At 50.7% G+C, this 68466-nt stretch overlaps 3 protein-coding genes across 14 annotated transcripts in view; 1 reads left to right on the plus strand and 2 right to left on the minus strand.

Annotated features, from left to right (window-relative positions):
* Positions 1-306: 306 nt before the first annotated feature.
* LOC127058642 (uncharacterized) lies at positions 307-20581 on the plus strand. Of its 4 annotated transcripts, none has more exons than XM_050968887.1 (24): positions 307-1369; positions 1939-2013; positions 4454-4582; positions 4795-4887; positions 5389-5498; positions 6157-6338; positions 6760-6860; positions 7022-7165; positions 7318-7476; positions 7857-7959; positions 8671-8750; positions 9017-9136; positions 9576-9893; positions 10362-10491; positions 11179-11301; positions 11968-12081; positions 16129-16255; positions 16383-16437; positions 17021-17200; positions 17989-18174; positions 18432-18574; positions 18913-18997; positions 19478-19683; positions 20284-20581. In XM_050968887.1, exons 1-24 carry the CDS (start codon positions 1226-1228, stop codon positions 20417-20419), a joined length of 3243 nt encoding a protein of 1080 aa, XP_050824844.1. In that variant the 5' UTR covers positions 307-1225; the 3' UTR covers positions 20420-20581. The 4 variants fall into 4 exon arrangements, with proteins under 4 accessions (XP_050824844.1, XP_050824845.1, XP_050824846.1 ...); XM_050968888.1 differs by having other exon boundaries at positions 6250-6338; positions 19478-19678; XM_050968889.1 differs by lacking the exon at positions 11968-12081 and having other exon boundaries at positions 19478-19678.
* A 1763-nt stretch (positions 20582-22344) lies between these two features.
* On the minus strand, positions 22345-44014 carry LOC127058655 (uncharacterized). 9 transcript variants are annotated; one of them, XM_050968920.1, is made up of 5 exons: positions 43997-44014; positions 41579-41628; positions 27807-27830; positions 25465-25800; positions 22345-24254 (listed from the first exon to the last, which is right to left on the minus strand). In XM_050968920.1, exons 3-5 carry the CDS (start codon positions 27828-27830, stop codon positions 24084-24086), a joined length of 531 nt encoding a protein of 176 aa, XP_050824877.1. In that variant the 5' UTR covers positions 41579-41628; positions 43997-44014; the 3' UTR covers positions 22345-24083. The 9 variants fall into 9 exon arrangements, with proteins under 9 accessions (XP_050824877.1, XP_050824878.1, XP_050824876.1 ...); XM_050968921.1 differs by lacking the exon at positions 43997-44014 and adding an exon at positions 41722-41738; XM_050968916.1 differs by lacking the exons at positions 41579-41628; positions 43997-44014 and adding exons at positions 24820-24943; positions 29246-29652 and having other exon boundaries at positions 24165-24254.
* Positions 44015-53850: 9836 nt separating this feature from the next.
* TERB2 (telomere repeat binding bouquet formation protein 2) overlaps positions 53851-68466 on the minus strand; it is a 22445-nt gene continuing 7829 nt past the window's right edge. Inside the window, exons 2-7 of the mRNA XM_050967448.1 lie at positions 63373-63454; positions 61248-61393; positions 59277-59338; positions 58100-58185; positions 56986-57077; positions 53851-54640 (exon numbers count right to left, since the gene is read on the minus strand). Coding sequence (XP_050823405.1) covers positions 54495-54640; positions 56986-57077; positions 58100-58185; positions 59277-59338; positions 61248-61393; positions 63373-63454 — 614 coding nt within the window. The 3' untranslated portion in view covers positions 53851-54494. The remainder of the gene's footprint in view (positions 54641-56985; positions 57078-58099; positions 58186-59276; positions 59339-61247; positions 61394-63372; positions 63455-68466) is intronic.

The raw sequence follows: 68466 nt of genomic DNA on the forward strand, positions 1-68466 counted from the left end.
GCTTGGTGGTGGCTGAGTTTTGCTGTAAGTTTAGGGTATTCCCAAGTAAATTCCAGTTAAAGGAGGTTTGGATTCCCTGGTGAAAACCTCCACCACTGCCAACCTGATCACTAGTGATGGGGCCAGGTAAGTAACAGCGGCTAAGGCCTGGGTGTAGGTGATTTTCCATTTCCTCCTTCCGTAGAAGCTGGGGGGTGTGCGCGCTCTCCCCTGGAGACTGTTACTAAACACCTGTTTATAGTAACCATTGTGAGCATCAGGCTGGAAAATATCCCCACAGTGCGACACTCAGTCAATAGCAGCCGATGCTGAGCTCCAGGCAGGTGAGTGACTTCTAAGCATAGGACTTTTTCCACTCGGTGTGTTGCCCCTTATACTTTCTCTCCAGCTACTGCATGTCTGTGAGGTTCACAAATCTCATGAGTCTAATGCTCTGGCACAGGCTAGGCTATGCCGACAGGCCATAGCTATCTAATGCACAGCCTCTCCAGTGACTGTGGGCTTCTCTAGGAGCTATGGCCTCGCTGCAGGAATCCCTGGGTGAGATTCCCTGGCCTGTGCTGTGCAGGAGGCTAGATTAGATCATCGCAGTGATCCCTTAACACCTGTGCAGAGCCCCACTGTATGCTGGGGGGTCTGTCACTGGAATGGCCCAGCCACTCTCCCTCCCACTCAGCTGGACAAGGCAATGAAACGCCCAGAGGTGGTGTGACTGCTGTGGTGTGTGAGGAGTGGGAGCGCTGAGCACGTTGCTCCCGCAGCTCCAGTAACCTGCCAAAGCAAGATCGGGGTGTCTGTTCCCAACCCTTGAGCATGGGCCAGAGCTACATTGGTTGTGAACTGCCTGGCTGTGAGCTCATCAATCTCTGCCCCTTGGTGCTGTGTTAACAAGAAGGGTGAGGGGGTGACTCTGGTGTAAACAGCAAATCCAGCGCCCTGCATGCCACATGATGCAACACTGCCCACCCCACCCCACCCCCAGGCTTAGGAGCCAGCTTATGGAGCAGCTAGTGGTGGGTCAGTGAGGGACCCAGCCCCATAACCAGCCTCCTGGACTGTGCTGTGTGTATAGGAGGGGCCACCTGTGGAAGAGAGGAGAAAAGGAAGATCTGGATTCTCTCAGAGCTGGGCTGAGAGAAACCCCAAAGCCAAGGAACCAAATTACGTGGGCTGTGAGCAGACACTCCCACTGCATCACCCCTGTCTCCTGCCCAGGCTGGCTGCCATGGAGACCAGCTGGGACAGCAGCCTCCACAGCTGGGCCGGGCCAGCCCCAGCTGTGATCCAAGCCACCATGTACTCCAAGGCAGTGCGGCAGGCTGAGGAAACCAGGGAAGAGCTGGAAAAGATCCGGGCGCGGATTGACCATGTGAGCAAACAGCATTTCCATACACCCATCCTTGTCGAGCTGCAAACTGCCTCTGAACAGGGATCCCGTTTTATTCCCTGCTGGAGCCCTGACCCAAGTGTGGCACAGCTTCCAGCCATAGGAGGGGTGGAGGGAGCACTGCTGCTAAAGGGAGGACTTTGTAGCCCACGTGGTTGTGAAAGGAAGCTGCTGCAGGGATATCTGCCTGAGGCTGCAGAGAGCCTAAGCCAATAGCTCAGAGAGGGCCAAGCTGCCTCACCCATCTCTACAGCAGAGAAAAGGGGCATGCAGGCCTCGCTCCCTACACATCACCCTCTGCTCCCTTCCCTCTCCTATCCTGCACCCCAGTTCAGCAGAGATGCTCCTGCTCTCCTTACTGGCTCTGCTCATCCCCATAGGTGAGGGGCAGGCAGCCACCTTCCTGGCACTTTCCCTGCCTGCTCAAGCTGGGATGCTCTCCCCAACCTTAGCAACGGGCCTTGGGCCTGTTGGGGGGGATGGGGGGTGAAGTGGGTCATACCTGGCAGTGCTCCTGGCCTTTGCTGATTAACCCTTTCACTTCCTATCAGGTGATCCAGGCCTACGAGCACAGTGAGCAGGTCTCGTCTGCCCCGCAAGCAGCCACAGAGATTGTGGAGGATGTGGTAGGTTCAACAGGGCACAGTGCCTCTCCCCGGGCCTGTTCCACAGCCCCTTGCCCCACAGGGAGAGGGTGAAACAGCTGCCAGGGCTGGGCTGTTGCAAGGAGAGGCCACTGCCCCTGCATGGGGCATAGGCGGCGGATTATATGGGCTCGAGGCGCCCGGGCTCCAGGAATATTCAGGGCTGGGGGCCATGTTCCAGCAATATTTGGAGCTGGGTCTCCCCCCACCGCGTCCCTGCCTGAATCGGGTCCCAGCCCCGGCCCCTGCAGGTCTCCCCCCACCGCATCCCTGCCTGGATCGGGTCCCGGCCTCCGCTTTCCACCCTTCCCTCTGCGTCCCCCCTCCGCCGCGTCCCTGCCTGCTCCTGCTGCCCAAGTAGAGCGGCTCCCAGCAGAACTGCTGTCTGCTGCCCCAGGGTCGTAGCGCCTGCCATCCACTAATGGCAAGGCAGGCTGCCCTTACCCTGCTCTTCTGCCCTAGCCCTGAGCCTCTCCAACGTCCCAAACCCTCATCCCTCTGCACTCTGATCCTCATCCCCAGCCAGAGCCCTCATCCCTCCGCATCATGAACCCCTCATCCCCAGCCAGAGCCCTCATCCCCCTGCATCTGAATCCTCTGCCCCAGCCCTGAGCCCCCCCCCGCAGCACAAACCCCTCAGCCCCAACCCTCATTCCCCTGCAGCCTGATCCTCTGCCCCAGCGTGCACCACCTCCACCCCCAGCCGAGCCTGCACCCAAACTCCGTCCCAAAGCCTGCACCCCTCACCCCCTCCTACACACCCACCCCCTGCCCTAGCCCAGAGCCTGCACCCAGCACCCAAACTCCCTTCCAGAGCCTGCACCCCTCACCCCTTCCTACACCCCCACCACCAGCCCAGAGCCTGTACCCAAACTCCGTCCCAAAGTCTGCAGCCCTCACCCCCTCCTGCTCACCCACCCCCTGCACCCAGCACCCAAACTTTTTCCCAAAGCCTGCACCCCTCTTGCACCCTAATCCCCAGCCCAGGACCTGCACCCCAGATCTCCCCCCTGAAACCCCGCCCAGAGCCTTAGGCAGGTAGAGGCGGAGTTTGAGGGGGCGGAGTTGGGCAGGTTCTGGGCACCACCAAAATTTCTACAGACTTGCTTCCCAAGTGGGGTAGTTTCTGTCAGGGGAGGGATGGGGAGCAGAGGCAGGACTGAAATGGTGGGGAGGCTAAGGGCAGTGTAGTAACCAATCAGGTTGGAGGCTAATTGCAGCCCTAAGGAGCCCTCCCACTGCATCCCGCCCCTCCCCCTGACCCCCAGCTCCATGCACAAAGGGCTTCAGTCTCCTGCCCCCCCAGCTCCATGCACTCAAGTCTCCAGTGTCGTCCCCGCCCTGCCCACCCCACCCATGCACACAGGGCTCCACTGTTCTCTTCCCCTCTGGCACAGCTGGTGATGATGCAACCCCAGGGCTGGGAGCTCTGGCTAGAGGGTGCCAGGGCGGCTGGTGCCGAATGTACAGAAGCAGAGCCAGGCTGTGTGGCCCTTGGCTTGCGCCCCGAGTGCTGCCAGCGGAACCCCTTTGCGGGCACCTCGCTGACTCCTCAGGGCAGATTAGCAGCAAACTGTTACATGGGGATGTTTGTGCATCCTGATAGTTCAAGTGAAAGTGTTCAACTAGGAAAATCCCCACCTTGGCAGGAGTTTTGTGAGTGGTAGGTCCTGGTGAGATGCAAATTGGGCTGGATCACCTTAGTGAATAACAAGACCCCTGTGAATTGTGGGGAGTCCATGCCACTGATTTGGGTGGGTTTTTAGCTCTTTGCCCAGCATTGTTGCAGGAGGTAGTGTGTCCTAGTGGAAGGAGCACCGCAGTGGGTTTCAGGAGACCTGGCTTCTAGGCCTGGCTCTCTCCTGGCCTGCTGGGTGACACTGGGCAAGTCATAGCCCCTTGCTGTGCCTCAGTTTCCCCATATGGACATAATGACACCAACCTCCTCTGTAAAGGGCTTTGAGCCCAGCTGATGGGAGGTGCTGTAAGAACCAGGGGTTGTTATGTTTGTAACACTCCCATGCTTGGGCCACCTTGATGCTGTATGGCAGAGATGCCAGACACCCGCCTGGACGCTACACGGAACATACCCATTTGCTAAAGGCTTGTACTGGCAAGCAAGGAAAGCCAAAGGCTCACACCCTGGGCTAGCCTAGTCTGGGGAGAGGGCAGAAGGAGGAGTCTGGGCCACATGCCACAGTCCACCTTGTCCAAACAGCTTTTGCAGGCTGAGGGGGTGGGGCGTCTCCCAACATGCAAACGCCCCTGCTGGGTGAGCTCTGGAGATCTGAGTGAGGCAGAACTGGCTCCGAGCAGCCTTAGGGGAGAGCCAGGGGTGTGTATTCGTCATACACCCCGAGCATGGGAAGGGGCACACTATTCCAGTCTCCGTGAGCCCAGAATTTCTCTCCTGGATGCCCAGGAGCAGCTGGTAGCAGTCCTGGGGGACCCCGTGAAGAAGAGGCGATACCAGCAGCAAGTGACTGTCTTCATTGTGGGATACCAGGAGTCCTGTGGGCAGCGCAGCAGCCTCCTGAGCCAGCTTCAGGAGGTCAGAGGGGTGTATGGTGTGCGGGGGTCAGGGGAGAACCTGGGGGGCCCAGAGGCAAACACCATACGCGTGGCAATGCCTCTGTGCAGAGATGCAGGCTCCAGGTTGAAATGGGCACACCTGGGGCTCACCCAGTTGGGCCTTGGTGAGCAGATGTTCCCTCTGGCCCAGGACGCAGGCTGGACTCTGACCTGTGGTTCTCTCCCTTGCAGTTCTTCAGCTGCTCTGCGGAGCTGGGGCTGGGGGAGGAGAGCCACAGCCTGCCCGACGACTTCCCCGTGCACATGGGTGACGTGGCTGGCATGGTAATACCCGGCAGGCTGGAGCCACTTTGCTGTCCCTGGGGCTGAGTGACTGGTACAGCAATGCCATGACCCCAGAGCCCACAATGCGCCCTGTCCAGTCCCACGTAGCCACTCGCCAGCTAGACAACTCCTATTTATTGGCTCTTGGAAGTGTCATTCCACTGGTTTGCTTTGGACCTGCCCACCAGCCCAGACTCCTGCGGGCCAGTTGCTCTGGGCTGGTGATGCCCCTGGGGCACTGGGAGAGATTAACCAAGCAGGACCCAACCAGGAGAAGCCAAGTCAAAGGAGGAGGGAGGCGGAGACTCCAGGGGCTTCTCCCATCATGCTGCTGCTTAGTGCTAGCTGGGGGCAGACCATCAAATGTGGGCCCTGGGCTGCGCCCTCCCCCAGCCCATTTCACCCAGGGCAATTGGCAGCCTGCAGTTACTTGTGGGCACTGTCCCTAGGCCCCTGCCCCTGCTAGAGGCTGTCTCAGGGGCTGCCCATCTCTGCCGCCAGGTGACAGCGGCTCTGAGCTCGGCAGAGGCAGCTATGTCCCGCCTGGTGGATCTGAACAAGGACATTGTCAGCTATGTGACCAGCGCCCTGGCCACACCCAGCCCCAAAAGGTACCCGCTGGGCAGGCAGCTGTGTCCACTGCAGCCTCCCTGCCTGCTGCTATGTCCTTCACCCTTATCATGTGCTGCTCCTGGCACCTGCTATCAGCCATGCTCCTGGGGTGGGTTGAGGAGACAGATTGCAGCAGAGCTGAGACCTCCAGGCTCAGGTCTCCCCCACATACAGCAACTGTGTCTGGCTGACAGAACTGTATTTCCTAGGGAGAGAGAAAGTAATGGAAGACAGAAAGGTCAGATTGCCCTATGTCACGCTGTGCCCTGGGCTGGGGGGAGGGAGTCTGGGCCTCCTGGATCTAACAGCTAAACCCTCAGGCCTGTTAGCTGAGGCCAGCAGGCTCCTGAACAACTAGCCCAAACAACTCACGGGAGACCAGTCCCATGCTGAGTGGGACCCATACAGCAGAGCAGCGCCCCTTCGGAGCAAGCTAGGTTTGACCCCAAAAGGAGCAGTGGCTGTAGCTGCAGGGCCGGGGACAGTGCAGGATTTGCGCCATCCACAACAACCAGCTGGTCCCAGAGACAGGCTGCGAATGTGACACCCCTCTGCCAAAATGGGGCTGGGTGCAGGGCAGGACAGCCAGGCTGAAGAGCTGGGCTCTGTGCTGAGGCCCCTTGAAACAGGCTCTCTGCCCTGCACGTGTGGTCCTAGTTACTCTACCCTGGAGGTTCCCCCATCTGCAGCTGGGCAGGGGCTGGCCTGGGGCACAGGCAGTGATCGAGTGAGATGGGGTTTGTCCTTCAGGAGCCACAGGAAGCAAGTGGAGAAGGCTGTAGACAAGGCTAAGGAAGAGGTGGTCCAGATCAAACGCAGGCTCCTGCAGGCTCAGGCAGGTGAGGGGCTGTGTCCCACCCCCTGTGACATGGGTATAAGGGCCCGGGCTGCACTGGGCTCTCCAGCATTGAATCTTGTGGCTGCAGCTCTCCACCATGCGTCGTGGCCCCCAGCCTGGCCACGTGCAGGCCCTGCAGCATGGCCTCTGGCAGGTGCATGAGCTGCAGTCTCCAGACCAGCCATTATGCGAGTGATGCCAGCATCGGAGCCCAGGGTGCCCTGTGAGTCCCAGCACTCAGCTTTCCTGGCCCTCCCACCCACTAGCCTCTGCAGTGGGGCTCTGGATGACCCCCGGCCTGGGGTCTTTGCTGGCAGCAGGCGGTCCCTGCTTGGGGTCCCTTGGGGACACTGCCCTGCACTGCCACCCAAGGGCCTGACAGAAGTGCCGTCTCATGCCTGGCGGCTGTCGGTCTCTTCCAGACCTGGAGATCAAGGAACGACAGCTGAAGGACCTGCAGCAGCTGAGTGAGATGAGGGCGAAGGAGAGCCGGCTCTTCCGAGCCCAGCTGGAGAGCACCCAGGTGGGCAGGGGGGAGGGATGGAGAGCCGGCTTCTGGCACTGCTGCAGCCCACCAAAGTCCTGGGGGGGGAGGGACTGTCTTCTCCCTGCTGCTGTTGCTGCCCCACCATCCCCTGGGCCCGGGTGCCCTGCTAACCAGCCCTGCCATCCCTGCCCATGCAGAGACACCTGCAAGGCCTGGAGCAGGAGAGTGGGGCTCAGCGGGCCCACCTGGAAGCCGAGCTGAGGAGCCGGGACTCGTGCATCGCGGAGCTGGATGGGTTCCTGCAGGAGAAGGCGTGGTTGCGGAGGGATGCGGCCACCCAGGTGAGGGGCCCAGCTAGCCCAGGAGAGGAGTTGGCTCCATAGGCTCTGCACCTGGCTGTGCTCGCAGGGCGACATCCTGGCATTGCACGCTGGCCCGGCGGATGGGGAGGAGGGACTCAGTGCCAGGACTAACCCCGCTCCTTCTGTCCCAGTGCAGTGACTGTGCCCTGTCCAACCCTGCTGCATGCCCAGGGGGGCTGCTCCCCTCCGGCGCGGGGGCTGCTGAGGAGGGGCCACCAGCAGGAAGGGAGCTCGGGGAAGGACTGGCAGAGTCCATGGTGCGACCTGAAGAGGGGTTCCCGAACCCAGAGGTGAGTCCCCCTGCAATGCTCGATGCCCTCGGCCTGGCCACACTGCAGACTCTCCCCAAAACTGAGGATCCACCCTGGGTGGGATGGCCGAGCTGCCCCCGTGCAGGCTGTAGAAGGGCTCGTGAGTTTGGACAGTGGCTTCTAGTGTCCTCCCTGCATGAGCTCGAGGCTTCTGCCCCTCTGCACCCCCGGAGCATTACTCCCCCTACTCTCAGCCCCCACATGGGTATTACCCCCTGCTCCTAGCCCCCCTGCCCCGTGTGAGTTACTTACCCCCATGCTCCAGCAGATCCAGGTCTCTGGTCCCACTGCCTGTCTCCCTCTATCACTCCCTCTCTCCCTCCCTACAACTCTCCCCACCCCCTTCTCTCCCTGCTCAGGACACCCCGGGGCTGGGGGCCCTGGGTGGGCCAGCCAGAGGGCTCAGGGAAGCTGGAAAGGAAGAGGAAGATGCTGAAGGGGAGCCAGCCACACACCCTGCAGGTACCTGCTGTCCAGGGCTGCTCAGCCCAGCCCCAGCTCACCTTGTGGGGAGGGGAGGCATGTGGTGAGTAGCAGCCCCTAGAAGGGCAGCTCTGGGCTGGATCCCTGAACAAGAGGCCGGAAGTGCCAGGGGATCCTAACAGCAGCTGCCTTCTCCCCAAGACCCCATTCCCCAGGGGCCTGGCTGCCGATCTGCGTGGCAGGATCTGGGAGCCAATCTGGGCGTGGGGGAGGATGTGCAAAGGCCTGGGGGATGGTACCAGAGAGGTGACGAGATCAGCACAGGGATCAGGCCCAGAGACTCACTGGGCCGGGGGGATGTGACTGAGTGTGCCCAGCCCTGCCCTGTGTGCCCTGGGCTGCATCAGTGCCAGGATGGGCAGCCTCTCCTCTAGCTGGAGGGGTTCAAGGTCATGTCCCCCGGGCAGAGGGGGCAGGGCTCCAGGAAACGCCCAGGCTGCCCTTCCTGCTGCCCTGTGCTGTTCCTGCTGGCAGAGTACCCAGGGAGCCCAGCACGCCAGGCCTGCATTGGCCCAGCCTGTGGATTGGTGCTCCCTGGGTGAGCACATAGTTGGGGAGGAAAATTTCACAGCTGGGAGGGGCTGGCACTGCAGGGAGATGCCCTCTGTGCATCAGCTGCCCAGGCTGGGTGACTCGAAACCAGTGGGAGTTAAGCACCTAAATACTTTTATTTTGTGCCTGTCTCTGCAGGGGGTGAGAGGAGCCCCAGCTGGGGCACTGCAGTAGGGAATGGAGCAGTGCAAACACCAGAGGCCTCGGCTACCTGTGAGGTGGGTGCCCTGCTGTCAGGGGGAGGGGAGAGGAGATTGGCCTGATGGGACCTCTCAGGACGGCTCTTTCTTTCCCTTCTTGCTCCTGATTTCCTGAGGATTGGGCCTGGGCCCGCACTGCCATAAGAGTGAACTGGCACCTGATTGGGGGCTGGCACCTCCTCAGGATGGAGATGGGCAGGGGCATGGTGGAGACGGGGAGAGCCAGGCAAGGGAGCTTGGCCTGCAGTTGAGTCTCGGTCTAAGTGCTGGCTTGTGTCTTCCAGCTCCTGGCCCGGCGCCTGGCTGCCCTGGAGGCAGAGTTAGCTGCAGCCCAACTGCAAAGCTGTGAGGATGCCGAGCACTGGGAGAGGCGCTGCAGGACCATGGCAGCCAAGTGGGAGGAGGTGGGTGTTTGCAGGGCCTGGCATGATGGGGGATGGGGTCTGGTTCAGGGGGCACAAGATCGCCTCGGGGAAGAGATGAGATTTCAGATTCTCCTGAGTCGCTGCCTGTAACGTTAAGGAGTGTCCAAGCTCCATGGGGCTTTCCAGGATCTGTAGGTCCAGGGGGGCTCATTGCTTGGATGCTGGGTGTGTGACAGGGCTGGGCATGGCCTGGGCAAGCCCTCCGAGCTGGGCATGCTCCCGTGGGCACGCATTGCCAGGATTATCCTCGCCAGGGCAGCTGTGTGGCCAAAATCAGCGCCTGCCCTGTGTGCGGAAGGTCAGGCTGGGGAGGCCTGGGACCTGCCCTGTGTGCGGAAGGTCAGGCTGGGGAGGCCTGGGACCTGCCCTGTGTGCGGAAGGTCAGTGCTGGGGTGGGGTCATCTCTCCTGTGCTCTAGGAGAGGCAGAGATTATGGCAGCACACATGGCACCCAGTGGAGGAGGCGCAGCACCTGGAGACGATGCGCTCAGCAGAGATGGCGCAGCACCTGGAGACATCCCAGACAGGGCATCCCATGAAGCAGGTGGCCGTGGTGCAGCCAGCGCAGGGAGGGGAGACAGCTCAGCAGGTGGAGACTCTAGTGCTGCAGAACCTGCCAGTGCAGCCAATGCAGCAAGGGGTGCTGGTGCAACTGGTGCAGCCAGTGGAGCTGGTGCAGCAGACACAGCCGGTGCCACAGGAGCAGCTGGTTGAGCGAGTGGAGACAGCCCCAAAGGTGAAGTGACATCGCATGCATGGTGGTGGGGGGGGTGCAGCAGTTCAGGGCCACCGGGGGGAGGGGGCAAGTGGGGCAATTTGCCCCAGGCCCCACAGGGGCCCCCACAAGAATATAGTATTCTATAGTATTGCAACTTTTTTTTATGGAAGGGGCCCCCGAAATTGCTTTGCCCCAGGCCCCCTGAATCCTGTGGATGGCCCTGCAGCAACTGTCTGGCAGAGTGGAGGGGGCAGGGCAGTGACTTGGTATGAGCTGATCAGAGGAGCAGCATGAGGCTGAGGTGGGGGTAGGGGAGACAGGGACAGAGCAATGGGCTAGGAAGGGGATTTCAGCAGCATTTTGAATGGGGCTGGGCAAAGCGAGGGGGTGGCTGGGAGCCTGGCACCGTCACTGCCCTTTCCGGTGTCCCGGGGTGGGCACTGCTGCTGCCATGGTGACTTTGAGGATTCTTGGTCTGATTTCCAGATGTTTGCAGCTGGATCGCAGTTTACGTTGCAGGCCAGAGGTTTCCCCGAGCTGACTCTGCCCCCCACCCCTGCTGGAATAGCTGCTCCTTCCCCAGGGCCCACCAGGCATGGGGGTGCTCCCAGAGCAGGTGAGTGGGACATACTGCAGGCAGCCTTCACCAGCCCAGGCCAGGCAGGCACTAAGGGTGATGCTAGAGAGGGACAAGGACACCTGGCACAGGCATGCTGGGGGGCAATGCCCTCAGCTGATGTCGCTGGGGGTCTGCCTGAGACTGCAGGGTAGGGCCCATCATGCCCATGGCTTGCCTTGGGAAGCCAGCTCTGCCCGTGTATTGTAGGGTGGGTGGTGCTCCCTTGGCGTCCCATGCTGTGTCTCTGGGCATGTTGTCTTGTTGCAGCAAGGCCCCTGGGGGTGAAGGGATTGCTACTGCCAGCAGCGAAGGGAGCCGACCTCCTTGGGCTTGGGCAGCAGACAGCAGAGGCCTGTCTTTGGGGAGCAGACCGGTGGGAGTTCTAGGCCCTGCTCCCCAAGTGCCTGGGTGGCATTTGCAGGGCAGGGCAGGGGGTGTTGTCTACAGCAGAAGAATTTGCTCTGCCATGCCCAGACAATGCCCCCGTGATCACAGCCTCTGCTTGGCACCGTGAAGAGAAGGGGATGTGCCCAGCCAACTGGGGGTCCCTAGCCCCCCCCCCCCACTGGCACTCATGCGGGTATGCCTGGAGAGGAGCCCTGCTGTGCGCTGCTGCCTGGAACGGTGCCCACCCAGTCCCTGCCCTTCCATGGCCAGGAGTGACCCTGTCTCCACCTGACCCAGGTGCTTCCCCAGATGCCCTGTCCCAGGGCGGGGCAACCCCAGCGCCTGCAGAGGGACGCCGTGGAGCTGACAGCCGCGTGGTGGCCTTCATAGAGTCCTTGCGGGCAGGGCTTATGGCTAAAGGTAAAGCTACCGGGAACGGGGGGAAGGGCAGCAGCAGCCCCCTGCGCAGTGCGCTCCTTATCCAGCGGGCAGAGGCCCTAGAGTTAGAGGGAGCAGCCTGTTCCTGGGGCCCTGCCGCCCCACCAGGCTAGTCCTGCCTGGTCCTGATCTGCCCCATCTCTATTCGATGTATTTACCCTCACAGCCTGGGGCAGGGCCCTGGTCAGCTGTAGGCTACGTAGACAGTGTAGTGGGTGAGCTATTGGTAAATCCACTGACAGTAATGCAGGGAGCAGAGTCATAGTTACTGCAGGGCAATGGGCACCAGAACTCCTGGGTTCCAGCCCTGGCTGTGCCATGTGCTGCCTGTAGACCCCAGCCAAGTCACTGCCCCACTGTGTGGCCCAGGGGTGGTGAGGCTGAGCTGGTGCATGCACAAGAAGCACTTTGGGTGCTCCCGTAGCCTGTAGCTTGCTGCCTCCGCCTCTGGTGGCCAGACCATTTGAGTCAGCTGGGCCTTGGAGCTGCTGGCCCTGCCCTTCAGCTCAGGCAGCAGGGGCTGTGGTTTTGGATCCAGCGGGTCTGGGCGCGGTCCCTGCTGCTGCCCCATGTGCTGGTGCCCTCTGCTGAAAGGTGGCTTGCAATGCTCGTTCCTGAGCAGCTGACTCGTTAGTGCTTGGATTGCAGAGCTCCACGTGCTGGCTCGGCTCCTGGACAGCCCGTGTGGCGGGCTGATGACAGCGACCCCTGAGGACACAGCAGGAGCTGAAATCCACACGCTGCTTGGGAACGCTACCCTAGGTATGGGACTCGCTGGGCCTGAGACTCCCAGCCCGGCATGGCAAGGCTGCCCCAGGGCTCTACAGACCTGGGTGCGGTCTCCGGAGCAGCTGACTGTGAAGCTGGGCCGCTTCTCTTCCTTTCCTGGATCACATTCCTGCCAACATGATCTTGGGTGGCCTTGATTGCTCCCAGCTCTCCCAAGCAGACCTCTGAGTTTGAAATTGCTGGCATCCTCCTAGCATTGCTCCCTGCAGCCCCCTGGTACTCCTGCCCAGGCTTGCAGGAGAGGCCCATTTGTACAGCAGCTGGGCAGTTGTGCCAGGTCCAGGTGGTAAAAGCAGCAAATACACAGCTAGTGATCCAGAGCTATCAGAGATGCACTAGGATATTCCGAGGTATCTCGGTTTTGTGACACCCAGAAAGTGGAACGTCCGGCTGGAGTTCCCGCTTCACTGCCCACATTGGCACCCCAGCCAGTGCCTGTGGAACCTCCAGCCACTGCAGACCTGAGCTGTCCCCTTACAAGCTGCTGGGCTGACATCAGCTCCTAGCACCAGTGTCTGGTCCCTGCTGGGTGCAATGATCATCCGATCAGTAAAGCCCCGACTGGTCTGAGATCCCTCCCGCCTGGTGCTGCTGCTGCCTGCATTTGGATGCTGCACATTCACCCCTGGGCTCTCTCATGCGAGCATCTTGCTTTAGGATTCACTCCCCTGGGTGACCTCATAGACTCAGACTTTAGGGTCAGAAGGGACCAATATGATCATCTCGTCTGACCTCCTGCACAAAGCAGGCCACAGAACCCTACCCATCCACTTCTATAACAAAACTTTAACCTATGTCCGAGTTACTGAAGTCTTCAAATTATGGTTTGAAGACCTCAAGATGCAGAGAATCCACCAGCAAGTGACACATGCCCCACGCTGCAGAGGAAGGCGAAAAACCTCCAGGGCCTCTGCCAATCTGCCCCGGAGGAAAATTCCTTCCCAACCCCAAATATGGCGATCAGCTAAACCCTGAGCATGTGGGCAAGACTCACCAGCCAGCACTCAGAAAAGAATTCTCTGCAGTAACTCAGATCCCATCCCATCACAGACCACTGGGCATACTTATCTGCTGATAATTTTGGCAGTTGATCTTTGATTAAGCTATCCCATCATACCATCCCTTCCATAAACTTATCAAGCTTAGTCTTAAAGCCAGATATGTCTTTTGCCCCCACTACTCCCCTTGGAAGGCTGTTCCAGAACTTCACTCCTCTAATGGTTAGAAACCTTTGTCTAATTTCAAGTCTAAACTTCCTAGTGTCCAGTTTATACCCATTTGTTCTTGTGTCTACATTGGTACTAAGCTTAAATAATTCCTCTCCCTCCCTGATATTAATCTCTCTGATATATTTATAAAGAGCAAGCATATCCCCCCTCAGCCTTCTTTTGGCTAGGCTAAACAAGCCACGCTCTTTGAGTCTCCTTTCATAAGGCAGGTTTTCCCATTCCTCGGATCATCCTAGTAGCCTGTCTCTGAACCTGTTCCAGTTTGAATTCATCCTTCTTAAACATGGGAGACCAGAACTGCACACCGTATTCCAGGTGAGGTCTCACCAGCGCCTTATATAATGGTACTAACACCTCCTTATCTTTGCTGGAAATACCTCGCCTGATGCATCCTAAAACTGCATTAGCTTTTTTAATGGCCGTATCACATTGGCGGCTCATAGTCATCCTGTGATCAACCAATACTCCAAGGTCCTTCTCCTCCTCTGTTGCTTCTAACTGATGTGTCCCCAATGTATATCTAAAATTCTTATTATTAATCTCTAAGTGCATGACCTTGCACTTCTCACTATTAAATTTCATCCTATTACTATTACTCCAGTTTACAAGGTCATCCAGATCTTCCTGTAGGATATCCCGGTCCTTCTCTGTGTTAGCAATACCCCCCAGCTTTGTGTCATCCGCAGACTTTATTAGCACATTCCCGCTTTTTGTGCCAAGGTCATTAATAAAAAGGTTAAATAAGATTGGTCCCAAAACTGATCCTTGAGGAACTCCTCTAGTAACCTCCTTCCAGCCTGACAGTTCACCCTTCAGTACGACCCGTTGGAGTCTCCCCTTTAACCAGTTCCTTATCCACCTTTAAATTTTCATATTGATCCCCATAGTTTCCAATTTAACTAATAATTCCCCATGTGGAACCGTGTCAAATGCCTTACTGAAATCGAGGTAAATTAGGTCTACTGCATTTCCTTTGTCTAAATAATCCGTCACCTTCTCAAAGAAGGAGATCAGGTTGGTTTGGCACAATCTACCTTTAGTAAAACCATGTTGTAACTTGTCCCAATTACCATTGACCTCAATGTCCTTTACTTTCTCCTTCAAAATTTTTTCCAAGACCTTACATACTACAGATGTCAAACTAACAGGCCTATAGTTACTCGGCTCACGTTTTTTCCCTTAAAGATAGGAACTATGTTAGCAATTCTCCAGTCGTACGGTACAACCCCTGAGTTTACCGATTCATTAAAAATTCTTGCTAACGGGCTTGCAATTTCATGTGCCAGTTCCTTTAATATTCTTGGATGAAGATTATCTGGGCCCTCTGATTTTGTCCCATTAAGCTGTTCAAGTTTGGCTTCTACCTCAGATGTGGTAATATCCACCTCCATATCCTCATTCCCGTTTGTCATCCTTCCATTATCCCCAAGCTCCTCATTAGCCTTATTAAAGACTGAGGCAAAGTATTTATTCAGATATTGGGCCATGCCTAGTTTATCCTTAACCTCCATTCCATCCTCAGTGTTTAGTGGTCCCACTTCTTCTTTGTTTGTTTTCTTCTTATTTATATGGCTATAGAACCTTTTACTATTGGTTTTAATTCCCTTTGCAAGGTCCAACTCTACTTGGCTTTTAGCCTTTCTCGCTTTATCCCTACATGTTCTGACCTCACTAAGGTAGCTTTCCTTGCTAATCCCACCCTTCTTCCACTCCTTGTAGGCTTTCTGCTTTTTCTTAATCACCTCTCTGAGATGCTTGCTCATCCAGCTTGGTCTACAACTCCTGCCTATGGTTTTTTTCCCCCTTTCTTGGGATGCAGGCTTCTGATAGTTTCTGCAGCTGCGACTTAAAGTAATTCCAGGCCTCCTCCGCATTTAGATCCACAAGTTCTTCAGTCCAATCCACTTCCCTGACTAATTTCCTTACTTCTTTAAAGTTAGCCCTTGAGAAGTCAAAAACCCTAGTCCCAGATCTTTTTTTGTTTATCCTTCCATCTAGTTTGAACTGAATTAGCTCATGATCACTCGAACCAAGGTTGTCTCCTACAAGCATTTCTTCTATGAGGTCCTCACTACTCACCAAAACCAAATCTAAAATGGCATCCCCTCTTGCTGGTTCTTCAACTACTTGGTGAAGAAATCCATCTGCTATCACATCCAGAAAAATCTGAGCGCTACTATTCTTGCTAGCACTTGTCCTCCCAGTCTATATCTGGGAAGTTAAAGTCTCCCATGATCACACATTTCCCATTAGCGTTTACTTTATTAAAAACATTGAAGAGGTCTCTATCCATATCCAAATCAGATCCTGGCGGTCTGTAGCACACCCCAAGCACTATCTCAGGGAAGGCTCTAGTAGCTTTCTTTCCCAGTGTTGTTTTTGCCCAGACAGACTCTGTCTTGTCCATTCCATCACTTCTTATTTCTTTACAGTTAACCTCCTCATTGATGTACAATGCTGCTACACCACCTTTGCCTTTATTTCTGTCTTTCCTAAACAGCATATAGCCTTCAATACCTGTACTCCTGACCTGCCCAACCTCAACTCATGGCACCAAGATACTGTTGCCATGGGGACTTAGTGTTAATGATCCTGGTATGGAGATACCTAAGGGCTTTAGAAACACAGCCAACTCCCGTACAACACCTAGTACAATGTGCTTGGTGCTGTGTCATTGCCATGGCGACCAGTGCTAGTGCAGTGCTCCAGCAACAGAAGAAGGGGTTTTTCCATCAGGGGTGCTGGGGATGGAGGGAGAGCAACAGACAAGATCAGCTTCCACGGCTTTCAGTTTTTTACAGCTTGCTTGAAGGTATAAGCGATAATGACAAGATGCTGCCCCAGCCCCAGGACATGTCAGATCAAGGGGGAGCTGCGGCACCAGCACTGGGAAAAGGCATTGCCGTGGGTGGAGCAGGGTAAGTGGTTGGGGGGCGTCGTCTCAGTTCCCGAGCTCCCTACTGCCGGGCACACAGCCCAGCTCCCCAGTGCTCCGTGGGACCAGGTGCCTAACTGCTTACCCAGATCTTCTCCCCTTCATTTCAGCCCGTTGGCTCTGGACCAGCACCTTGTAGGAGGCCACAGCTCCCATGCTGTCCCGGTAAGGGAGCTTGGGAGGCCGGGCTGGGCAGTACAGGCCTTGGACTGGCTGAGCTGCCCTTGGCGCGAGTCAGTGCAGGGAGCTGAGGTGGCATGACGCCTCTCAAGCTGCGATGAGCAGTGTGGGTCTGAACACCCAGCATCCATCCCCAGGTCTCTGAGTGCCCAGCCACAGAGGCAGCCAGACAGCTAGCGATGCCTGTTGGTCACTAGCTGGCCAGCTCTTGTGCTCAGGATGGGCACTCCAGTGTATGTTCTGGGGCATGGCTCAGCACTGGTGGAGGGAAGAGCGCCCCCGTGTTGATTCACCATTGGCTGCAGTGGAGCTGCACACACCCTGCTGGGGGAACTAGGCCTGGGGGCTAACCAGGGCTGGCTCTAGGTTTTTTGCCGTCCCAAGCAAAAAAGATGACAACCTCCGAGAGCGCAACTGCCAAAGTGTGTGTGTGTGTGTGTGTGTGTGTTTTTTGTTTTTGTTTTTAAAAAGAGAGGTGGCTGGAATTGTGCCGCCCCAACCACGTGCTCAGTTTGCTGGTGCCTAGAGCCAGTCCTGGGGCTAACCGTCTCCTGCCATTCTTCTCCAGCTAACCCAAGGCCAGCTGATGAGCACAGGAGGGGGGCTGAGTCCCAGGTCCGAGCCTGGCAGCGCCAGGGCCAAGAGAAGAGCCCCCAGGGTCCTGTTTACTCAGCAGGATGAGCAGCACAACAGACAGGTGCTGAACCAAGGTGTATGCAGAGGCCAGGTGCCATGGGGCCTGTACCAGGTAGGTGAGCCTGCTCTGAGACACCAGCCAAGCCTGGAGGAATGGCTGAAATCACCTGCTGGCACCTCCCCTGGCATCCCTCTGCTTCCTGCATGGCACTGAGCTGCTTTTACTCATGGCCTCTAACCATTGGCAACGGGGGGGGGGGGGGGCATTTTCCCTTCATCTGGGAGATGGGGTGGCTGGAGATGCCCACCATTTAAATGGGGGGGAGGAGGAATGTCAAACTGCTCACGCTCAGATCTGAGTGTGATAATCTCTCCGGGCAGCTCCCTGCCTTGAGTCAATGGCATTGCACCAAATGGCAGATGAGTGAATGGGGCCCATCAGCTCAGAGAGGCTAGTCTAGAATGTGTCTCACCCTTTTGTCGGAGTGTCTCCAAATACCTTCCAAATCCTCACGCCTCCAAGGAGACAGATGAGTCCTAGAAGTCACATTTTACAGATGGAGAAACTGAGGTACAGCGAGGCCACCTCAGGAGTCCATGGCACTTTCCACTCCCTGCCCTGTGCTCTGACCACTAGACCCATGCTGCTTCAAGCAGGAAATGAGCTAAGAGAGCCCTGTGCCGCACCCGGCTCCGGAGAAGGCCAAGCTACGTTTAGCCCATGAGGGCTCTGCCATGATTCCTGAGTGGGCTGCCTAGAACAGCATCTGAGCTGACTACTGGGGTCTACTGCAGACCACAGGGAGGGTGTAATGGAGTGCCTGGGAACCCCAGTGTAGAGACAACAGGACCATACCTGGCTGCAGTGGTGCTCTGCTCAAGGACCATCTTTCCCCGCAGGACGCCAGCCTGTTGATGGGGAGCTTCCGATGGCTTCGCCGCCAGAGGTTCGAGGGCCTGGTGAGGGGTTACCTGGCCCATGTCCGCATGAAGGAGGCAGAAGAAACCTTGGAGCAACTTCAGGGCAGTTGTGGCTGTGTGAAGGCGCAGAGTGCGCTGGGGCGACTCCAAGCGCTGAGGCAGCAGGTAAGGCTGGCTGGGACAGCTCTGCAGCCCCAATCCCTTCGCTCCCTGGCTGGAGCCCAGAGGCGCTTTGCTCTGAGCGGGTGGGTCTGTGGCCAGAGGCAGCTAGCAGGGTGTGGATGAGCTGGGGGTCCCTTTGGAGCGTGGGGGTGCTGGGGGCATGTGTCTGCATGTGCTGGGGGCATGCTGGGTGGTTGGGGTGCTGGCACTCTGTGCTCTCCACACTGACCCCAGTTTGGTTTCCTCCATATCCCTGGCAGAGGCTCCAGCGCTGGCAGGTCGAGCGGTGCCGCAGCTGGGCAAGGCAGCTGCAGCTGGCAGAGCTGCTCAGTGAGACGCTGACGCACGTGGAGGAGCATTCAGGGCTGTTTCTGATCCAGCCTGTGCTGCCGTGGGCTGGCCGGTAATGCCCACTCACACCCAGATGGGGGGGGCAGGGCAGGGATCGGCCCAAGGGATCCCCCTGTCTGTTGGCATTGCTGGCTCTGGCAGCAGGGAGTGGGGCAGCTGTGGGCCCTCATCCTGCCCACTGTCCTCCTCTGGGCAGCTCCCACTTCCAAACCAACCCTCCGGAGCCCCTCTTATTCCAGCCTCCCTTGAGATCCCAGACCCTCCCCAGTCTCCTTCAACCCTCCCCCCATTGCAGCCCCCTGGAAGGTGGGTAGGTCTGGGCACCTGGATCATCCCCCAGCCCCCTCCCCTCCTGACAGCCTCCCCGGGGCTTTTTCCCGTCTGCTCCAGGCCGACAGCACTAATCCCTCCTGGAAGGAGCCACACGCGGCCCCAACCCGCTCCCAAGATGCTGATGCCAGTGCTGATGGGACAGGTAGGGTCTTGGCCAGCTACGACCCCTCCCCTGCCCCGGACTAGGCTGGGTGATGTCTGGAGGGGCTAGGGCTATCAGTGGGCTACCCCTGAGAGGTTCCTCGCCCTGGGGGGCCCAGCACAGCCTGGGCACATCGAGGGTTTAGGGTCCCTCTGCCCCTAGGGGGAGGGTGCTGCCTGCATTGCCACTGGCCTGTCTGGGCCACATTCATCCTTGAGGTAAGTGCAGGAGTTTGGTGTTGCTCCCCCAGATCCAGGCATGGGGCAGAAACGCAGAGCCCAGAGGGAGAGACAGTGTTGCCCACACAGGATGGAACTGGCAAACTCAAGAGGCTACAGCTCCCCTGTCTGCCCTCCGGCCTTTTCTGCCCCAGTTGTTCCTCACAGGGTCCCCTTGCCACAGCCCTTCCATGGGGGCGAAGGGAGAGGCGGGAAGCTCTCTGCCCTGGAGCAGCAGTGAGGTGCCTGTGTCTGACTGCAGGAAGTGAGCAGCCCCCTGGCCATGCAGGGTCTCCGGCTGCACGGCCCAAGGGAGGCAGGGCCCCCCAAGCTGTGGAGCTTCCCGGCACTGGGGAGCAGCGGGGCTTGGCCAGAGCGGGACTTGGAACGGCCAAGCCCACTGGTGATCACCCCACGGCTACTGGAGATGGACCTCAATGGCTACCTGCTGCAGGAGCGCCAGGTGAGGTAGGCAAAAGAAAGAACTGCACCCCCAGGCATTCCTCAATGAGCCCAGAGCCACCACTCCTCCCCTGCAATGTCCCCTGCCTCAAGGGTCTCAGGCTACCATGCTCTCTCTCCCTCACCCCCAAGGAGCCTGGAGGCTGTCCTCCCCCCTACAGTGCTGTCTTCCCATTGCCAAGAGCTGAGCGGGGACTCCATTGCCCTGACTGCACCCCCAGAGCTGAGTTGGAAATGTGCCCCCAGGTAGCCCGGGGGCGTCTGCACATGACTCAGGCCAATGGGCAGCTTGCTCTGGATGCCAACGCGCCCCCAGGGGCTGGGCTGCTCGGCCTGTCACAGGTTTGGCTTGATGCCCCAGTGGGCGTTGCAGGAGGTTCTGGCATCTGCTGGGGTGCAAGCAGAGCCCCCTGCCCTGTCCCACGAGCACCGAGTGACCGGAGTGTGTCACTAACACTCCGGCCACAGCTAAAACTGGGCAGCGTCCTGCTTGGCCCAGGCTGGGTCCCTGTATGTCCTGTGAGCTAGGACCCTGCTGTCCATGCCCCCAGCCGCAGAGCCTCGTGCTGCTCTCAATGCTCGTCCCATTCTCCCCATGCCTTGCAGCAGGAGGAGCCAGCCTGGCCCAGGCCCAGGCCCAGCCAGTCCCAGAGCCAGGCCCTTTGCAGCCTCGCTGAGGAGTTTCCTTCCCATCCGACGTGGCGTGGCCCTGATAGGCCCCAGTCTCTCGGAGAGGCCGTGAACACCCAGCTGTGGCTCCAAATCAGTTCGTGATCCCGTGGGCACATTCCAGACTCCAGGACACAGTTGGAGAAACCATGTATTGGAAATCAGCTGGCTGGGGAAGGATCCCAGCCAATCACAATCCAGAATCGCCCCCAGCCCTGACCTCTGCGCACACGCACACGCGCACACACACACAACCCCCAGCCCTGACCCCTGCACACCCTCCTGCCCTGTGCCCTGCCCCCTCTCACACACACTCAGCCATTCCCTGCACCCTCCCACACACACCCAGCCCCTTGCCCTGAGCCCTGCACTCCCCATCTCCCTGCTGACGCCTGCACCCCCTCACAGCCCCCTGCCCCCACACAGCCCCTGCCCTGATTCCACCCCATCTCCCTGAACCCCCCTCACACACACCCAGCCCTCTGCCCTGACCCCTGCACTCCCCACACCTCCCCAGCCCCCTGCCCTGACTCCTCCATCCCCCCTCACACACCCAGCCCCCTGCCCTGACTCCCACAGCCCCCTGCCCTGACTTCTGCACACACCCCTCACATTCCCACCTGCACCCCTCGCACCAAACAGTAGCTGCCCCAGGTAAGCGCTCCACACCCCACTCTCCTGCCCCAACCCTGAGCCCCCTCCATCTCCTAACCAATCCCCGCACCCCCGTGTTTTTTACATTTTTTTAAATAAAACGCTCTTATCCAAAGCGCTTTACATTAGCTAATGTACAAACAATATTTGGACAGATCATTAAGTGGTCCGTTGAGACCCTCCACAATTTTCAAGTGGTCTGTGGAAAAATAAGTTTGACTCAAGAACAATCAAGGTACCTCACTTTATTTTCATTTACTTGCTATTACTTATAGGAGGAGGAGGAAGAAAAAAAGCATGAAAAATGGGCAGGGGGAGATAAGAGAGAATGTTCTTTTCCTTGGCTGGGTCCCAAGGAGGAGCCCCAAAAATGAAGCTGAGCACAGGGCTGGGGGGCCCCATTAACTCTAAATCCACCACTGGCTGTTATGTCACCTGGGCTGGGGATACTGTCTCGACTGATCCCCCAGTCTCCAACCTACCTGGGCAGTACCGCAGACATGGCCCTGCCCACTAGCTCCTCTCCACTCCCTAGTACACCCACCACTTGCTTCCCCCACCCCCCACTTAAACATGCTTGCTTGCCCCTCTTCTGCCTAGGCTTTTCTGGCAGCCTTGTTGCCAGGTATCCAGTTTTAGACTGGAAACTCCAGTAGAAAACCAGACCTGAGTGTCTGGTTAGCAGTGCGGACTGGAAACTAAATGTCCGGTTATAGGAGTAACCACATTAGCCTCCACTCCTCTCACTCCCAACACCTACCCAAGAGGGCTGGAAGAGGAGGGGCAGCTCAGTGCAGAGAGAGGCAAGGAGAATGGGCTAGAACAAGGTAGGTACCTGCTCTATGTGTGTTGGGGGGAGAGTTCTGTTTTCTCCCTTCCCAGCCCTACTGCACTTGCAGTTTACCCCTGGCCCCTCTCTTGCTCCAGGGACCAATCCTAGCTCCTGCCCCACTGTGCTTTTACCCTCGGCTCCTTTTACAGTTATTCCCCAGGGGCCCACAAATATGTTTGGGGCCGGGCCTACAAACAGTTAGTCCGGCCCTGCCTGCGGGGTAATGTATCGATGGAGCTGGAGCTGTTTGGAACACTACAGCCTGACCTGGATACTGGGGGTTCCTGTCTGGCTAATTGGGTTAGTTGGGGTTAGCTCTCAGGGCAAAAACAAGCAGGAAGGGAAAGAATGGCTCTAGCACAGCCATCGCTCAGGGCTTGAGGGTGCTGAGCAACAAGGCCAGGGCGCGAAAAGGCCCCGGAACACGAAGACCTGGAGTAGGGCTTAAAATGGACTCATTCCGGGGGTGGGGTTGTTTGAGGGGACCTAAGCGGAGACACATGCACCCACTGAGCATGTCTGAAGAAGCTGGGCCTGCCGTAGCTACCCTGAGGGTGGTGAGCCCTGGACTTAAACAGCTGTTTTACGAGCCTTGTTCTCAGCCTGCTTTGTTCCTGCCGTCCAAATAAACCCGCCTTTGGTTCACCAGGCTGGCTGCTCCCTGCGCCGCTGCTCAGCAATGCCTGAAGGGAAGAACTACAGGGACTGGACTCAGGCAGACCTGCTGCATAAGCACAGGTGATTTGCCAGGTGCTGTAGCTCAGGGACTGGTCTAAGAATGGAAGACTCAATTGATTCTGTCCCTGCATAGATAGTGACAGAGGCCTGGCACCAGAGGGGTGCACTCAGTGAAGCCAGAAGGGGACAGAGGCACAGCTAGCCCTATTACTGTGATGCAGGAAAGTGGTGCTGGAACTTTGGGGGGGCTAGGGGGTCCATAGTTCTCCCACTTTCTGAAAGTGGATGGGTGGCCCCTGCCCCCACCCTTAGGCCCCCACACTCCAGCCAGGCCAGCATCAGGGATAGCCAGGCAGCTGTGTGGAGCCTGGGTCCCTCCACCTGCCCTGGGGAGCAGGGACACAGATAGGGGCTGCTTTCGGCCCACTCAGGGGTTGGGGGGGCGGGGTGGTGCTGGATGGACTCCCCGGCCCTCCTCTGGCTTCCAGCTTGGCTAGGAGCTGGGCCTCCAGGGGAAGAGGAGGAGCGGGGTGAGGGCTCCCAGCCCCCCAATTTTGGGAAGGCTCTGATTCCCTTGATGCAGGGCACTTATGCATGTGGACACTCAGCTGGGTTAGTTAAAGTTTTGGCGAAGTTGTAGGGTAGGAGATTGCAGAACTGGGCTCATGATGGATGGCTCCCAGGAGTGGGGAGTTAGTATGACCTCTGCATGCAGCATTGGAGAGACCAAGTCTGGTGTCCAAACCTCAAAATGGCGGTTAGAAAAATTGGGAAGGGGTCAGCAAAGACTTGAAAGAATGAGTCAATAGTTGCAAACGCTGCCTTTATTTCCTCTTGGGAAACGAAGTAGACTCAGCATCTGAAGTCAAAGAGATGACTTGATCACGGCCTTACAGGTACCTAGAGAAGAAGATTTCTGCTCAGAGAAGGCTCATTGATCTAACAAAGGCAGAACAAGAGCCAATGTCTGGAATCTGAAGCTGGACAAATTCAGACTGGCAATAAGGGGCGAACGTTTAAACACGAGGGCAGTTAGCCATTAGAACCTCTTACCAGGGACGTCCTGGCAGGCTCTAAAGGATGACTAGGTGTGTTTCTAAAAGATCTACTCAAGCTCAACCTGACACTATCATCTCAATGCAGGAATCACTAGGTGAGATTCCTGCCTGGCTTATGACGGAGGCCAGACTCGATTACCCAGCGTGGCCTTCTGGCCTTAAACACTATGAGTCTTGAGGGTGGAGGGGCTAATGTCTGGCCAGAATAAGCACAACAGGCCTGTTCCTCCTCTCAACATCAGAGTTGTGCCATTGACATCCAGGGAGCAGGATTGGGCCCATCAGAAGCACTCGCAACATCCTGTTGTTTATGTCTTTAGCACTGCCAATAACTAGGACTCAGAAAAGTCAGAAATAAACCCCTGGGTGGGAAAAGCATTCCATTAGTGCAAAAGGGAAGGGAAGGTGAGAGGAGAAATGGACTACGTCCTTGGTGCTGGGCCGGTTAGGTGACAATACACTGGGCATCACAGCTGGGAATCCCTCCATTCAGAAGGGTTAGAACAGTGTATAGTTCAGTATAGAGAACCCATGTCATCAACATCATCATTAACGTCACTGCTGTCATCACCATTCTCAACAGCATCAGGCATAGTGGGGCATATGATGGCTGAGAGAGCATCTTGGAGAAGACTGTACTGTGGGGAATTCTTACTGGATGAGAGACCAGTTAGGCGGAGAATGCGCTGTGAGAGAGAGAGAGAGAGAGAGAGATCATTGACTGGTCTGGGGGATCTGAGAGACACTAGGGCTGGGGCAGCACCCGTTTTAGTTGTGGCTATGGGGCTTGCTGCAAAGAGGGAGCAGGGGATGTAAATGGCCACTTGCACCCTCTGGAGTTGGAAGGTGCAATGAGGTCTTCGAAGAAGGCACATCACACTGTGAAGTATCATTCCCCCTTACCCTCACCCCCACTACTGTGCCTCTGCGTATCTAGGCTCTTACTGTGCCCACCACCAGGGAGTCTGGCCAAGAGTGGCCATCCTAGTCCAGAGCAGCACCTGGACCTTGGAACACAGGAAGAGCTGGAGGGCTGGAAAAAAGCTAATGTTTTGCCAATATTTTAATTGAGTAAATGGGATGATGCAGGTAACTGTAGCCCAGTTGGCCTGACATTGCTTCCAGGCAAAGTCGTATACATGGACTTTGGACATTTGACTTAGCACTGCATGACATTCTCATTAAAAAAATCAGCATTATACAAAAACATTGTAGCACCCAATAAATGGCTTAAAAACTGGCTAACAGAACCTCAGAAAGTACTTGTGACTCAGGAATCATCATCCTCAGAGGTGTTTCCAGTAGGAGTCCGGCTGGAATCTGGTCTTGGTTCAATGTTATTTAATCTCTTTGTCCAGGACATGGAAGGAAACATCTGCAATGGTTTGGCTATTTTTGCATGGGTTCTAGATGCACCTTATTCTTCCTTCTCAGACCCTCCCACTTTCTTCTTATCCCATGAGGTGTTGGCCCAGGGCCTATCCCATTGACATTTTATCATGGGGACCCTGCAGACCCAGGGCAGGAGCTAGCACCAACTGATTATCCAAGCCAGGCTGGTAAATGGGCCTGTGCAGTGGTACCAAACTGCAAAGGCCACTCTTTAAATGGATGTCCTTCCACTTGGCTTGCTCTCCTTGGCTGTAATTTCATAGCATGTCCATCAGACACACCCCAGCTGGGCTGTACCACGGTGTCGTGAAGTGCCTCTAAACCTAGTTTAGCTGGCCAGCTGAGCAGAGTTATGGCTGCTTTGTGTCATTATTGCCCCCTTCACTCCCCTCAGTCTATAAGGGTCTCCAGACCCCACACCTGGGGACAAACTCAGATAGGGAACTGTGTAGCCCCATTTGCTACAAGGGATGACGATGGAATTCTGTTGGGGCTGCTACTCACCAGTTCCAGGTTTCTGTTCTGCAGCTGCATGATGATCTCCTTGTGCTTCCTCTTCTTTTCTTGCTCCTCATACTCTCTCTCTTGCATCTGGCGCCGGGCCTCTCTCTCTTTGGCCTTGTCTTCAAGCTCTCTCTGGTGCATGCGTTCTTTGTGCTGTCGTTCTCTTTCCCGGTCCTCATGCTCTCTCTTCTTCTCCTCCTCCTCGCGCTCTCGCTGCTTCTCTTCCACCTGATGCTGTCTCTTCTTCTCTTCCTCCTCGCGCTGTCTTTGTTTCTCTTCCTTCTCGTGCTGTCTCTTCTTCTCTGCCTCCTCGTTCTCCAGCTTTTTCAGCTCCACCTTTGTGTATAAACCACATGGGTTATACTTTCCTTCAACTCCTCATGTATCAGACAACCAGGGCCTGGTGCCTCATTGCCCTACACCTTGTATCATCACATACACTTGTGCAAAATGGGTGTAAAACACTATCTGCTCAGAATGATTGTGCTTCACATGCACCTTGCAAAAGTGATTGTGTAAAGTTCTAGGCCGGGCGAATCAGGCCCACATTTTGGTGGAGAGTTGCACAGCACAGTGGAGTGATATTGATTTACACCAGGCTGTTGTTTGCTTTGTTCAGGGAGTGTTTCTTGGGCTCTGCGTAAATGTTTGTCCTGGTGACTCCTGTCGATGCTGCTGCCCTAGAGCTGTTCGGTGCCTGTGTGATGCCATGAAAGGCTGGCCACCTTTCAGCCTGGCTAACACCTACCCTGCAAATGAGCAAGGAACTATCCATGTGGCAAAACCTATTTATGCCCTGAGTGTTCTAAGTGGGGCAATGTAGTCTAGATGAAATTACTATAAAGTGGGTGCACAACTGATTGACAAACTTCCCTCAAAGCATAATTATCAATGGTTCGCTGTCAAAGTGGAGGCTGTGTCTAGTGGGGTCGCTCAGGCGAGTCTGTCCTGGGTCCAGTACTAGTCCATATAACAAAGTGGAGATTATGCTTATGAAATTTATGGGAAGCCACCATAGTAGCATGGGATGGAAGCACTTTGGAGAACAGGGTAGAATTCAAAAGGACCTGGACAAATTGGAGCATTGATCTGAAATCAACAAGATGAAATTCAATAAAGACAAGTTGAAAGTACTACACTTAGGAAGGAAAAATCAAATTCACAACTACAAAACTGGAATAACTGGCTAAGCATCTGGATTGACCCTGTATATTGTCACCTTTATACACAGACTATTTTTAATGTCTTTTTTCTTTCTTTTTATATAAAGCTTTCTTTTTAAGACCTGTTGGAGTTTTTCTTTACTGGGGACTCCAGGGAATTGAGTCTGCAGCTCACCAGGGAATTGGTGGGAGGAAGAAGTAAGGGGGAAAATCTCTTTGTGTTAGATTTACTAAGCCTGACTTTGCATACCCTCTGGGTGAGGGGGAAGAGAGATTAGATCTCTCGGTATTTGTGTTTCCAGGACTGGAAGCAGGGAATCTCCTAGGGTCGTCCAGGGAAGAAGTAACAAGGAAACAAGGGGAGGGGTTTATTTCCCTTTGTTGTAAGACTCAAGGCATCTGAGTCTGGGGGCCCCCAGGGAAGGTTTTGGGGAGACCACAGTGAGCTAGGCACTGTATAATTCCTAGCTGGTGGCAGCAATTACCAGGTCCAAGCTGGTAACTAAGCTTGGAGGTTTTCATGCTAACACCCATATTTTGGACGCTAAGGTCCAGATCTGGGAAGAAATGTTATGACACGAGTCCAAGTCCCTTTTGCAAATCTAGCCTGAAGTACCTGGGGAAAGGCCCTGGGGTTTGTGCTTCTTGGTCCCTTAGGCACTTATGCTCCAGTGACTGAACCTTTGATGCTGATTTCATTTTCCTGAGGATGATGGACGCAGTAAGCTGGTAACCGTACTCAGTAATACCTCCTCTGTATGTGCATGGGGGTTGGAGGGGGAGGGGTTCTAGCATTTGTGGGCTAAATATTGTGTGTGTTACAGTAGCACCTACAGGCTCCAGCTAAGATCAGGCCCCGCGGGTGATAGTTGCTCTCCATACACATGATGAGAGCTAGTCTCTGCCCTGGGGAATTTACAGTCTAATTAGCCAACAAACAAAGGCAGACTTGTGACCTCATTTTACAGCCTGAGGCCCAGAGAAACTCCATGAGGCCGATCCCTGTTCTCCTGCATGCCAGGCACTGCCTTAACCAGAAGCTGTCCCTGGCCACACATGGCTAGCATGACAATAGAGCCTGTGAAGCAGAGTCCGTGCTGGCTCTGGCCTGCAGCGGGGGGTATGGGGGGGGGCGCGGCAGGGGCAGAGCAAGGGGAGGAGAAACCATGCTGCACTCACCTGAGATGTCAAAATGCTGCCCATCTGTGAAAACAAAAACAGCTCAGGATGAAACTGGAAGGGCAGGGTGAGACAGAGCAAGGGACATATGGCACTGCCGGGGGGAGGGGGGAGATAGAAGGGCAAGGACACTGCTGTGGCTCCTGGCTGGAAGGTGGCTTTGTAACCAACCACCTACACTTGAGCTAGCTCTGTCCTGAACACTGGGCAGTGTCTGCTCTGGCTCCCATTCCCCTAGCATCTGAGCACCCCCCCCCCCCGACGCACCTGGAGTCATCTCCCACCCCTGAAAGGCAGCACAGCAGCCTCACAACATTCCCGCAGGGGAGCTGAGGCACAGAGATGAAGTGCCTCGCCCCAGGTCACACAGGGACAGCCACAATTGACCCTAGCTCTCTGCACCCACAGCCAAAAGGAACAAGGAGCTGGCTCTACAGATGAGCCTGCATCCCTGTCTCCCAACAGCTGCCCCAGATCCTGCTAGGCAGCTATGTCAAGAGGTGCTGGACTATTGCACAGCGTGAGGAGTGCGTGGATCATAGATCCAATGGGCAGATGCTCAGCCCTGCTATGCTCGCTTTGTTCCCATCAGGCATGTTTCTCCCCCTCAGTTAAATTGTGTCTGTGCACTGTAGCTTATCATCTTATTTAATTATGGGCTTGTGGTTAATTCATATTTACTTAGTGTGTGACAGCATGGGCAGCACATGGCTCTGGCATTTGGGGAAGCTGTTCAAATGCCGGACTGCTCCCCTGGTGCCTGGACCGTGGCCCTGCCCCTGCTCCGCCCCAAGGCCCTGCCTCCACTCAACCTCCTCCCCCAAGGCGCCACCCACACTCCACCCCAGGTCCACCCATGCTTGGCTCCCTCCCTTGCTGCTCTCTTAGTCGTTCCACCCCTCCCTCCCCCAAGACCAGGGCCATCCCTTGGGCAGTGGGGGGGTGCTAGTCTGTGGGGGAGGATTGGGGGGCAAGGGGGAACCACCCCCCAGCACTCACCAGCAGCAGAGTGGGGGCAGGGCTCGGGGTGGAGGAGGGGCGGGGGCCCTGAGGAAGAGGTGGAGCAGGGGCTGGAGCAGCACACAGCTGCTCAGACACCAGGAAATTTGGTGCCTCACATTTCCTGGTGCCTATGCAGCTGCATACTTTGTGTATGGGTAAGGACGGCCCTGCCCAAGACCCTCCGCTGGGTCCCTCCCCCCCCCAAGGTTTCCACTCACCACATCCCTCCTCTCCGCCACTTCTCCTCCCCTAAAGGTCCCCCGCCTGTCATTCCACCCTTTCCCTCTTGAGAACCCCATCATATAGCTCCCCTCCTCCACCCCCCACTGCCTGCTGAACCCCTCCCCTCCTCCACCCTCCCTCCCCCCCCCAAGGTTTCCACTCACCACATCCCTCCTCTCCTCCACCCTCTCTCCCACAAAGGCCCCCCTGCCTGCCTGTTGCTTGCTGGAGCACAGCAGCATGGCACGCCTTCTGGGAACTGGGTTGTGCAGCTCCTGACCCTGCGCCCCGGCTGGAGCAGGACAAGCCCCAGACCCCGCTCCACAATGTGAGCTCGAGGGCCGGATCCAGCCCACGGGGCGCAGTTTGCCCACCCCCATGTTAGTGCATCTGGCTTCAAATCAGTGCAGACCGGACAGTGCAAGGAGGGGAGAGCCCACACACAGACACACACTGCAGAGGGGAAGCAGTATGAGCCAAAGTCAGATAGTTGTTAATGGAAAAAGGTTAAAGACATCTGGATTTCTCGTGCTGATCGGCAGTTAACAAATCTGGTACCAGTCCTGCCACAGAACCACCAAGGTGCGTGCATAGTGACGCTGCACTGTTAGAAAAAGGAACCAAACAGAACAAGTAACGCGTTACCTTGTTTCAACCTGCAACTGAGTGGGTGCTCTGACCTGAGAGCCTGTCGCACTGATCTAGCTAGAAGCTTCTAGCTGCTGCATGAGGAAGTGGTTAGAGGAAATGGAATACTAGCCTTTTCCTGTAACTCCCTGCCCCAGATTATAATAAATAATCATTCAGCTGCAGCCAGGTTTTTCTCCAGAAACAGCAAATAAACTAGTGCCTCAGGGGCAGCACCAGAAGCCATCTGGGCTCAATAAAGTTTCCCTGGGGGACATTGGGTTTAGCCAGCTGATTTAGCTTAGTTATGGCTGCTGCATGCCCTTGGAGCAGCCGGCACGTGTCAGTAGTAATAAGCTCGATAGTATTCATCACCATACAAATTTTGACAGGTTTCCACGCCCCTTTTAGGGCTTATGTCCCACCTTCCCACCCCCCGTTTCCGTTGGCGCCAAAGTGTGGCGCTGTCGGCCATTTTGAAAAAGTGTGTGTGTGTGTGTGTGTGTGTGTGTGTGTGTGTGTGTGTGTTTGAGTAGGGGAAGTGTTGTGTATGTTGGTGGCTGGTGACATGAAGAGAAAAAGGTTGAAAGAAGAGGATGAGAGAGTGTAAAGAGGAAAAAAAGAGAGTTTTAGTAAGGTTTAGAGGAAAAAACGGAAATTTGAAAGGAGAGAGGTAAGTTATTGAAGAAAAGAGGCTGGTTATGAAAGAATAGAAAGATTTTTGTTTTTAAAGGGTTAGTTAGTTTGAAAGAAGAGAGATTTTTAGTGAGTTTGAGTAAGGAGAGATGATGGTAAAGGCTTAGCTTGGCAGGCAAGTAAAGAATAGAAAATTTTGAGATAAATGTAAAAGGTGTATTAAATATCAGGGTGGGTTAAGAAAAAAGTTAAATAATATTGAAAACTAGGTTTATAAAAGGAATTTACTATGGCAAAACCTGTTTGGTAATCACAGGATAAAAAAGCATTAAAACTATTCAATACCAGCGTAGGTTAAGAAAAAATCATTTAAAAACATTAAAAACTAGGTTTAAAAAGGGAATTTACTACGGCAGAGTCTGTTTGGTAAGCACAGGGTAAAAAAAGTGAATAAAAAACATTGAAACTATTCAATACCAGTGTAGGTTAAAAAAAAAGAGAGAGCCCCCCCTTTGCAAAGGGCAAAGATAGACAGCACATGGTGGAATCAAAAAGAGAGAGAGAGAGAGAAAAAATGACGTTGGCGCGAAAGTGTGGCACCGATGGGCATTTTGAAAAAATGTGTGTGTGTGTGTGTGTATGTGTTTGACTAGGGGAAGTGTTGGTACATGGAGAGAAAAAGCTTGAAAGAAGAGCGTGAGAGAGTGTAAAGAGGAAAAAAGAAAGTTTGAGTAAGGTTTAGAGAAAAAAGGAAAGAAAGGTTATTGGATGTGATTGAGTAAGAAGAGAGGCTGGTAAAGGCAGGTTATTCAAACATAGAAAGAAAGAACTTAAAAGAGAAAAGGAAATATTTGTTTTTAAAGGGTTAGTTTAAGAAAAGAGTTAAATAATATTGAAAACTAGGTTTAAAAGGGGAAAGGCAAAACCTGTTTGGGAGGCCCAGGGTAAAAAAAAGTGGGAAAAAAAAAAAAAAAGCATTGAAACTATTCAATACCAGTATAGGGTAAGAAAAAGAAAGAGGTTAAAAAAAAGAACAGGACAAGAAAAAAAGAGCAAAGAGCATAAATAGAGAGCACATGGTGGAATCAGAATGAGACAGAGAGAGAAGCAGGCAGAGCCTGTTTAGTAAGCCAGGCAGGGCCGGCTTTAGGCCGATTCGACCGATTCCCGGGAATCGGACCCCACACCTAAGAGGGCCCCGCGCCTTAGGCATCTTTTTTTTTTTTTTTTTTTTTTTTTTTTTTTTTTTTTTTTTTTTAACTTACCCCGGTCCCCGGTTGCAGTCTGCTCTGGGGTCTTCCATGGTCCCGCTCCCTTGAGCGAAGCGCCGGCGGGAGCGCAGCGCAGCCCCGCTCTCCCAACTAGAGCTCCAGCCGGGGTGGCGGGGCTTGCCGCGCTCCGGCTGGAGCTCCAGCCGGGAGAGCAGGGCCACAGGGCTTGCCGTGCTCCAGCCGGAGTGCGACAAGCCTGGCAGCTCCGGCTGAAGCGCGGCAAGCCCCGCTCTCCCATCTGGAGCTCCGGCCAGAGCGTGGCAAGCCCCACGGCCCTGGCTGGAGCTCTGGGCCCTTTAAATAGCCCCCAGAACCCTGGGGTAGTGAGAGGCTCCGGGGTCTATTTAAAGGGCCGGGGCTCCAGCGGCCTCTGCCACCCCAGTCCTTTAAATAGCCGCCAGAACCCCACCTCCCCCATGCATTCCCCAGCGCTCCTGCGGCTATTTAAAAGGTCCGGGGTGGGGTAGAAGGAGGTTTGGGGGCTACCTAAAGGGCTGGGGTTCCAGCTGCCTCTGTTGCACCCCCTGACCTGCCCACACCAGTCCGGCCCCCCCCTGCCTGCAGCCAGCTCTGCACCCCGTGCCCACAGCCAGCCCCTGCCAAACCCCCTGTCCTGTCTCCAGCCAACCCCTGCCACACACCGCTGCCCGCACCAGCCCTGCACACCCTGCCCAGCCCGCACCCTCTGCCCTGTCTCCAGTCAACCCCTGCTGCACCTCCCCGCCTGAAGCCAGCCCGTCCCGCACTCCTCTGTCTCCAGCCCTGCAAACCCCTGCTGCACCCCCCTGCGGCCCTGCCTGAAGCCAGCCTGCCCCACACCCCCCGTCTCCAATCAGTCCCACAACCCTTGCCCTGCCTGCAGCCAGACCCTACCTCCAGTCAGCCCCTGCCCTGCCTCCAACCAGCCCCATGTCCACTGCTGCCATGCAGTTCCCAGGGCAGTAACCCTGCACACCTGCTTCAATGAAGGTGCAGGGAGCAGCTGGGATCAACACATGTGCACACCCCTAGGGAGTGGCGGTGAAATGGTGGTCATTAATAGCCAATCAACAGCATATATGATACAATGTATATAATATATAATTTTATTATTCATATAGTTATGGAAAGTAAATAATACATGAAAGAAATGAAAGGCTGTTTTTCCACTTTTTTTTTTTAAGTCATCCCTGCCAGGGCCCCGCCGAAAATGTTCGAATTGGGCCCCGCACTTCCTAAAGCCGGCCCTGAGCACAGGGTAAAAAAGTGAATAGAAAAGCATTCAGAATCAGGGTAGGTTAAAAGAAAGAACAAGACAAGAAAACGGAAAAGAGAGCCCCTTTTGCAAAGGGCAAAGATAGACAGCACATGGTTGAGTCAGAGAGAGAGAGAAAATGAGGGAGAGAGAGAGAGAGAATTCTCACCTTTTACGTCTTTCTGTAGAATGAGGGTATGGCTACACTCGAAACTTCAAAGCGCCAGTGTAGCCATGGCCTGAGGCAACTTCTCTGGTTCAGATCCTCTCTGACTTGTTATCACCGCCTTTGGATCGGCCCAATCAGAGGTGGTTTTACAGCAGCGTCATAGAATTCATTTTCCTGAACCAATTCTAGAGTTCCAAGATTTTAAACAAGAGCCAACTCCCTCCTTTCCTCCCTCCCCTCCCTTTTAACGGTTTTATTCTTATCTAAAGAAACAGACCCCACAGCATTTTCCTGCCATGTAGCCCTTTTACAGAGGGGTTTTTATAAAAGTTAAATCCATAAGCTTTTAGTAACACACCATTTTCAAAAGTTTTTCCCCTAGGTTTTAAACTAACAGGGTTTTTTTTTTGTTCTTTTTTTTTAGTAAAAACAATGTGAAGCTGCAGCAAAGCTCCTGTTAGCAAAGCAGCCTCTGTGAATCAGTGGATCACAGAGAAGGAGTTTGCTTTTTTACCTGCTTTTTAACAAACACAGGCTAAAGTTACATTAAGTTTTGCAAAGGGATAATGGCTTAAAAAGAGAAACCTAAGACACATCCCTTTTATATTTGTGTTAAAAAAGAGCAGGCAGAAGCACCCCAGGTTTTTAGTAACAGACAGTTTATAAACCCCTCATTTTGTAAACCACTGAATTAGAGAGAAGAAGAAGATTGCTTCTTTTCCCACTTTTTAACAAATAGAAGTGAAAGTCTTGTAAAGGTATAAACACTTGAAAAGACATGTCTAAATGAAGACACATTTTTTTATTTAACCCCCTTGGCATAAGTGTTTCAATGAAAAAGAGCGGGCAGAGGGATTTTTATAAAAGTTAAAACCATAAGCTTTTAGTAACAAACAATTTTTAAAAGTTTTTCCCTAGGTTTTAAATTAACAGAGGTTATTTTTTTTTAGTAAAAACAATGTGAAACTGCAGCAAAGCGCCTGTTAGCAAAGCAGCCTCTGTGAGTTAGTGGATCAGAGATAAGAAGATTGCTTCTGACCCAAACTTTTTAACAAACACAAGTTAAAGTTACATTAAGTTTTGCAAAGGGATAATGACTTAAAAAGGCAAACCTAAAACAGATCCCTTTTGTATGTGTTGTAATAAAAAAAGAGCAGGCAGAAGCATCCTAGGCTTAAAACCCCAGGTTTTTAGTAACAGACAGTTTATAGTTCCCTTATTTTGTAAACCAGTGGGTCAGAGAGAAGAAGTTTGTTTCTTTCCCCGCTTTTTAACAAATAGAGGTGAAAAGCTTGTAAAGGAATAAAACACTTGAAAAAAGACGGTTACTCACCTTTGTAACTGTTGTTCTTCGAGATGTGTTGCTCACATCCATTCCAGTTAGGTGTGCGCGCCGCGCGTGCACGTTCGTCGGAAACTTTTTACCCTAGCAACTCCAGTGGGCCGGCAGGTCGCCCCCTGGAGTGGCGCCGCCATGGCGCCCAATATATATCCCTGCCGGCCCACCCGCTCCTCAGTTCCTTCTTGCCGGCGACTCCGACAGTGGGGAAGGAGGGCGGGTGTGGAATGGATGTGAGCAACACATCTCGAAGAACAACAGTTACAAAGGTGAGTAACCGTCTTTTCTTCTTCGAGTGATTGCTCACATCCATTCCAGTTAGGTGAATCCCAAGCCATACCTAGGCGGTGGGGTCGGAGCGAGAAGTCGCGGCATGGAGCACTGCAGATCCGAAGGCCGCATCCTCTCTAGACTGCTGGACCAGGGCGTAGTGGGAAGCAAAGGTGTGGACCGATGACCAGGTCGCTGCCCGACAGATTTCCTGGATGGGCACGCGGGCGAGGAAAGCCAGCGACGACGCCTGCGCCCTGGTAGAATGCGCAGTCACACGGCCCGTAGGGACGTGGGCCAAGTCATAGCAGGTCCTGATGCAGGACGTTACCCAAGAGGATAACCTCTGGGAGGAGATAGGAAGCCCTTTCATGCGGTCCGCTACTGCCACGAAAAGCTGGGGGGATTTGCGGAAGGGCTTGGTCCTCTCCACGTAGAACGCGAGAGCCCTACGGACATCAAGCGAGTGGAGCTGCTGCTCCCTGCCTGAGGAGTGAGGTTTCGGGAAAAAAAACCGGGAGGAATATCTCTTGGTTGACGTGGAAGGCTGAGACCACCTTGGGGAGAAAAGCAGGGTGTGGTCTCAGCTGCACCTTGTCCTTGTGGAAGACCGTGTATGGGGGGTCTACCACAAGAGCCCGGAGTTCCGACACCCGTCTAGCTGAGGTGATAGCTACTAGAAAGGCCGTCTTCCAAGAGAGGTAAAGCAGGGAGCAAGTAGCTAACGGCTCAAAGGGGGGCCCCATGAGTCGGGACAACACCAGGTTAAGATCCCAGGTTGGAGCAGGGGGACGGACGTTAGGGTATAAACGTTCCAGCCCCTTAAGGAATCTAGACACCGTCGGGTGGGAAAAAACAGAGTTACCATCCGCACCCGGGTGAAAGGTGGAGATAGCCGCTAGGTGGACTCGTAACGACGATATGGCCAGACCTTGCCCTTTGAGGGACCAAATGTAGTCTAAGATGTTGGCTACTGAAACTTCCATAGGGCGGAGATTTCTCTCCACGCACCAATAGGAGAATCGCTTCCATTTGGCCAAATATGTCGCTCTTGTGGACGGCTTTCTGCTGCCCAAGAGCACTTCCCTCACCGGCGTGGAACAGCGCAGCTCAGAGCCAGTCAGCCACGCAGGAGCCACGCCGCTAGGTGCAGCGACTGCAGGTCCGGGTGACAGAGGGTCCCGTGCTCCTGGGTAATCAGGTCCGGATGAAGGGGCAGGGGAACTGGGTCGGCTATGGCCAGGTCCAGCAGCATGGGGTACCAGTGCTGTCTGGGCCACGCCGGGGCTACCATGATCACATGAGCCCTGTCCCTGCGCACCTTCAGAAGGACCCTGTGGACCAACGGGAATGGGGGAAATGCATAGTACAGGTGGGTCGACCACTGGATGAGGAAGGCATCCGCTATCGACCCGGGTTCCCTGCCCTGAAAGGAGCAGAACGCTTGGCACTTCCTGTTCCCCTTGGCCGCGAAGAGGTCCACCCGGGGATAACCCCACCTCCGGAAGATGGAGAGGGCGACGTCCGGGCGAAGGGACCACTCGTGTGACAGGAAGGATCTGCTCAATCGATCCGCCAGCGTGTTCCGTACTCCGGGGAGGAAGGAAGCCATGAGGTGAATGGAGTGGGCTACACAAAAGTCCCAGAGTCGTATCGCCTCGTGGCACAGGGAGGAGGATCTGGTGCCGCCCTGCTTGTTGATATAATACATGGTCGTCGTGTTGTCGGTGAACACCGCGACACAACGACCCTGGAGCTGATGACAGAACGTTTGACAAGCAAGACGGACCGCTCTCAACTCCCGCATGTTGATGTGTAGCCGCACCTCCTCCTGGGACCACAGGCCCTGCGTCCTCAGGGTCCCTGCGTGGGCCCCCCAGCCGAGATCTGAGGCATCTGTTGTTAGGGACACCGAGGGCTGAGATGGGTGGAAGGGGAGACCCGCACACAACACTGACTGGTCCAGCCACCAGCCGAGAGAATCTAAGACCCTCTGGGGGATCGTGATTAACATATCTAGTGGCTGTCTTGTCGGCCTGTAATGACTGATGAGCCACAGCTGGAGTGGCCTCATGCGGAGCCGAGCGTAATTGGTCACGAAAGTACAGGCCGCCATGTGGCCTAACAGGGTTAGACACGTCCTCACTGACGTCAGGGGGGCTGTCTGTAGTCGTTGCACGATTGCCGACAAGGCCTGGAACCGCTGCAATGGCAGCAAGGCCCTGCCCACAGTGGCGTCCAGGACGGCCCCGATGAATTCCACCCTTTGTGTGGGGGCCAGGGTGGACTTGTCTGTGTTCACCAAGAGGCCCAGAGTGGCGAACATGTCGGTGATCACACGGACATGGCTGCAGACTTGTTGTTCCGACGTGCCCCGAATCAACCAATCGTCCAGATACGGGAACACGTGGATACGACTGCGCCGAAGCTGCGCCACAACAACTGCCATGCATTTCGTAAACACTCTCGGGGCCGTGGACAAGCCAAATGGGAGGACTGCAAATTGGTAATGCAGAGACCCCACAACGAAGCGAAGGAAACGTCTGTGGGGTGGCCAGATAGCAATGTGGAAATACGCGTCCTGCATGTCGAGGGCGGCGTACCAGTCTCCCGGATCCAGGGATGGGATAATGGTCCCCAAGGAAACCATGCGGAACTTCAACTTCACCAGGTACTTGTTGAGCTCTCGCAGGTCGAGGATGGGCCTGAGGCCTCCCTTGGCCTTGGGGATCAGAAAGTAGCGGGAATAAAACCCCTTGCCTTTCTCGTTCTCCGGCACCGCCTCTATAGCTCCTTTGCGGAGGAGCGTCTGCACCTCCTGCCGAAGGAATTGCTCGTGAGAGGGGTCCCTGAAGAGGGACGAGGAAGGGGGGCGGGGAGGAGGAAATGAAACAAACTGCAGGCGGTATCCCGACTGCACCGTGCGTAAGACCCAGCGGTCTGATGTTATTAGGGACCACGCCGGGAGGAAAAAAGAAAGGCGGTTGGAAAACGGGGGGAGAGGATCCAATGGGGAAACTGTTACTGCGCCCTCGGGCGCACCTTCAAAATGAAGGCTTGGGACCAGGCGGGGGCTTAGAGGAGCCTTGGTTTTGGCCCCCTTGGTTCCCCGAGTGCCTGCGCCTTCCGTTCCTGCCGCGGCGCCTGTTAAGGTCCTGCCGCTGGCGGAACTGGAGATACGGCCTGCGCTGTTGTTGCTGTTGCTGCGGCCGGAAGGGTCTGCGCTGCGTCACTGGAGTGTGCATCCCCAGTGACCTCATGATGACGCGGTTGTCTTTTAGATTCTTTAGTCTAGGGTCTGTCTTATCCGAAAACAGCCCTTGGCCTTCAAAAGGAAGGTCCTGTATTGTGTGCTGGAGCTCCGGCGGAAGGCCGGAAACCTGCAGCCAGGAGAGGCGACGCATTGTTACACCCGACGCGAGGGTACGGGCAGCCGAATCCGCAGCGTCCAGAGAGGCTTGCAAGGACGTGCGTGCGACCTTCTTGCCTTCCTCTAAGATGGCCGCAAACTCCTGACGAGCGTCTTGTGGCAACAGCTCCTTGAATTTGTCTGCTGCCACCCAGGAGTTAAAGGCGTATCTACTTAACAGGGCCTGTTGGTTGGAGACCCTGAGTTGCAGCGCCCCCGCCGAGTACACCTTACGGCCGAGGAGGTCCATCCGCCTAGCCTCCCTGGATTTGGGGGCTGGAGCCTCCTGACCATGACGCTCCTTATCATTGACGGATTGGACCACCAGGGAACACGGAGTCGGGTGTACGTGGAGGTACTCGTAGCCCTTAGAAGGAGCCATGTACTTCCTCTCGACGCCCTTCGCAGTGGGAGGAATGGAGGCCGGGGACTGCCAGATGGTGGTGGCGTTGGCCTGGATGGTCCGTATGAACGGCAGGGCGACCCTGGTGGGAGCGTCTGCGGAGAGGATGGTGACAATAGGGTCCTCTACCTCCGAGACCTCCTCGGCTTGTAGACTCAGGTTTTGGGCTACTCGCCGGAGGAGGTCCTGGTGCGCCCTGAGGTCCAGCGGGGGGGGGGCTGTTGGAGGAGATCCCAGCCACCGCTTCATCAGGGGAAGAAGATGAGGAGACCCCCGGCAAGAAGGTGTCTAAAGGGGGGTCTCCCTCGGCCCTCGCCTCTGCCTCAGGAGCCAAAGTGGAGTCCTGTTGCTTGGATCCTTCCTCCCCATCCGGGGAGGGAGGGGGGCGAGACAACGAGGCCTCAGGTGCCCTGCGCTCTGCAGTCGCCGGCCTAGCAGGGAGCTGTTGGGGGCCCTGGGCCTGATGATACGCCCAGGGTGTCCAGAAACCCCATTGCTGTGGGGCTGCGTCCTGCTGTGGAGGCTCGCTGAACAGCGCCGCCTGCCGGTCGGTGCCCAGCGCGTACCCACTGTCCGCCAGCGAAGACACGGACGGCTGCCTCGAGGGCCATGGCGGAGCGGACCCTGGATGGTAATGGTCCGCGCGGGCCGGCACGGGCGATCTTCTCGGTGCCGGGGACCGGTGCCGGGAGTCGTAACGGTGCCGGGAGCGGGACCGAGTTCTGCCACGGTGCCGGGATCTGGATCGGTACCGGGCGCCGCTTCGGTGCCGGGATCGGGACCTGCCACCGGTTCGGTACCGGGAGGTCGACCGGGACCGGGACCTGCCACCAGCTCGGCGCCGGGAGGTCGACCGGTGCGGCGAACGTCTGGATCGGCTCCTGGACTCGCGGTGCCGGTAACGACGGCTGGACTCTGACCGCGACCGTCTCGGTGTCGACCGGCGCCGCGAGTACGACCGGTACCGCTGAGGGGAGCGGTGCCGGGACTGCGAGCGGCGGCGGGATCTGGAGCGACCTTGACGTCGGGACCTGGAGCGAGAACGAGAGTCCCGGGACGGTGCCGACATCATAGGCTTGCCTCTGGACACAACCCGCACCGGAGGTACCGGGGGTGGTAGCTGAGTGGGCTCGGTCATGGCTATGAGGTCCCGTGCCGAGGCGAAGGTCTCTGGTGTAGATGGCACCACTATCTCGACCCCAGATGTCATGGGGGAGCTTGGCGGCACCGGACTCGACGGACCCGCCGGGCCCGGAGTCGACGGTGCCGGCGGCGCCGCGGCCGATGCTGAGGCCGGGCGCTCCACTCGGGTGTGCCTGGCCGGAGTAGTGGACTTCGACGGCCTAGGCTCTGTCCCCGGTGCCGGAGAAGGTCGGTGCCGGGGAGTCTTCTCGGTGCCGGTGCGATCCGGTGCCGGCGCCGACATCACGGCCTGCGAAGCCGCCGGGTCAAGTGCCGCCTCCAGGAGGAGAGTCCGGAGCCTTTGATCCCTCTCCTTCTTAGTCCTTGGCTTAAAAGCCTTGCAGATGCGGCACTTGTCGGATCTATGCGATTCCCCCAGGCACTTCAGGCACGCGTCGTGGGGGTCGCTCGTGGGCATAGGCTTCTTGCAGGCCGCACACTGCTTGAAGCCCGGCGAACCAGGCATGAGCCCGGTGCCGGGTGCCGGGAAGGGCTAAGCCCCCGGCGAAAAACTATTTACAACTACTTAACACTTAACTACTACTATCTAACTAACAGTCTAATTAACAACTACAATAGAGATAACGATAGAAAAACAAGGAGAGCTAGGGACGTGGAGGACAGCTATGCCGCGCTCCACAGTTCCAACGACCGACACGGCGGTAAGAAGGAACTGAGGAGCGGGTGGGCCGGCAGGGATATATATTGGGCGCCATGGCGGCGCCACTCCAGGGGGCGACCTGCCGGCCCACTGGAGTTGCTAGGGTAAAAAGTTTCCGACGAACGTGCACGCGCGGCGCGCACACCTAACTGGAATGGATGTGAGCAATCACTCGAAGAAGAAGACAAGCCTACCTGAAGACCCATAACCTGCAAAAATTTCCATGTATTACATTTTTGGAAGGTTTACCTAATACTTTTAATGATGAACATTTATTTCCTAGTAATAAAGTGAATATGGTTATTATAGATGATCTAATGGAGTCTGCTTCTGAAATTGGTGAAATCAAGAAAGCCTTTACAAAATACGTACACCACAAAAACCTAAGTTTTATGTACATTGTGCAAAATATGTTTTGTCAGGGGAAATAAAGCCGTACAATTAATTTAAATACTAAGTATATGGTTCTTTTTAAACCCCTCCCCCGATAAACTGCAAATCACCACTTTCAGAAGCAGACTCCATTAGATCATCTATAATAACCATATTCACTTTATTACTAGGAAATAAACGTTCATCATTAAAAGTATTAGGTAAACCTTCCAAAAATGTAATACATGGAAATTTTTGCAGCAACTCTTTATACAATGGTTGCCAACAGCTATAACACCACACAATATTTTCAGGCATACATGATAACAACTTATTACCATTTTCTAACAATTGCTTTATAAAAAATGATTTTCCAGAATTTGATATCCCTTTGCAAAACTTAATGTAACTTTAACATGTGTTTGTTAAAAAGTTTGGGTCAGAAGCAACCTTCTTATCTCTGATCCACTAACTCACAGAGGATGCTTTGCTAACAGGCACTTTGCTTCTTTGTCTTTCTAATCCACTGGTTTACAAAATAAGGGGTTTATAAACTGTTTGTTACTAAAAACCTGGGGTGCTTCTGCCTGCTCTATTTTACTAAAACACTTATGTCAAGGGGGGTAAATAAAGAAATGTGTCGTCATTTAGGCATGTCTTTTCAAGTGTTTATTCCCTTAAAAGCCTTTCACCTCTCTTTGTTAAAAAGTGGGGAAAGAAGCAATCTTCTTCTTCTCTCTAATCCACTGGTTTACAAAATAAGGGGACTATAAATCATCTGTTACTAAAAACCTGGGGTTTTAAACCTAGGGTGCTTCTGCATAATTTTTTATAGCAACGCATACAAAAGGGTTGTGTCTTAGGTTTGTCTTTTTGAGTCATTATCCCTTTGCAAAACTTAATGTAATTTTAACTTGTGTTTGTTAAAAAGTTTGGGAAAGAAGCAGCCTTCTAATCTCTGATCCACTGACTCACAGAGGCTGCTTTGCTAACAGGAGCTTTGCTGCAGCTTCACATTGTTTTCACTAAAAAAAAAACAAAAAAAAACCCCTGTTAGTTTAAAACCTAGGGGAAAAACTTTTAAAAATGGTGTGTTACTAAAAGCTTATGGATTTAACTTTTATAAAACCCCCTCTGTAAAAGGGCTACATGGCAGGAAAATGCTGTGGGGTCTGTTTCTTTAGATAAGAATAAAACCGTTAAAAGGGAGGGGAGAGGGGAAAGGAGAGAGTTGGCTCTTGTTTAAAATCTTGGAACTCTAGAATTGGTTCAGGAAAATGAATTCTATGACGCTGCTGTAAAACCACCTCTGATTGGGCCGATCCAAAGGCGGTGATAACAAGTCAGAGAGGATCTGAACCAGAGAAGTTGCCTCAGGCCATGGCTACACTGGCGCTTTGAAGTTTCGAGTGTAGCCATACCCTCATTCTACAGAAAGACGTAAAAGGTGAGAATTCTCTCTCTCTCTCTCTCCCTCATTTTCTCTCTCTCTCTGACTCAACCATGTGCTGTCTATCTTTGCCCTTTGCAAAAGGGGCTCTCTTTTCCCTTTTCTTGTCTTGTTCTTTCTTTTAACCTACTCTGATTCTGAATGCTTTTCTATTCACTTTTTTACCCTGTGCTTACCAAACAGGCTCTGCCTGCTTCTCTCTCTGTCTCATTCTGATTCCACAATGTGCTCTCTATTTTTGCTCTTTGCTCTTTTTTCTTGTCCTGTTCTTTTTTTTTAACCTCTCTTTTTTTTCCTTAATCTACACTGGTATTGAATAGTTTCAATGCTTTTTTATTCACTTTTTTACCCTGTGCTTACCAAACAGGCTTTGCCTTAGTCAATCCCCTTTTTAAATGTAGTTTTTAATCATTTTAAATGCTTTTTTCGTAGTACCCCTTTATAGTTTTTGGCCATGTGCTTACTAAATAGGTTGTGCCTTAGTAAATTTCCCCTTTTAAACCGAGTTTTTAATGTTTTTAATGCTTTTTTCTTACCCTACACTGGTATTGAATAGTTTCAATGCCTTTTTATTCACTTTTTTACCCTGGGCCTCCCAAACAGGTTTTGCCTTTCCCCTTTTAAACCTAGTTTTCAATATTATTTAACTCTTTTCTTAAACTAACCCTTTAAAAACAAATATTTCTGTTTTTCTTTAAGTTCTCTCTTTCTATGCTTGAATAACCTGCCTTTACCAGCCTCACTTCTTACTCAATCACATCCAATAACCTCTCTTTCCTTTTTTCTCTAAACCTTTCTCAAACTTTCTTTTTTCCTCTTTACACTCTCTCACACTCTTCTTTCAAGCTTTTTCTCACCATGTACCCAAGCACAAACATACACAACACTTCCCCTAGTCAAACACATACACACACACACACACATTTTTTCAAAATGGCCGTCAGTGCCACACTTTGGCGCCAACGTCATTTTCTCTCTCTCTCTTTTTGATTCCACCATGTGCTGTCTATCTTTGCCCTTTGCAAAGGAGGCTCTTTTTTTTTTTTTAACCTACACTGGTATTGAATAGTTTCAATGTTTTTTATTCACTTTTTTTACCCTGTGCTTACCAAACAGACTCTGCCATAGTAAATTCCCTTTTTAAACCTAGTTTTTAATGTTTTTAAATGATTTTTTCTTAACCTACGCTGGTATTGAATAGTTTCAATGCTTTTTTATCCTGTGCTTACCAAACAGGTTTTGCCGTAGTAAATTCCCTTTATAAACCTAGTTTTCAATATTATTTAACTTTTTTCTTAACCCACCCTGATATTTAATACACCTTTTACATTTATCTCAAAATTTTCTATTCTTTACTTGCCTGCCAAACTAAGCCTTTACCATCATCTCTCCTTACTCAAACTCACTAAAAATCTCTCTTCTTTCAAACTAACTAACCCTTTAAAAACAAAAATCTTTCTATTCTTTCATAACCAGCCTCTTTTCTTCAATAACTTACCTCTCTCCTTTCAAATTTCCGTTTTTTCCTCTAAACCTTACTAAAACTCTCTTTTTTCCTCTTTACACTCTCTCATCCTCTTCTTTCAACCTTTTTCTCTTCATGTCACCAACCACCAACATATGCAACACTTCCCCTACTCAAACACATACATACACACACACACACAGACTTATTAAAAATGGCCGATGGTGCCACACTTTGGCGCCAACGGAAACGGGGGGGTGGGAAGGCAGGACATAAGCCCTAAAAGGGGCATGGAAACCTGTCAAAATTTGTATGGTGATGAATACTATCACACTTATTATTACTCGGGTCTGTGAACCTGACTCATTATATATTGCCCCCCATTTGTCCCCCTGTGAGTCTGTACACCTGGGGGCAAACTCAGATAGGGATCTGTGTAGCCCATTTGCTACAAGGGCTGATGATGGATCCCACTCACCAGCTTCAGGAATCTGATGTGCAGCCATCACATCTCCGCTTTCCTTGGTCTTGTCATCAAGCTCTCTCTCTCTCCTCGCACATTGTCTGGGGCCCCTGTAGATGCTACTGTAACACACAATGAATGTTGGCTTTTGTCCCAAGGAACTGGCTCAAACCTTCCCCAATGCCCAACCCAAACCCCCATATTTACTAGCATTCAAAAATACCACAGGGAAAACAGCCCCAGCCATGAGTCCTGAGTCAGCCCCCATACAGGGGAACTTTCCCATCACCCACCCAGCTTCAGTGATGCAAGAGCACTAAAGCCAGAAGTAGCTCTTACCTGGGCTATTGAGGCCCTGGAGCTGGGAAACAACCTTGTCCCTCCTCAGTCTGTGGTGCTGGGCAAGGAATTCTTATGCTGGGGACATAAAGTGATGGATGAGTGACCTGCATGGAGAGAGAGACAGAGATGGGCAGGGGGGATGGGGATCACATGGGATTGCCCAGAGAGGGGGAGGGGATAGGGACTGTGTGGGATCACCTGGTGAGGGGGGAGGGGACATGGACCCTGTGGGATCGCAAGGGGAAGGGGACAGGGACAGCACAGGATTGCCTGACAAGGAGGAGGATGTGGAATGGAAGGAGGACCACACTGGAGCAGTGAGGCGGTGCAGACGCAGAGGGACAGGGAGCAGTGGCATCTCTGTGACATTTCGTAGGATACCCAGGGTCGCAGGCACCTCACTACCACTTGTCCTTAGCATGAGGAGCCATGTCTGTGCCTTGTCTGTGCCTGTCAACCCTGCTGGCCATGGCTAACACACGCCCTGCCATCTTGGCCTCGCAGACCCAGCTGTCACTCTGCAGGTTAGTGATAGGCATGCCTCAACCCCCAAGTCTTCTCAGGAACGTCCCGCCCCATAGCCACTGGACACTTGCAGCATTCACCAGTCAGCAGCTTCCAAAGAAGCAGTGAGCCCACGGTTTACCAGTTCCAACTCAGCTCCCAACTCCATTTAACTCACAGCACTTGCATTTATTTATAATGAAATCAAGGATACTGTTATTTAACAAAGCCCAGAGGTTCACGTAATAGCACGTAGATATGCTGGCAACAAATGGTTACATCCAACATAAAATCGTAACACTCATCCTAGAGCCTAGACTTGCTTAACAAGTTACCTTCTTGGCTGATAAGATAGTTCTCACCTAAAAATCCTTCTCACAGCACTGTACAGCCAAGCTGGCTGGGACCCTCCTTTCAGAAGACATGCACACTGGCAGCTTGGCTTCTAGGTGAAGGATATCCCTTCCTCCCCAAGCTATACCAGTTCCTTCCATTGCTGTCAATCATAAGCAAGCAAACCCCTGCTGATCGTTTTTTTCATGTAGCTTTTCTCTCTCAAACATTTTGCAATCTTTTGCCTGGCACTTGGCTGTCTGCAAATGGGCACAGAGCATGAGGCAGACAAGGGAGCTAGCCAGACAGGGAGCTAGGCATCCATTGCCTCCAACCAGGGGCCCCTGATGCCACCAAAAAAAGACCCATGATCAGTCTCCTGAGCCCCACCATAGGGTTTCAGTCATGCCCTGGGAGCTCTAGCTGCATCTCAACCCTGCGAAAGGAACACCTGATGTCACCCCAGGGGAACTTGATTGGGCCCAGGTGGCCTCCAGTGCTGCCCTTGACACCATAGTTTATTTGCTGTGTCTAGGTGAAAAATCCTGGGTGCAGCTGAATGGTTAATAAATAATCTGAGGGAGATAGTTACGGGCAAAGGCTAAACTAGTTATTGGATGATGCTCTGGTTGCTCTAACTATTTCCTTGTGCAGTAGCTAGATGTGTCTTGCCAGATCAGAGCTATGGGCTCTCCGGTCACACCACCCACCCAGCTGACTTTGTAGAGCTTGAAACAAGATTTTAGGATGTATCAGGCAAGGTATTTCCAGCAAAGATAAGGAGGTGTTAGTACGGTTATATAAGGCGCTGGTGAGACCCCACCTGGAATAGTGTGTGCAGTTCTGGTCTCCCATGTTTAAGAAGGATGAATTCAAACTGGAACAGGTTCAGAGACGGGCTACTAGGATGATCCGAGGAATGGAAAACCTGTCATATGAAAGGAGACTCAAAGAGCTTAGTTTGTTTAGTCTAGCCAAAAGAAGGCTGAGGGGGGGTATGCTTGCTCTTTATAAATATATCAGAGGGATTAATATTAGGGAGGGAGAGGAATTATTTAAGCTTAGTACCAATGTAGATACAAGAACGAATGGGTATAAACTGGACACTAGGAAGTTTAGACTTGAAATTAGACGAAGGTCTCTAACCATTAGAGGAGTGAAGTTCTGGAACAGCCTTCCAAGGGGAGTAGTGGGGGCAAAAGACATATCTGGCTTTAAGATTAAGCTTGATAAATTTATGGAAGGGATGGTATGATGGGAGAGCCTAATTTTGGCAATGGATCTTTGATTATCGCCAGATAGGTATGCCCAGTGGTCGGTGATGGGATGTTGGATGGGATGGGATCTGAGTTACTGCAGAGAATTCTTTTCTGAGTGCTGGCTGGTGAGTCTTGCCCACATGCTCAGGGTTTAGCTGATCGCCATATTTGGGGTCGGGAGGGAATTTTCCTCCAGGGCAGATTGGCAGAGGCCCTGGAGGTTTTTCGCTTTCCCCTGCAGCGTGGGGCATGGGTCACTTGCTGGTGGATTCTCTGCAGCTTGAGGTCTTCAAACCACAATTTGAAGACTTCAATAACTCAGGCATAGGTTAGGGGTTTGTTATAGAAGTGGATGGGTAGGGTTCTGTGGCCTGCTTTGTGCAGGGGGTCGGACTAGATGATCACATTGGTCCCTTCTGACCCTAGAATCTATGAATCTATAAGATAATGCTTTATTTTCTGTTCCTTTCTTTAACTGCGCAGTGTCACCACACATGTACCATGATGGTTTGTGACAAAGATGGTACAAGACCTGTTAACTGCAGATCAGCGCAGCAAGTCCAGATAAGAGCATACACATAAGAGCAGCCATACGGGGTCAACCCACAGTCCATCTTGCCTGACATCCCAGCTCCGACTGCTGGGATTTTCCAGTGTATCCCTGGGGTTTCCAGTCTATCCCAATAAGGTTCAGGAGTCGACACTTTAACTGAAAGTACCTATATTAGTCCAAAGGCTGATCAGCACTTGTTCATTGTAAAACTGAGATAAGTGGGATCAGGATCGGAATCAGACACAGAGGGCTTTGGGTTCTTTCATAACGATAAGTATAAATGTCTGATTGTTATAATACAAACCCTCTATAAAACATCCCCACTTACATGCTTGGAAAAGTGGGCCTAAGCTAGATATGAGTGGATCTGAAAGGGACAAACACATAGAAAGGCAACAGCAGAATTAGGGAAACACAGCCCTTCTTCCAGTCCATTAAGGTGGAAAAATGGGAGTAGACATGTCCAAGCCATACAGTACAGTAGATAGAAGACCACAAGAAAAATGACACTGAACAAACTCCAAGGCATCTACTGCCGAACCTCTGCCCGAATGGTAAAAATATAGTGGCTCAACTTAGCTCCAAAGGAAATGAGATAAATGAAGTTAAGGTCCAACTTAGGGTGGGATTTTCAAAAAGCACCTAAGTGATTAATAAAAGCCAGTGAGATTTGTGCTCCTAAATTACAAAGGTGCTTTTGAAAATTACCCCAAGACAATTCGATCATGGTAACCAGCCTCTCTGAACTCTAAAACCAGATTCACCCTACATAAGAGGTGGTAGATCAACAAGCTATTTAATGTTCTGAAGTGTGTAGTCTATGTTAATAAAAGTTAGGGTTTACCAAGCTTAACACATACATACAGTCTCAGTGAAAGAGGTATTCCCAGAATAAATAAGTACAATGTAAGTCCTGAAAGGGTGAGAAGAAAAGATAAAAATGTTGAGGGTGTGATAAGATTTACGAAACACAGGTCCAGTTTTAACCTCTGGTGCCATCTTCAGTGCTAAATATGTCCACCATATTTACAGGGTTACCTACCTTTTTGTAACTGTTGTTCTTTGAGATGTGTTGTTCACGCCCATTACACATTATGTGTGCGTTCGCCACATGCACAGACGTTGGAAACTTTTCCCCTTAGCGGGAGCCCTCGCCAGAGCAGAGCCTCATGCTGGTGCATATATACCCCTGCCAACCAGATCCTCCCTCAGTTTCTTCTTGCTGGTGACTGACAGAGGGGAAGGAGAATGGGAAGTGTAATGGACGTGAACAACACATCTCGAAGAACAACAGTTACAAAAAAGGTAGGTAACCATTTTTTCTTCTTCGAGTGATTGTTCACGTCCATTACACATTAGGTGACTCACAAGCTTACCATAGAAGGCAGGTAGGAGTCATTTGGCTGAGTTGGTCAGAAATGCCACCTCCTGTTCTGGGTGTCTTAACTGCTGATTTCCAGATGCTGGGACTGGACGACGGGATGAATCACTTGATGATTACTTGTTCTGTTCATTCCTTTTGTAGCAGTTTTGTTCTTTCCAAAACCACAGTCCAGGCTGTGAGAATTTGTCACACCTGAAGGGAGCACTGACTCTCCATAGCATTCAGCCACAGAGCTTCCACGCCATTAGGTGTAGTGATAGCAGGTTAAGGTGGAGCAGGCGCCCACAGTCCTGCATGATGAGATCTCGGTGCAGGGGCAGGGCAATTGGGGCGGCCACTGACAGTTCTAGCAAAGTCATAAACCAATGTTGGAGGGGCCAAGCCAGTGCAATGAGAATCCTCACTGCTTTGTCCCTGCGAACCTTGAGGAGGACTCTGTGGATGAGCGGGAGTAGTATAAAGGCATACTTCAGACTCTCACTCCAAGGGACCGCGAAGGCATCTGCGAAGGCATCTTAGTGTATGGCTACACTTGAAATTTCAAAGTGCTGATGCGGCAGCGCTTTGTGTGAATGTGGTTGGAGCACCAGTGCTGGGAGAGAGCTCTCCCAGCGCTGCACGTAAACCACATCCCTTGCGGGTGTAGCTTGCAGCGGCACTGATTACACTGAGGCTTTACAGCGCTGTATCTTGCAGCGCTCAGGGGGGTGTTTTTTCCACACCCCTGAGCGCGAAAGTTGCAGCGCTGTAAAGTGCCAGTGTAGCCAAAGCCTTAGTCGCCTCTTTTCCAAGCTGAACAGTCCCCATGTTTTTACTCTCTCCTCATATGAAAGCTGTTCCATACCCTTAATCATTTTTGTTGCCCTTCTCTTTACCTTTTCTAATATATCATTTTTTGGGTATTCAATGTGTGGGCATACCATGGATTTATATAGTGGCATTATGATAGTTACTGTCTTATTATTTATCCCTTTCCTAGTGGCTCCTAACATTGTTAGCTTCTTTGACTGCCCCTGCACATTGAGTGGATGTTTTAAGAGAAACGTCCACAGTGACTCCAAGATCTCTTTCTTGAGAGGTTACAGCTAATTTAGACCCCGACCCCGTCATTTTGTATGTCCAGTTGGGATTATGTTTTCCAATGTGCATTACTTTGCGTTTATCAACAATGGATTTCATCTGCCATTTTGTTGCCCAGTCACTCATTTATGTGAGACCCCTTTGTAACTCTTCGCAGTCTGCTTTGGACTTAACTATCTTGAGTCATTTTGTATCATCTGCAAATTTTGCCATCTCACTATTTACTCCTTTTTCCAGATCATAAGAGACACCACTATTTACCTCTCTCTATTCTGAAAACTAACCATTTATTTCTACCCTTTGTTTCTTATCTTTTAACCAGTTATTGATCCATGAGAGGACCTTTCCTCTTATTCCATGACTGCTTACTTTGCTTAAGAGCCTTTGGTGAGGGACTTTGTCAAAGACTTTCTGAAAGTCCAAGTACACTATATCCACCGGATCATCTTTGTCCACATGTTTGTTGACCCCCTTCAAGAATTCTAATATAGTGGTGAGGCACGATTTCCCTTTACAAAAGCCATATTGACTCTTCCCCAACAAATAATGTTCATCTATGTGTTGCTAATTCTGTTCTTTACTAAAGTTTCAACCAATTTGTCTGGTACTGAAGTCAGGCTTCCTGGCCTGTATTTGCCAGAATCACCTCTGGAGCCATTTTTAACATTGGCATCACGTTAGCTATCCTCCAGTCATCTGGTACGGAAGCTGATTTAAATGATAGTAACTTATTACTGTTTAATTTATGTATTTGTTCCAAAACCTTCTCTATTGACACCTCATTCTGGGACAGTTCCTCAGATGTATCACCTAACAAGAATAGCTCTGGTGTAGGAATCTCCCTCATCCTCTGCAGACCAATGCAAATAATTCATTTAGCTTCTCTGCAAAGGCCTTGTCTTCCTTGAGTGCTCCTTTAGCATCTCAATCGTTCAGTGACTCCTGTCATAAACAGATAGCTAAGGGTTAATGTCTCTTTCACCTGAAGCACCTGACCAGAGGACCAATCAGGAAACCGGATTTTTTCAACTTTGGGTGGAGGGATTTGAGTGTCTTTGTCTTTTGTTTTCTGCCTGCCTGCTTTCTCTGAGCTTTGGAGAAGTAGTTCTACTTTCTAGTCTTCTGTTTCTAAGTGTAAGGACAAAGAAATCAGATAGTAAGTTATATGGTTTCTTTTCTTTGGTATTTGCATGAATATAAGTGCTGGAGTGCTTTGATTTGTATTTTTTTGGAATAAGGCTGTTTATTCAATATTCTTTTAAGAAATTGCCCTGTATTGTGTCATCTTAATACAGAGAGACTATTTGTATTTTTTCTTTCTTTTTTATATAAAGCTTTCTTTTAAAACCTGTTGGAGTTTTTCTTTACTGCAGGGAAATTGAGTCTGTACTCACCAGGGAATTGGTGGGAGGAAGAAATCAGGGGAGATCTGTGTGTGTTGAAGTGGCTAGCCTGATTTTGCATTCCCTCTGGGTAAAGAGGAAAGTACTTTTTGTTTCCAGAATTGGGAACAGAGAGGGAGATTCACTCTGTTTGGATTCACAGAGCTTGTGTCTGTGTATCTCTCCAGGAGCACCTGGAGGGGGGAAGGGAAAAAGGATTATTTCCCTTTGTTGTGAGACTCAAGGGATTTGGGTCTTGGGGTCCCCAGGGAAGGTTTTTCAGGGGGACCAGAGTGCCCCAAAACACTTTAATTTTTTGGGTGGTGGCAGCAGGTACCAGGTCCAGGCTGGTGGCTAAGCTTGAAGGTTTTCATGCTAACCCCCATATTTTGGACGCTAAGGTCCAAATCTGGGACTAAGGTTATTATATGAGTGGCAGCCGGTGGGATGATATAGACAGAATCCAGAAGCCAGTGGAAATATTTTATTTTTCTCTTCTCTGCTAAGGGCTTTTTAGCAGAGAGAAACAGTTGGTTTTAAAAGGGAACCAGAGAAAATTTTTTTTTTCTGCTCTCTCTCGCAGTTTGTGGCTTGCATGTTAAGGGTCTTTTGTCATGCAATAGCCCTCCCATTAGGAGGCAAGTACCGGCACTTATATGCATGCAAATAAAGTGGTTTTTCTGGTTTCCCTTCATTGAACATTAGCTAGAGAGAGAAAAGGAAAATTAACTAAAAGCACTGTTGCTAGGCAGACTTCAGGAGGCAACAGAGAACCTGCAGTTCAGAAGATAAACACCGGAGGGCACCCCAACACAAGAAAACAGGAACCATGACTTCTAAGGCAAAAATTGGCGCCGAAGAACAAATCAAAGAAGCTGAACACAGGCGACAACTGGAAATAAAACAAAAAGAGATGGAGATGAAAGAAAGAGAAGAACAAATCAAACAGGCAGCACACAAAAGAAAACTAGAGGAAGAAGAGTTCGCCCACCGAAGGAAACAAGAAGAAGAAAAGCGCCTGGGAGCTGTAAACTACCTCATAGCATTTCCCAATTCCTCACTAAAGCCTAAAGTGTACCATGTTAATTCTCTCAAGCCTTTCTATTCCAAAAACTTACAGGTTTGTCAGTTTACAGTCCAGGGAGAGGATGCTGAGTGGCCTGACGGTGTCTACTACGACGGGAAAAAAGACGGTGGCGTGGAAGAGGTGAACCTCTCAACCACCCTGGAACGTCTGCAGCGGCAACAAATCAAGGAGCTGTGCACTAGCTTCGCCCCATTGTTCTCAGCCACCCCAGGACGGACTGAACGGGCATACCACTCCATTGATACAGGTAATGCTCACCCAATCAAAACCCCACCCTACCGAGTGTCTCCTCATGCCCAAGCTGCTATAAAACGGGAGATCCAGAACATGCTACAGATGGGTATAATCCGCTCATCTACTAGTGCATGGGCATCTCCAGTGGTTCTGGTACCCAAACCACATGGGGAAATACGCTTTTGCGTGGACTACCGTAAGCTAAATGCTGTAACTCGTCCGGACAACTATCCAATGCCACGTACCGATGAGCTATTGAAGAAGTTGGGACGTGCCCAGTTCATCTCTACAATAGACTTAACCAAGGGGTACTGGCAAGTACCACTAGATAAAGCAGTGCTCATGCAGGAAGCAACAAATCACAACTTCCATCCTGTCGTGTTTCTCAGCAAAAAACTGTCTAAGAGGAAAAGTCACTGGTCAGTCAGTTAAAAGGAATGCTATGCCATTGTGTACGCCCTGGAAAAGCTACGCCCATATGTTTGGGGACGGCGGTTCCAACTACAAACTGACCATGCTGCACTACAGTGGCTTCATACTGCCAAGGAAAACAACAAAAAACTTCTTCGTTGGAGTTTGGCTCTCCAAAATTTTCATTTTAAAATTCAACACATCACAGGAGCTTCTAACAAAGTAGCTAATGCACTCTCCCGTGAGAGTTTCCCAGAATTCAGTAGTTAAAAAGTGTTCTTAAAATGTAAAAGTCTGTTAGTTATATACTTAGAAGTATATGTAAAGGTGTATGTGTTGTATTAATCTGTTTATTTTCAAGTTCTAGAAGGAAATCGCCGCCAGTGAGCTTCCCCACTGTCTGCAATTTGGGGGGCGTGTCATAAACAGATAGCTAAGGGTTAATGTCTCTTTCACCTGAAGCACCTGACCAGAGGACCAATCAGGAAACCGGATTTTTTCAACTTTGGGTGGAGGGATTTGAGTGTCTTTGTCTTTTGTTTTCTGCCTGCCTGCTTTCTCTGAGCTTTGGAGAAGTAGTTCTACTTTCTAGTCTTCTGTTTCTAAGTGTAAGGACAAAGAAATCAGATAGTAAGTTATATGGTTTCTTTTCTTTGGTATTTGCATGAATATAAGTGCTGGAGTGCTTTGATTTGTATTCTTTTGGAATAAGGCTGTTTATTCAATATTCTTTTAAGAAATTGCCCTGTATTGTGTCATCTTAATACAGAGAGACTATTTGTATTTTTTCTTTCTTTTTTATATAAAGCTTTCTTTTAAAACCTGTTGGAGTTTTTCTTTACTGCAGGGAAATTGAGTCTGTACTCACCAGGGAATTGGTGGGAGGAAGAAATCAGGGGAGATCTGTGTGTGTTGAAGTGGCTAGCCTGATTTTGCATTCCCTCTGGGTAAAGAGGAAAGTACTTTTTGTTTCCAGAATTGGGAACAGAGAGGGAGATTCACTCTGTTTGGATTCACAGAGCTTGTGTCTGTGTATCTCTCCAGGAGCACCTGGAGGGGGGAAGGGAAAAAGGATTATTTCCCTTTGTTGTGAGACTCAAGGGATTTGGGTCTTGGGGTCCCCAGGGAAGGTTTTTCAGGGGGACCAGAGTGCCCCAAAACACTTTAATTTTTTGGGTGGTGGCAGCAGGTACCAGGTCCAGGCTGGTGGCTAAGCTTGAAGGTTTTCATGCTAACCCCCATATTTTGGACGCTAAGGTCCAAATCTGGGACTAAGGTTATTATAACTCCACTGATTGTTTGGCAGACTTTCTGCTTCTGATGTACTTAAAAAAAAATTTGCTGTTAGTTTCTGAGTCTTTTGCTAGTTGCTCTTCAAATTCTTTGGACTGCCTATTTATATTTTTACATTGCTTTTACTAACACCTGCTTTACTACCGTCAGAATCACCCTGGGGAGTATTTTGCATGCAGCCATGTGAGAATAAAATCTCTGCTCAATAAGTCATATTGAAATAAAAGTCTGTTTCCCAAAAAATTGAAAACATCTTGCAATTATTTGATGAAAGCTTATAAGTAATTTTAATATAAAATAAATTTTTAAGTAGTTAAAGCTGTTTACAGCAAATGTAACCAGTTGTTAAAATATAATGAGTATCCAAAAAATTATAAGGCACACCCAGTTGTAGTCAATATAATAAGTTAGCCTCGGCCAAAAATAATACAAATAAATTCAACTCAGAATTCAGTCCTCCAGTCACTGAACTAAAAAAACCTTTAAGTACCATGACAGTGCTATTGGAAGTAACTATCGACCAACACAGAGAGAGAGAACAAGGACATACACAATGCTAAAGATGGGATGTTATTAAACAGGCATACATATATTTAGCAATGTTTTAGCAAAGCCAAGTTATGTTTTTGATACAAACCATTTAAATGTCATTTATAGTTTTCTTTTCAATTTATTTTTCACATCGGAGAAAACATCCATTTCATTTTTAACCCAATATACCGAGTAACCTGAAGAACCAGGAATGAAGTCATGTAATTCCCCAAGGTATTTCTTCATCTCACTAGAAGAGACATAACCTACAAAGTGAAAATGTATGTGTGTGTGTATATATATATATATATATATATATATATATATATATAATATAAACACCACAGAAACTACAGCACACGGCCCAGTCTTTTTTATTGGACTTTCTGGAGTGTGGAATGAATATCCACAAAATTAAAAACACTGTTGATATGGGGTTGGGGAGAATCACAGACACAGTATCACAAACACAGAAATGCCTGGTACTTTTATTACGATTTTCAGTGAGATTACATCAAATATTATATAATATATTGCAGAGAAGAGCACTTTGTTGGGAAATACATGCAGCTCCTGAAGCTCTGCCATCATTTCTCCAGGGAAAGCAAGCACAGGGTTGCAAAGGTTATTAAATCATTAATAGTATGCACACAAGTTAAAGAAAGGCTTTTTCACTGGTGCAAATTGGAGAGAAAGAACCTTTATACTGGGAGTGATGTCCTTGGACAATCCTTCTCTCTACCCTATCGGGTGCACACTAAATGGTTCCTATGCATTAATGTAGTCTTGTTTGAAGAGTACTATGTTAATACAAGCTAGGACCCTTTTAGTTTGCATCTGCAGCGTTCTGCATCATTGCTGTTCATACCCCATAGGCCAAACTGTTGGACAATGTAGACATAGGCTTAGTATAGTGTGGAAATGAACTTGTCTACTAGGACAGAAATTCATTTCTGTGCAGAAAAGACAGGACCAAGCCTATCTATCACTTTAGTCCTGCTTAAGCCTTCAAAATGGAATTTAAGTTGCACAGAGGTGAATTTCACAGTAGGTGAATTATACTGAAAATAATTAATACATGAAAAATATTGTAATAGAACCCCATACTGCACTTACCAGATTCAGGAACCTCTCATAATGATCAACTAAAAAAAGGGGCAGCCCTAACACATCCTCTAGAAGGATACCTAGATAATGTGAACTTTTTCCTATCACCAGCATCTAGTGACACTAGGGTGACCAGATAGCAAGTGTGAAAAATTGGGACAGAGGGCGAGGAGGTAATAGGACCCCATATTAAAAAAAAGTCCTAAACATCGGGACTGTCCCTATAAAATCAGGACATCTGGTTACCCTAAGTGACACACACCCTGAAGTGCTCATGAAACTAGATGGAGAATTGGAAGCACAGGTGAGCTCCCAAAGGGTCGAAAAATGGCAAATACAGCATCTGTTTTTAGGAGGGGAAAAGGTGGATCCAAGGGCGGCTCTAGGTATTTTGCTGCCCCAAGCACGGCAGGCAGGCTGTCTTCGGCAGCTTGCCTGCAGGAGGTCCTCAGTCCCATGGATTTGGCGGCACGCCTGCGGGAGGTCCACCGAAGCCGCGGGACCAGTGGACCCTCCGCAGGCATGCCGCCGAAGGCAACCTGCCTGCCGCTCTTGCGGCTACCAGCAAAGCGCCCCCCATGGCTTGCTGCCCCAGGCACGTGCTTGGCGTGCTGGTGCTTGGAGCCAGGGGTCGGCAACCTTTGGGAAGTGGTGTGTCAAGTCTTCATTAATTTAAGATTTTGCGTGCCAGATCGGCAGGGCAGGCAGCAGATAGAATACCAGACCAGCAGTGGACTGAGCTGCTCAGCCCGCTGCCAGTCTGGGGTTCCGTCTGCCGGCCCCTGCCAGCCAGCTGCCGGCCCAGGTTCTGTCCATCCAAGACGGCAGCGGGCTGAGCGAGGCTGGTGGTCGGGACCCCAACTGGCAGCAGCATACAGCTAAAAATCAGCCCATGTGCCGCCTTTGGTGCACGTGCCGCAGCTTGCCAGTCTCTGTACTAGACAGTCATTTTAACTTTGATGCAACATCTGATAAACTGCTAGAAATGTTAATACAGCATCACTTTTGATACTTGCAAACACCTAGAGAAATTAAAGTGATAAATAGGGGACAACCTGGATTCATCAAAAACAAATATCAAATCAATTTCAGTGAAAACTATACCCTTTGTTGAACCCAACTGTTTGAAAGTTCACATGGTGAAAAGGATATCTCACTAGGAATAGATGCAGAATTGCATGAATATTGATTGTATAGAATTTGCACAGAAAAGACACACTGCATGATTTTCTGTCCGCATTATAAAGAAATCAAGCAAGAACAGGGCATAGAATAGGCCAATCCGCATCAGTATCACCCATAATATTGTCAAGTATCAGAGGGGTAGCCATGTTAGTCTGGATCCGTAAAAGCAGCAAAGAGTCCTATGGCACCTTATAGACTAACAGACGTATTGGAGCATGAGCTTTCGTGGGTGAATACGGTGCCACGGGACTCTTTGTTACCCATAATATTGTTTGCATTTGTTCCATTTGGCATAAAGTTCATCCATATTAATCTTTACCTGTCACCATGTTGTTCACTGGATAATCCTGAAGTGGACAGAATGCAAGTTTCCCTCTCACTGGTGTTTTCGATACTCTTTTTTCTTTACTGCTGTGGGGGGGGGGGAAGTGTTATTTTTGCTTCTTTTGTTTACTTTTTAAAGATTGCTTTCAGGAATGGCTGTGTTACTGGATTCAGCTATTCGTGGGAATTTCAAATTTTCCCTTCCCTGCCAATCTATAGTCAAGGCTAAGGATCTAAATTCCACAGAAAGAGGTCCTCATTTCTGAAGAAGTCCAGTGTGGCAAGATGGAAATTCTGCAGCAACTTCTGCTAAATTCACAAATGAAGGTTTTTATTGAATTAAATATGGAAATAATGGGTACAGAATCCATTGTCTTATTTATTCTGATATCACGTTTATTTTATTTCAGTCTGGCCTTCCATCTTCAATTTTCATTGCACTGCAGATTTTTGTATTGAATATAGAACCACAGTGCAGAAGTTGACAGGAGAGGAAGTTGAAGGTTTTGGCAAGTAGGCAGGGCACAGTTGGGAACAAGTGGAATACAGTCTGGGATCCTGGGATAAATACATTAGCTGGATGTTTCTGCTAAAATGATCAACAGCAAAATAATTACGGTTGAGATTTACACTGCAATCATTAGGATTCAGAGTTATCAATCAATATGTTATACCAGGTGTGGCCAAACTGCAGCTCACGAGCCACATGTGGCTCTTTTACAGCTAGAGTGCGGCTCGCAGAGCCCCCCATGCCTCCCCATTCTCCACCTACCAGACTGGGAGGGGGAGTTATGGGCTTCCACTTTGCAGTGGGGTGGTGGGGCTAGGAGCTTCAGCCCCGCAGGAGGTGCCTGCCGTGGCTCAGAGCTTCAGCCCGGCTCTTGCTGAAGCCCTGAGCACCGACAGGCACCTCCCACAGGGTTTAAGGCCCGAGCCTCACCACTCTGCCACAGGGCAGAAGCCCCAAACAGGTGCACCCAGCTCTCGAACTTATGAAGATTATCGTATGCTGCTCGGAAGATCAGTAAGTTCAGCCACCCTTGTGTTATATGCTCATGTGCCTAAACAACAAGACCTAAGCAATCCTAACATGGAAATAAAGAAAATACCTTCCATCCAGGTCTTTTTTGCCCTTTATTCTTTGCTCATCGTCTTTTATGCTAGTCTTTATTTCAACTGGTGTTAATTCATCAAGCTGTAAATGTCAACATATATTTTGATTAAAATTGTGCATACAGCCCCTTCAGACTTGATAAGGAAGGAAAGGAAAGTTCCTCTGATAACTATCATTTTCAATTTTCTGACACTCCATGATAGGCACTATCAAATGCAAATTTAACAAGAGGGCAATATGCCCCAGTGTGTACATGCGCACACACACACACACAAAACTAACTTTAAAAATCGCACAAACACCAAAATTGAAGTGAGAACAAGACAGTCTAACCTTGCCCTGCAGAGTGGACTGGGGTTCACCTCAAGGGGGAAATAATCACACAGCTGTGTGATTCCTTTACTGTAACTGCCATCTACAGCCCTTACTGTCTATCTATAATTTACTTTGGGACTGTTATCAAGTCCAGTCCCATTTATCTCAGCTGCAGACACAGGACAGTGAAAGGTCCTTCAGCTGAGCTAAGCTTTTTTTTTTTCCCCCGGGTTTAAAAATTTTATTAAGATGATGTTAAGAAGAAAGGATTTTAACACTAAAATCAAACTTTGCAATATAAGGCAGCTTGTATTGATCATCTTGTCCAGAAATGTTAGCCTCTGGCAGGAGGAGATTCTTGCATAGCAATAATTTGCCTGAGGAGCAAGAGATCTGAACTCAAATTTTTGGCATAGTAGTACAAAGGACTACCATTAAGCCACCCAACCCAGCTAGCAGTAACCAGAGAAAGCACAAAAGCTTTGTAACCTGCTTCTGTGGGTTGAGTGCTTTATATAATTGTTGGCTTTTCTCAATCCATTTCATTATTGTTAAGAATATGGACATTGCTTTGTGGTGATGGTAGTGAATCCCTCTGCCACGCCATTTTCTGCAAGTTCTGAATGGTTGCTTCCTGGACACTGCTGCAGTAGAAGGGGGATATACAGTAGGCCAAAGGCAGTAGCAGACATCTTGATTATCACAATTCAGTCCAAAAAACCCTCAGAACATTTGATCCACTGTTTGACTTGAAGCCCTGGGATGAAATCCTGCCTCCACTGAAGTCAGGCAAAGTTTTGCCATTGATTTCAATGGGACAGGATTTCACCCTTGATGTGCATTTAGTACAACCTTACCTGTTCCATCAGAGAATCATCCATCTGCTCCCATATAAAACTACCAAGTTTTTTTCTAATTTCTGTAGTGAATAAAAATAAATTAATGTCAAAAGTATTACACAGTGGTATCTCTCCAGCAAAAACCAGTCAGCTAGCAGAGAGGATCTTTAACCAAGTGTGAAACAAAACTGTAATAACCACTGATTGGTACCTAGGTCAAGATCTCTAGCAGTGGTTACACAGACTCCTTTGTCCCCACACAGTACACAGCAAAACAGGCCTCCCACTCCTGGCCAGACTTGCAGAGACTCTGCCCCATGACAATGCACTCTGTCCCCTCCTTTGGATCAGTCCACCCTGTCCGTGCTCTCTGAGACTGGTGTGCAGTATGAGCTCAAAATAATGGGTCCTGCCACATGGCTCAACTGTTCTGTCAGGTCCAGGCTGAGCACTTATAAGGCCTGGTCCACACTACACAGTTAAATCGATTTAAACAGCTTTAAATCGATTTAACTCTGTACCCGTCCACACTACAAGGCACTTTAAATCGATTTTAAGGGGTCTTAAAATCGATTTTGTACTCCTCCCCAACGAGAGGAGTAACCCTAAAATCGATATTACTATATCGATTTAGGGCTAGTGTGGATGGAAATCGAAGTTATTGGTCTCATTCCTTTAATGTAGCTACCCAGAGTGCACCGCTCCGGAAATCGATGGTAACCTAGGACCATGGACGCACACCACCGAATTAATGTGTCCTAGTGTGGACGCATAAAATCGATTTTATAATATCGGTTTTATAAAATCGGTTTTAGTAATTTCGATTTTATGCTGTAGTGTAGACATGGCCTAAGAGTCCCCTTTTACAAGCAGCTGCCTCCCCTCCAAACAGCTCCCTTTCTCCCATAACTCAGGGTTCCTGCTCCCTGCTTCTTCCTGTTTCCTCTCTGAATCTTCTCAGGTTGGTCCCCCACCTGCTCATTCACTCAAACCCTCCTGGGGTTTCTCTTTTTTTTCTTTTTCACAGCAAAGCAGACTTGACTGGCTAGTCCATAGCCATCACCAACCATAATTCCTAAATACCTAGGGATTTATATTCTCCCCTTAATTGATTAGATGACTTCTACATATGGAAGCATTCTTTCTTATTGCCATAAGGCTTGATATTGAGTCAGAAAAAATGACTGCTGCTGCTAGGTGCACACTCCAGATCCAGTTTAGCACTAGCATTATCGCCACTAGTTCGGCTGTCATGACAGCTACACAATCAGATATTCTTTTAGACATATTAATTCCTAATTTTGATACACAATATGCCATCCCTATTCTTGCTGTTTTTAATCTTTTGGACTCCCAAGGGTCAGAGTTAATTCTGTGTCCTTGTTTTGGAGTGGCACTCTGCTCTGCCTGCCAGGTTTGTGAAGAGTAGCAGGAAGGAGAGAAAAAGGGGGGGTTGGAATGGCATTCCCCTCCCCCCCAACCAATCAGGTTTGTGGAGAGTACCAGGCAGGGTGGGGGGAGAGAAATGAGGAGAAAGGAAGGGAAGAGCTTTTTGCACAGTGCCACATCAACTGTCAAGATACTGCAGAATCAAAAACTCATAGGTGACTCCAATCCACTCATTTGCTAGGAAACAACCAACCAAACATATTAGCAAAGCAGTACCTGTGTTATGGCACATGCCCTGACTGGGGGCACCTCATAGAGCAGCAGCATTTGCTCCTCCATGGGCATGATCTCATTCGCACTGCCAACCTAGACCTGCACCTAGTAGAGGGATAAGCACCACCAGCAGCAGTAGATTCAGATCTACCTGCACTGCAGAATTGTGGATGCCTCCAGTCCTGGGACACCCCCTATGCCCCTTCTCCCCCAGCACACCCAGACTGAGGTCACTGTAATTTGACCGCCTATGTTCAACGTCACCAACAGTCTCGGTTTTAAAACAATGAGCAAACTGTATGGTAAATGCTCTATATTTTTCCTAACCTTCTTGTACACAGGCAGGGGGAAGGATGAAGTGACCCAAAGCCACTGTCTGTTTCATTTCAGAGCTGGCACTTGCGTTTGCAGAGAGATAACAAGAATGAAAAACTGTAGCTTTACCCTCTATATAATCTAGGCTCTCATGTATTCTAGAAGAAAAACAAAACAAAAAAAAACAAAACAGAAAAAGCTTTTATAAAAAAGAAATGTGAAAATAACAAATCATAATTATTTGAATGATCAATTCAACCCTAGAGTGTACCAAGGCTGGACACAATAAATCTTACAGTGAGTGAGGAGTTTAAAGGGATTGTGAGCTCTTTAGTGCAGAGACTGTCTTTTTGTTCTGTTTGTGTACGGTGCCAAGCACAATGGGATCCTAGTCTGCACTGGGGTTGCTATGCACTATGGTAAGTCAGATAATAAATAAGAATAAGAATACTGTTGTGCAATTGACCTACTTTAAATTGTTTCACTTGTTGTAAATATTAATATTTACAAAGTTAATATAAAGCTTTCACAACAAATAGAGCAGGTTGGCCAACCTGAGTCTTAGGAGTCGGAATTTACCAATGTACATTGTCAAAGAGCCACAGTAATACGTCAGCAGCCCCCCCATAACCCCCACCCCATCCACCCACCAGCAGCCCCACTGATCAGCACCTTCCCCTCTCTTCTGGCACCTCTCAATCACCTGTTTTGTGGCAAGCAGGAGGCTCTGGGGGAAGAGGGGAGAGCAGCGAGGGCCCGACAGGCTATGGGGAGGGGGCAGAAAGGGGTGGAGTGGGAGCAGGGCCTGTGGCAGAGCCAGGAATTGAGCAATGAGCCCCCCTCCCCCCGCCCCCGGCACATTGGAAAGTTGGCACCTGTAGCTCCAGCCCAGGGGTCGGTGCCTATATAAGGAGCCATATATTAACTTCTGAAGAGTTGCATGTGGCTCTGGAGCCACAGGTTGACCACCCGATATAGAGCATGTTTTACATCCAAAATCATTGATTAAATATATAGTGCATGGAAACTGATATTACAGATACATTTTTATTTTGAAACAAATTACATGAAAAGCATTTTCTCTTTCACTATCTGTTACATCCTGACTTCAGGGCTGTGCATTTTTCCTGACAGTTGATGCAAGCGGAACTGCATATAACTATGCCAGACAGGTAATAATTGGCATAGTTTTGTCAGAGGGTTACAGTGTTATCAGCTGTTGTGGGAAAAACAAATCCTTAACTCATAACTTGACTAGTAAATGCAGGACCGGCGCTAGAGTTTTTCGTGCCCTAGGTGCACGGCCATTTCGCTGCCTCGCGCGCTGCTCCCGCGGCTCCGGTGGAGCTGCCGCAGCCATTTCGGCGGAGGGTCCGTTGGTCAGCGGCTCTGGTGGAGCTGCCGCAGCCGTGCCTGTGGCAGCTCCACCAAAGCCGCAGACCAACGGACCCTCCGCAGGCACGACTGCGGCAGGTCAACAGGAGCCGCCTGCCGCCCCCACCCCCGGCAAAATGCTGCCCCCCGAAAATCCTGGCGCTCTAGGCAATTGCCTAGTTCGCCTCAATGGAAGCGCCGGCCCTGGGTAAATGCCTGCAAAGGTGTAGGGATAATTATGAAATAAAAGAATTAAAGTTAGCTTGAATTTGGTAAAGAAAACAATATATTTGCTTTATGGTGTGTGGCTAGTAAGGAAAAGGCCCCAGTCAGCAAGAAAAAAAGCCACATCAGCCTCACCAACCCACTGAAGCAAGGAGCAGAGCCCATAGATCAAAATTTGCTGCTCTGGTCTGACAAGGGCTGGGGCTGGCTGAAGGGGAGACAGTGTCCAGCAGCCTGCAGGAGCACTCCTGCCAGCAGGGGGCGAGTGCCGCAGGGGCCAGTAGTGGGGGTCTCCAGGCAGGTTTGTGGGGGTGGGTAGAGCACATTGGGAAGTAGGGGTTTGCAAGGGTGCTGCAGTACCCCCAGGTTTTAGATAGGGCTCAGCTCCTGGCCCAGCGCTCTGAAGTGCGAGTGTGGTCACGGCGCCAGCGCTGGGAGAGAGCAGGGGAGGGGTGATTAGGGTCAGGGCATATCCAAAAACACACCACAGATAAGAACACAGCCAAACAGCTACAAGAGTCAAACCTACAAAGTGTACCTCTGTGTATCAGGGTGTGAAGCGTCACTGCTGAACAGGTAGTCAGCACCATGATGAGTTGAAATCACTCCTCCTTCAGCCACTGCAGAAAAATGGGCACATTGAGCGCATATGGCACTCTTGGTTTAGGATTATTACTCCCAGTATGTTCAGAACACCTTTCTATTTGTGGAGGTCAATGTCTCCAGTCCTAGGGAACAATATATGAACTTCTCCTTCTTACCTGACAGTTCACCCCTTGTCATAGATTTTTAGATTTGAAGGCCAAAGGGATCATTATTATCATCATCTAGTCTGAGCTCCTGCATAACACAGGCCAGAGAACATCACCCATTTATTCCTGCATCAATTCTATTCAACCTAATGCAATCCTATTACAATTTAACTTCTCTATTGTTCGGCCATTTGAAATGTTTAGAAAAATCTCCAAAATGCAATATTTTGAGTTCTCAAACTATTTAAAAAATGGATTTGGAGACCTTCAAGGCCTAAGGACCAAAGCATATTCTCCTAACCCATCACTTTCTTATTCTGTGGCATAAAAAAGAGTTCATTCAGTTCTTGGGAACTTATACACATTGTAACTGCCCTGATCAATCATTCTCCCTTGACAACAATCTTGCATTCATTCCCTATTCTACTTCCCCAATAGCTCACACTGGAACTCACAAGAGTAAAAGAGCCTCTGCCAAGGGAAGTTTACAATAAGGCTGTTTCTGGTGTACTTGGAGAGCAGGACCTTGGTTCACAGTCTGAATGAGCCCTCCTCAGGACAGAAATGGAAGGCACAAGGAAAGGTGACTTGCAGACACATTTCCCCCTCCCTATTTTAGAGCTGGCCAGCAACCTGATCTAACTTTGGGCTTGTCCACACAAACACTTTTGATGCCAGGGCTTTGGAGCTGTGCTCTGGCTCAGCTCCAGCTCCAGGCAAAAACCTGCAGCTCCACTACTCCGGAGCTGCTCCATGCTCCAGCTCCGGGCTCGACTCCAAAGCCCTGCTTTGATCACAGCAAGCACTAGCCTGCCACATACTAAGTGTCCATGTGGACTCTGCTGCTGTGCACTAAAAGTTCCATACTGCGCTTTGACCTACCCCACTTCGAAACAAGAGATTAAAATCTATGAAATAAGGCCAGAAGGGACCATTGTTTGCTCTCTTGTATAACACAGGCTGCAGAACTTCCTCAAAATAATTCCTAGTTCACATCTTTTACAAAAACATCCACTTTTGATTTAAAAATTGCCAGGGATGAAGAATTCACCATGACCCTTGGCACATTGTTCTAATGGTTAATTACCCTCATTGTTAAAAAGTGTGCCTTATTTCCAGTCTGAATTTTCCCAGCTTCATCTTCAGGCCACTAAATCGCATTATAACTGTCAAGGCTAATTCCTCACTCTGGCACTTCGAGTGCAGAAGGTGGGAGCCCACGAGGATTCTAAAAATTAATACTGACCACTCCAGGCTTGTGTTAAACTCCCAAAATCACAGATTTTCTCTGACCTTGGATGGGTAGATTCTGCCACCACCCAAGTGCAAAAACCCCTTTGAGAACTTGGGAATTCCTCCCTGTGAGGTACCCTCAAGCCACTTCTCTCTCTCTCTCTCTCTCTCTCTCTCTCTCTCACACACACACACACACACACACACACACACACACATGTGCACAAACCTCTTAGGACACAAAAATCCAATCCTGTCCTTAAAAAAGGAAAAATTTATTAAACAAAAAGAAAGAAAATACATCTGAAAACTTAAGCTATTGCTAGATTTAAAAAGAGCAAATACAATAATTAAACATCAAGAATGGTTTTCTTGAGGTCCAGCTTAAAGGTTACAAGCAAAACAAAAGCATTTGGGATTAGCACAGAGGAGTTCATAAACCATAAAGAAATAAACAGGGATAAACCTAATCACATCTTCCTAGACATTTCCTGATCTAGTCACATATCTAGGGTTTCAAATGAGTAGTTCCTAGGCATGATCTGATGATTTTTCATACCTGGCCAAACTCTTTACAGCATAGTTCCAGCCCTGTCTTTGCTCTCTGGGAGAACAGCACACCCAAAGGGGAAGCTTTTTCCCCAGTTTAAAAAAGTTCTAGCCTTCCCATTGGCTCTTTTGGTCAGGTGTCCACTCCCTTCCTTTTATCTACGGACTTTTTAACCCTTTACAGGTAAAACAAGTAGAGAACAGCTACTAACAGGGATTTTATAACTCACTGGCTGGCTGGGTGATCATAAAAGGGAGCAAGCCCCCCACCCACCCCCCGCCCTTCATTTATCACAATAACTTTCTCTGCTAGATTAAATATTTAATAAATCAATCTTTTCAATATCTGTTCCCCATGGATGTACTTAGACTGTAATCAAGTTACTGTATATACTCGATCATAAGCCAGTTCCTCTATAAGCCAACTGCCCCAAGATGGATAAAGTAAAAATGGAAAAATTTTATGACTCGTTCATAAGCCAACCCTATAATTCAGGGGTCAGCAAACTCTGGCTCCCAGGCCATCAAGATAAGCCGCTGGCAGGCTGAAATGGTTTGTTTACCTTGAGCATCCGCAGGCACGGAGGTAAACCTAAGTAAACAAAGTGTCCTGGCCGTGCCAGCTGCTTACCCTGACAGGCTGGGACAGCAACTGATGGGGAAATTTTTAGGGGTGGGAGAGAATCTGGGGGTCAGGGGAGTAACCTGTGACTACCCCCCACATGACCCCACCCCTAGCCTGGGTCCCCCACACTCTTCCCATCCCATTCCTTCCTACCTTATTTGGGGAGGGCCAGGGGAGGATGTCTGTGGCCTCGCTGGAGCTGCTCCAGGGAGCCAGTCCGGGCGGCGCGGCCGCAGCATGTTCCAGCGGGCTGGGCCGGGTAGCATGGCCACAGCGTGCTCCAGCGGGCCAGGTGGCACGGCCACAGCCTGCTCTGGGGGGCGAGGATCAGCAGCACAGATGTAAACTGCCAGCCCTGGAGCTGCAGCTGCTTCAGAGGCTGGGGGAAGAGCAGCGTGTCCAGAAGCAGAGAGGTTCCGGCCCCACCTCTTCCCCTCTGGTTCTGCTGCCTCTCCTTGCTCCCTCTGTTGGGGGGAGGGGCTGTGTCCCACTTTTCCCTCTCTATACCCACTCATAGGCCGACCCCCTTCTCTGGTGCTTCTCTTTTTTTACTAAAAAAATTTGGCTTATGAACGAGTATATACAGTATGCCTTAGCCATCTTTGTTAAGCTAAATCGATTGAGCTCCTTGAGTCTATCACTCTAAACCACATATTCCAATCCTTTAATCGTACTCTTGGCTCTTCTCTGAACCCTCTCCGATTTATCAATATCCTTCTTGAACTGTGGAATGCAGAACTGGACACAGTATTCCAGCAGTGATTTCACAGTGCCAAATAAGAGGTAAAATAACCTCTGTACTACTGCAAATTCCCCAATTTATACATCCAAGGACTGCATTAGCATTTTGGCCACAGCATCACACTGGAAATTCATGGTCAGCTGATTATCATTATCCATCACAACTCCCCAATCTTTTTCACAGTCATTTCTTCCCAAGATAGAATCCCCCACTCTGTAAGCAGAGCCTCCATTCATGTTCCTAGATGTGTATGTGCAAAATATTGCAATCCCAGGCAGTATCTTTGGGGACCATTGTATTCAATTTATGAATTGTTTATGTATGATTGTGTTCTAGTCCATGGGGAAGGGTTACCACAGCTCATCCAGAAACTAAAAACAGCGGAAGGTGATTACCCTGGCTATTGTAAACAACTCCAGAGAAGCATCACTTCCAGGGGTGACTGCAAATACTGCTTCAAACTGTGTTTTCCAGAGATTTAAACAAAGAGGCTTTTGGTATAAAAACCTGATCCAACAAATTGACAGGACCTTCTGGCCCAGGAAGGGGGCCACCCTTGCAGTCTGGAAAGACTTTGGCCTACTAAGGCCCCAAAGTCTGATGGGTGATAAGCTTTTAGCATGCACATTTATTATAGTGCATGTTTTTTCTGTAATGCTTTTACCTTAAGAATAAAGATGCTTACTTAGAAAAAGTTGTGTGGTAATTGTAAATGCTGGCAGTACACTCACTGTTCATTGCCCTCTGAGAGAAACCAACAAACAAATGCTGGCTGTTAGGCAGACTCACTTGCTGGGGATGTCACAGTGTAAGGCAGCTGGGCAGCTTTAAAATCCCAGTCAGAAAGGAGTGGGACAAGGGTCTCTACCCAGAGACAGTTGATGACTAGAGACCTGTCTGGTCACTCCTGGAGTGGACTATGGGGATAGGGGGGAATACAGGCACAGTTATTCTGAAGTTGTGACAGTATACATTCACATGGAGCTCTATTAAAACGCACATTGTTTGCCTGTGCCCAGCTTACCAAGTGATCCAGATCGCTCTATATCAGTGCCCTGTCCTCCTCCTTATTTACCACTCCCTCATGTTGTTTCATTTGCAAACTTACTCAGTGAGGATTTTGTGTTTTCTTCCTGGTCATTGATAAAAATGTTAAATAGTGTAGGGCCAAGAACAGATCCTCACAGAACCCCGCTAGAAACACACCCACTCAATGATGATTTCCTGTTTACCATTATATTTTAAGACCTATCATTTAGCTAGTTTTTAATCCAGTTAATCTGTGCCATGTTAATTTTATATCATTATAGTTTTTTAATCAAATGTTGTGTTACCAAGTCAAATGCTTTACTGAAGTCTAAGTATATACATCAACACCTTTTTCAACTAACTTTGTAATCTCATAAATATCAGCTTAGTTTGATAGGTTCTATTTTTCACAAACAAATGTTGATTGGTATTATGTTACTCTTTTAATTCTTTATTAAGTGAAGCCTGTATCAGTCACTCCATTATATTGCCTGGGATCAATGTCAGACTGACAGACCTATAATTATCCCCAAGTCATCTTATTTACCCTTTTAAAATTGGCATATCAGCTGTCTTCCAGTCTTCTGGAACTGAAGTCTTTCAAGACTTATTGAAAATCAATATTAACAGTCCAGTGAGCTCCTCATCCAGCTCTGTTAAGTCTTGGATGCAAGTTCACTGGACCTGCTAATTTTAAAATGT

Source organism: Gopherus flavomarginatus, chromosome 9, assembly GCF_025201925.1.
Source record: "Gopherus flavomarginatus isolate rGopFla2 chromosome 9, rGopFla2.mat.asm, whole genome shotgun sequence".
Lineage (NCBI taxonomy): Eukaryota > Metazoa > Chordata > Testudines > Testudinidae > Gopherus > Gopherus flavomarginatus.

Coding starts and splice junctions, on each gene's coding strand:
- LOC127058655 (XM_050968913.1), bottom strand. CDS start 29,410: ATGGGGGTGGGCAAACTGCGCCCCGTGGGCTGGATCCGGCCCTCGAGC. Junction 27,831..29,245: donor TGTGCTCCAGCAAGCAACAG/GCAGGCAGGGGG, acceptor TTGTTTTCACAG/ATGGGCAGCATTTTGACATC. Junction 25,801..27,806: donor GCAGCATTTTGACATCTCAG/GTGAGTGCAGCA, acceptor TTATACACAAAG/GTGGAGCTGAAAAAGCTGGA.
- LOC127058642 (XM_050968887.1), top strand. CDS start 1,226: ATGGAGACCAGCTGGGACAGCAGCCTCCACAGCTGGGCCGGGCCAGCC. Junction 8,751..9,016: donor AGGCCTCGGCTACCTGTGAG/GTGGGTGCCCTG, acceptor TGTGTCTTCCAG/CTCCTGGCCCGGCGCCTGGC. Junction 12,082..16,128: donor GCTTGGGAACGCTACCCTAG/GTATGGGACTCG, acceptor CACGGCTTTCAG/TTTTTTACAGCTTGCTTGAA.